Raw genomic sequence first — 70,910 nt, forward strand, 5'->3', positions numbered from 1 at the left:
GAGAAGCTTGATTTTTAGAAAAGAATTTTGGAGACACCCCTGCCTTGGGGGTTTCAGAAAATCAGGTATTACTGACCCATGGCTTCTCAGGAGCGGACTACCCACCTGCTCTTAACGAGAAGCTTGTTGGTGTCCCCCAGATCTTCAGCAACGCGTTAGTGGTGAGGTGAGCGCTGGCAGGAGGGACCGGCAGACAGGAGGCCGATGCCGCCATGAGGTAGTATGAGAAGGGCAGGCGGCAGCCGCCCTCGGCGCTGACCATCAGTCAAGTCCCTGAGACGGACGTGGGCAGCCAGTGCTGACATGAGCTGGAGGGCCCCACCAGGGAGGCCTGGCTCAGCCTGGTCAGATCAGAGCACCTGGATGGTCGCGATCACCTGATGTCACATCTTTCCCCCCAAATGAGATGTCACCGTCAGAGAAAGATTTAACTGGATCTTCCCAGGTAAAACAAGAGGGGACACCGAGAGTGGAAACACTCACTGGGAAGTCCCCTGAGACACAAAGGACCCTCCTAAACGTGGGATCCCTGGAATGGCCTGATCATCTATCTCCAGTGTGTTTCATGCAGAGTTGGCTGGGGACAGGAACGCAAGCGTGGGGGCAGTGGTCTTCCCTGACAGAGCTGGGGAACCAGAGCCTCCTGCCATCAGAGAAATCCATCTACTGAGAAAAGGAGCTGCAAACCAGTCGCATGATTTCTGGATCCATTTTAACACCTTGTTTGTCACCGTGTTACTGTCATCATCGTCTGTCCATAAATGGGGCGTCTGAGGGACAGCAAAGAAACAGAGGGGGTGGGAAGATCTCCATGGTTGGGACTGAAAAGAAAGAGACCGCAGATGCAGAGCAGGTGGAGGTGGCCCCGGAGGAGACAGGACAGCAGGCTGAGTCAGAGGCTCAGGAGGAAGGGGATGGAGCAGAGGTGGGGGTTCCCGGCAGCCTGCTGTGTTGGGGGCACAGGGCCACTGGTGCCTGGGCTCCTGCTCTCTACCGTCCACGTTCTGCTTTTCCACCAGAGCTGGTCGAAGGGTCTTGGCCCGCAGGAAACCCCCCATTAACCTCGGCCCACCACATTCCTGCTCACGCAGGGAGCTTTCAGACCGTCCTATTTTGCGCTGGTTGGTGTTCACATGTAACTGCTGCCGGTCTTTCCTTAAGGTGGACATTTCTCTCCTGACTTGGATTTGAAGCTTCTCAAGGGCAGAGATTCCATTTCTTCCTTGTTCCGGTGTGTATCCACCACCACTAGGCAGGGACGGTCACGGGGGCTGGGGAAGGCCTTTGTCCTTCGTCTCCGGGAGCCTGACCACGAGGCATCAGATTCCAGAGAGCAGGGCGTGCGGGCTGGGGCAGGACTGAGAGGGCAGAGAGAGGGCGGGTGAAGGAAGGCGCGGGGGTGAGCGAAGGGCAGAGGCAACCGTCACCCCAGAAACGCGTCATAGTCCATGTACCACACCAGCTGCCCAGAGTCAGGCAGGACGCCCGAGATGGGCCACTTCCTGGGCTCGCGGCCCACGCGGCTCACCAGCATGGCGATCTCGCGCTTCATCCGGCCCATGACCAGGACCGCCACCTTGTGGGCGCGGTTGATGACGGGCAGGCTGAGGCTCATGCGCCGGTGCGGGCTGGAGGGGCTCGTGGTCAGCACCACCAGCTGCTTGCCGTCCAGGCCGACGGGCGACTGAGGGAAGAGGGAGGCCGTGTGCCCGTCGGTGCCCATGCCCAGCAGCACCAGGTCGAAGCTGCTGTTGGTCACCAGGGTGGAGATCTCCTCGGCATAGGCCTGGGCGCCCTGGTCCTCCTCGGCGCAGAGCCGCTGGTGCCGGTGCACGGGCATGGGGTGGACGTTGTAGTAGGGGACACGCACGTGCTGCAACAGGTGAGCCTGCAGGCCCTGGAAGTTGGACTCGGGGTCCCAGAGCGGGACGCAGCGCTCGTCCACCAGCCACAGGTGTGTGTGGGCCCAGGGGAAGCCGTAGTGCCCCGTGGCCAGCTGCTGGAACAGGGCCACGGGGCTCGAGCCGCCCGAGAGCGCCAGGTGGAACTTGCCAAAGCGCCTCACAGCCTGCACAGCTGCAGCCTCGATGTCGCCGGCCAGCCTGGCGATCAGCTCCTCCGGCCAGGCCGATATCAGCGGGCTGTCTCGGTACCTGGCCCTGAGAACCTGGAAGTCGCTGGGCATCGGAGTGGAATCCGGCCCCAGCACCAGCTGCTCCAGTGGTGGCTGGGAGAAGGACAAGTGGCTGCCACTGAACTCAAAGTCCAACAGGTGTCCATTCTCTGCTCCTCCTGGGTAGAGGCGTGGGACCTCGTGGGCCAGGCTGTCCAGCAAGGGCGTCCAGAAGACCCAGGAAGCCAGCAAGTTCTCCATGGTGATGAAGGAGTCCTTCCGGCGGTGGAAGATACGAGAGATGAGGATGGAGTAGGCGTCCTGCTCCCTCACAGGGCTGTAGGCATAGTAATCAGACAGAGGGCGGCCAAAGAGGCGAAGCCCAGGCTGGCCCTCCACTTCCTTCCAGCTGACAGAGGGCAGTGAGGGCCTGAACAGGTTCCTGCTGACCAGCACGGCTGGGCCGCCCAGCTCACCATGGCCAATGTAGAAGATGATCTGCTGAGGAAGGCAGTGGCTCTGGGCCGGGACCCAGCGCTTCTCGCTCTGGGCACAGTACGCCTGGTCCTTGAACAAGATCCGAACGTAGCCCACTCTCTCATCCAAGGCTTTGCCGGACATCAGGATGAAAGGGACACCCTCCCAGCGAAGGTTGTCTATGTGCACGAGGACGCCTGGGGTGACAGGGGACAGTGGAGGTGATGTGTACGAGGACACCTGGGGTGACAGGGGACAGTGGAGGTGATGTGCACGAGGACGCCTGGGGTGATGGGGGACAGTGGAGGTGATGTGCACGAGGACGCCTGGGGTGACAGGGACAGTGGAGGTGATGTGCACGAGGACATCTGGGGTGACGGGGGGCAGTGGAGGTGATGCTCCAGCATAAGAACCAGGTCCTCTCGGCCCACCCGCCTTCCTCTCCTTTCCTTCCTGCCAGCAAGCCTTCCCCTCTCCGAGCCCTCCTCTGGGCACCCCTGGCCTCGCTGGCCTCACCCCCATCTTTCACCTCTTCTGTTACCATCTCTGCCCAGTCGGTGCTTGAAAAGCAGCCTCTGGGGCCACCTCGGACACCCAGCTCCCTGAGGCACCTCTCAGAGTCATCGTCCCCAAGCAAAGGGGAACTGGACTGAGAGGCTCCAACCCAGAGGCTCTGAGAAGAGTCTCAAGGAGGGTGGGCAAGGCAGCAGCGATCCTGACTGAGGGGGGTGTGGGTTCCTAGGGAAACGGACTTCCTTCCTGTTTGCAGAGCACTCAGGACGCGCTGAGGCCGTCACATACAGGGAGAAGGGGAGGGTGGACAGGGCTCTCAGCCACAGGCCAGTGGGGAACTGCCGTGCAGGTGAGGAGACCTGCAGCGGGGACCACGGCGGTAAGAGCCGGACGCCGAGTGCCCTCCAGACTCAAGTTCCCACGCACTGTCTCTGCGTGACCTTGGGCAGGTTTTGGCAACTTGACTGGGCCTCACAGTTCCTCACCTCTAGCGGGGCGTGATGATCACACCTGCCTGATGCGCCTGTACACGTGAGGATTAAATGAGATAACGTATATAAAGTCCAGCACGTGGTCAGTGCCCGGCAAGCAGCTGCTGCTCCGGCTGTGGCGGCTGTTACCCCAGAAAGCTCTGAGCCTGTGGAAGTGTCCAGAGGACGGCCCCGCCGGGCATCTGCCTGACCCGCGTGGTGCCTGCCCGCTGGGGGTGCCCCCGGCTGCAGCAGGCAGGCCTGCAGCCTCTCTGGGGGTTGATGTAAGCTCCACAAGGGCAAAGCGAGGTCTGAGCCCAGACTGGCGAGCCCTGGCAGGATCCGTGGACGTGGACTGAATGGAGATCGCCACTGAGGTGTCCTCCGCCCAGAGGGAGCCAGCAGGTGACCCGCGGCTCTGAGCTGGCGGGAGGTCAGAGAGGCAGGGGTACTTCTTACTCGCCACTGAGCACCCTTGTGAAAACCCTTCAAGTCCCTTCCAACCCAACCTGAAGGGCACCCGGGTTGGGAGCAGTGCTTCCGTCTGGGGGATATGGGTGGGGGCGGCCCGCAGCCCGTGCCCAGCCCCGGAGCCCACCTGCAAAGGTCGGCGTCAGGCTGTGGAAGCTGTCTGGCTTCTGCAGCTCTCTGCGCACCTGCCCGCGGTAAGCCTGGTACTGGCCCACGACAGCACTGCCCCTCTGCAGGCCCCGCAGGGCCCGGAAGGCCTGGAGCTTGTGCCCCAGAACCGCCTCCGAGCTGCTGAGATTGAGGGGCAGCTCCATGGCCACCAGCATGAGGATCTCGGTCAGGTGGTTCTGCAAGACATCGCCGATGACGCCGTACTCCTCGTAGAAGCTGGTGCGACCTGAGAGGGAGGAGGGCGAAGGTCGTAAGCAGCTCCCCGACGAGCGCCAGGAGCCCCGCCTGTGCTTCGGGTCCCCGGTGCGGAGAGTGGGCCACAGGGCAGCACAGTGGGAGGAAGGAGCGTGGGCATCTCTGAGCCACCTCCTTTCAACGAGAACCGTTCCGCCAGGAGGTGTCAGGCCCCTTGGGCGTCTCCGGGCACCTGCCTGGGGAAGGCTCTGGTCCCCGCAGAGGCCAGACTGCATGCGCGCATCCTGGGCCCTGGCCATCAGGTCTGGCCCTGCGTGTTACAGCGAGGGCCTGGGCGGCCTGCTAGCGCACGACCCTGACGAATTACCTGACTTCTGAGTCTCTGCTCTGCATCCTGCCATCAAATGGGGCTCACTGCCACCCGCTACCAAGCGCACAAGTCGCCAGGCAACAGACAGGTCCTTGCAGGCAGCTTACAATGGGTGGGTGGGAGGGAGGGAGGGAGGAAAGATGGGAGGGAGAAAAGCCAACAAAGACATTACAGACAGAGCTCGTGACAGAGGGGAACGGGCGGGCCCCTCTGAGACCTGAAGAGGCAGCCCTGCAAGAAGCTGGGGAGAACATTCCGGATGGAGGGGAGCTTCGAGAGGAAAAGCCTTGAGGCAGGAACAAGCTCGGCCGCCAGGCGCCCAGAAGGAGGTGAGCGGGAGAGAGCAGGCAGGAGGGCAGAGCTCGGAGCACCTGGGGACGAGGCTGGACTTGTTTCTAAGCTCAGGGGAAGCCACTGGAGGGTCGGAAGCAGCACACAACAAGCTCTTCCGTACATTCACGGACGCCCGCCCGGCCTGCTGCGGGGAGAGTGGCTACAGAAAGAGGAGACCGAGGAGGAGCCTGTGCGGTTGCCCAGCGGGAGACGGTGGGGCCTGGGCTAAAGTGGCATCGAAAGGGCAGCTGGACGGAGCGGACGATCCTTTCTGGGGTCAGAACTGACTGGGCCCGCTGACCGATGCGGGCAAGTACGAGCAAGGGAGGGACCAGAGACAACTCCTAGGACTCGGGCCTCAGCACAGACGGGCAGCGGCGGCATCTACTGAGATGAGGAGACTAGGAGAGGGATGGTCTGGTAGAGGGGAAACCAGGAGCTCGTTTTAAGCTTTAGACATACAGGTGGAGATGGCAAGTTGCCTGGTGGACAGTTACTGAGAGGCTAAAAGAGGGTGACACACAGAACACTGATCACAGAGCCCAGCAGTGACAACACTGACGCCTGCTGTGCCTGGGACAGTGCGGAGATGCTAGGCACCCGCCCCCCGGTCACACCCACGAGATCCCGCACGGCGGGTACCACGACTTTCCCCGTCACACCCACGAGATCCTGGAGGGTACCACGACTGTCCCCGTCACACCCATGAGATCCTGCACGGAGGGTACGACTGTCCCCATCACACCCAAGAGATCCTGCACGGAGGGTACCATGACTGTCCCCGTCATACCCACGAGATCCTACACGGAGGGTACCACGACTGTCCCCGTCACACCCATGAGATCCTGCACAGAGGGTACCACGACTGTCCCCGTCACACCCATGAGATCCTGCACAGAGGGTACGACTGTCCCCGTCACACCCACGAGATCCTGCACGGAGGGTACCACGACTGTCCCCGTCACACCCATGAGATCCTGCACAGAGGGTACGACTGTCCCCGTCACACCCACGAGATCCTACACAGAGGGTACCATGACTGTCCCCATCACACCCACGAGATCCTGCGCGGAGGTTACCATGACTGTCCTGGCTCTACGCGAGAGGAAAGAATCAGAGGCCCAGGGCTAGGACAAGCAGAGTCAGGAGCTGGATAACCACACACGTTACTCTCCCTCCTCCAGACCTTGGCATGAACTCTGATTATCAGCGTCTTGAATACATACAACGCGGTGGTCTAAAGGCCTAGGGTCCAAATGCACAGCAGCTCAGACGACATGCTCACATTGAGCTGACTTGCCAAGATTTGGGCCAATCACAGCCTTACGTACAGAGAAAGGTGCCATCACAGTAGGAAGAGCAGTCATTTACCCAATGTTCACGGGCGTCACCTGTAAGATGGGACCCGCTCTCCCACCCAGCAACTCCTACTCTCCCTTCGGGTCTCAGCTTCTAGGAGATTTTTACCGACCTCCGGGCGTCCCCTCCTGGGGGTCCTGTCTTTGGCCAGTTCACCTGACTAACTCGGTGCCTGTTTATCTGTCTTCCCTGGAACCCTTGAAGCTCTATCAGAGTAGGACTGCATCTGTCTGCTCCCTGCTGCATCCCGAGCACCAGATGCACTGCTGCAGTCACATCGCGGAACACTGTATGGCCGAGAAAGTGAACACACACACATCGTCAGGAATCCACCTCAAAGGCACAATGCTGAGAGAAAGAAACCTGATTGCTTTGCTAAAAATTAACTATGAAAATATGACATAAAATGACCAGAATAAACAGAATTTCAATCAATGGAAAATACAAAGGGAAATCAGAAATTCCATAGATGGGTTTTATGGATTAGGAACAGCTGGAAATAAAGTCAGTTATTTAGAAGACAGATCTGGAGAGATTATGGTGAATGCAGGTTAAAGGGACAGAAAGACTCAACTCTCACACACACACAGTGTGACGGCTCTTCGAAATGAAACGGCACGTTGTTCAGGGAACCGGACACACATAGAAACAATAAAGAGAAGCAAGGGAAAAGTCCACCTGAAACTTGGAACGCAAAGGACAGGGACTGGGAGAGGGCCACAAGGTTGGCAGGTACCCTGGCATTCGTCACACATAGTTCTGCGTATCTTCCCTAGATTGTGTAAGCATTCTCTTTTATCTGGTCAATATTTAATTCAAACAAACAAAAAGAAGTGGCTCCCGGTTCAGACCTGCCCGGCCCACCTGCCCTGACCCGGCTCGCCATCTCTCTCGAGCCAGCTGGACGGGGAGCAGGGACCACCTGCCCTGAGTTCAGCCCCACAGGCTGGGCCTGGTGGCGGTGCCAGCGCTGCGGGGCAGGAAGTGAGGCCCACAGCCGGCTTGTGGGAAGGTGCCCTCGTCCTCAGGGGTGGAGTGTGAAGCTGCAGCTCTGGCCGAGGAGGCAGAACCCCAGACGCACAGGACAACCAGCCCAGCGTGCCCGCCGCTGAGAAGCCATGGCTGAGCTCCCAGCCCCGGCGTGGTCTGGTCTCCAAAGTTCGCACACTATCACTGAGAAGACGTCAGGAAAAAGACAGTAATGATAATATTGATAATAACAGATGTGTATCAGTCCATTTACCCCGTACAGTAACAACAGATAAAGGGGTCCTACTGCTACCCCCATTTTAAAATGTAAGGAAACTGAGGTTCAGAGAAGTCAGGTAACTGGCCCAAGGTCACACAGCTGGTAGAAGGGGGTAAACGTGAGATTTGCACCCAGGCAGCTGGCCCCAGAGCCTGCAGTTCTTCGTGCTGTCACAGCCCCCCTGTAGCCGCCCAGCACTCCCATCTGAACAGCCTCCTGTGTGGAGCCGAGCAGCATGACCTCCAGCGGCTTTCGGAAGTGGAGCGCGATGGTCAAAGCAGCAAGCCGAGCTGGGCCTTGGAGGGATGGGTCTAGGTAAGAGGTCAGGGACCCCAGCACCTAGCAGGCCAGGAAAGGTGTGAGAAGGACGAGGTAGGGCTGTGTCCCTCAGCTGCAGTCAGGCGGGGGGTACCTCACAGGTATGTGGGCCCACGGTGACCAAATCTTGCAACTTTTAGAGAACATGAAAATCTGGATCATTAAGTATAATCTCACTTGCACAAATAATTCAGATTTTTTAAGCCGCTGTGTGTCTCAAAGAAATATATGTGTGGGCTGCCTCTGCCCCTGGACCATGTCCTAGCTGGGGTGAGGAGCATGGGCCACAGATCAGAGGCCCCGACACGCAGGTCAGTGAGGGTGAGCCTGGTCTGGCAGAAGCGGCCAGGTTGTGATTCGGAATAGCAGAGACCGAGAACAGATGGAAAGGGCTTTGGAAACTAGACGGAGGGGTTTGAGGAGCTATTAAAAGTTCTTGACCTCACCAGTTAAACAGAGTTACTGTATGATCCAGCAATTCCACTCCTCGGTGCATACCCAAGAGAAGTGAAAACATATGTCCACGTAAAAGCTTGTACGTGAATGTTCAGAGCAGCGTTATTCACAATAGCCAAGGGCTTCCCTGGTGGCGCAGTGGTTAACAATCCGCCTGCCAATGCAGGGGACACGGGTTCGAGCCCCGGTCCGGGAAGATCCCACATGCCACAGAGCAACTAAGCCCATGCGCCACAACTACTGAGCCTGCGCTCTAGAGCCCATGAGCCACAACTACTGAAGCCCGCATGCCTAGAGCCCGTGCTCTGCAACGAGACAAGTCACTGCAATGAGAAGCCCGCTCACCGCAACGAAAAAGTAGCCCCCGCTCGCCGCAACTAGAGAAAGCCCGCGCGCAGCAACGAAGACCCAACGCAGCCATAAATAAATAAATAAATAAAGTTCCCTTCACAATAGCCAAAAAGTAGAAACAACCCAAATGTCCACCAACTGATAAACAGATAAAATGTGGTACATCCATCCACACGACAATGTTATTCAGCAAGAAAAAGAAATGAAGCACTGACACAGAGAATCTTGAAAACATTACGCTTAGTGAGAGAAGCCAGACACAGAAAGTCACGTATTGTATATTCTGTTTACATGAAATGTCCAGAATAGGCAAATCCATAGAGACAGAGAGTAAGTTAACAGTTGCCAGGGGCTGGGGGCAGGGGGAAATCAGAGGTACGGAGCTTCTTTTGCGGGGTGATGAAAATGTTCTAAAATTGATCGTGGTGACGGGTGCACAGCTCTGTGAATACACCGAAACCCACTGAATTGTAAACTTTAAATAAGTGAACTGTATGATATGTGGGTTGCATATCAATAAAACTTTTTTAAAAACGGTGTGAAGAGTAGGGAAGTGGACCCCTGAAGGAGGCGCTGTGGGAAGATTAAGCCATCTCTGATTGGCAAGATGAACAGAGAGGGGACTGGTGGAAACGAAATCAACGGGGCAGCTTTTGCTGCAATCAAAGGAAGTAACAGGGGCCAGAGCAAACAGTGAAACACAGAGACGTTATTCAGTGCGTGAGTGAAGACCGCACGGTCGCGGGCTGGATCCATGAAAGGCAGTGCAAGGGTTGTGATCTGGAGTCTCTGGAACCAGGCTGCTCGGGTTCAAGGACCCACTCTGCCACCTTTCAGCCCTGTGACCCCGGGCGAGTGGCTCTACGTCACATTTAAAAGAGGACTGGTCACGGTACCTGCCTTGTAGGGCTGCTGTGAGGATTAATGGGGCTTGGAACAGTGCCTGGCACGCAGGGAACACTAATGAACATTGGCCAACGTTATTACTACAGGGGCTGTGAGAGAAAGGCTACCAGCTGGGCAACTCAGAGAACGGTCACCATTTGAAAATAAAGAAGTTAGAAAAAGCAGACGGTATCTCATGAGAAAAATGCAATGATGGTTTAAGTTCTAAATCTGCTGGGTCTGACGTGGTGATACACACCCAGTGAAAATATCTAAAGGGCAGCTGGAGGTATGATACTAGGGCTTGGGAAGGCAATGAATGCTGGAGATAGACTAAATCTCATCACATCAAAGATGCCAATGATGGTGAAAGCATCGTTATTTTGTCACCACTAAGAAATAGGCTGCCAATTCAACGATATCACCCCATCAACGGTAAACCCAGCTTTAGAGAGGTTCAAATATGTAAAAATGTGTGTCTTAGAATCAATGAAATACAGGAGATTAAAGAGTGTAAAGAGGATAATTAAAGCTTTGAGAACAGATGAATTCTTTATGGAGAGAATACAGCAGAGTCTTAAAAAGCCCTGTTATCTGCTTACTAGTCATTAGTTCAGCAAATCCCTAAATGGCCCCCTTCCTATTTTTATCCTCTCTCACTCCTGGGGAGAACGCATTCATAGGTTTATTACCCGCTGTGTAAAAGAGAGCTTCCTTCATTCCTTAATCTCAAGCTTTGGGATGGGGTGGAGGTGCACCTGTGTTTAGCACGGCCCATACATTTGTGGACTTTGATCCTTTCCTGCTTAGCTGTACTTCCAGTTAACGTGGAGTGATGAGGCCCAGGGCTGGCACCTCATGGCGGAGGGGACAGGCAGGGAGAGGAAATTAGGGGCTGGTCCTCCTGACGGCACCCAACAATGTGATTTCTTCTGGTTACCACCAGTTACTGTGGACTGATTTTTCCTAAAAATGATCCACAATGACTCCTAGCGTCCTTCCTAGGTTGAAAGCTGAGGGGTAAAATCCCATCAATACGTGAACAAGGACAGAATAAAGCATGACCAGGTGGGACGACAGGAACAAAGACCCCTATGAACTTGGCTCCCAAACTGTTGAAACCCAGAGCTCGTCCAAGTCACAGGATCACAAGCACAGGAGACCCGTCACTTTGCCCCTTGGTCGTGCTGCCCTCCGAAACCTCACGGGGCGGCACCCCAGGTGAGGCAGAAGCAGCTGTGTCCCACACGCCTGAGAAGAGCTGCTGCAAACCTACCAAACCGGCAGGAACAGGGGAGACAGGGGCGCCCGATGCGGGCAAAGCTGTAGGAATACCACTAGTGATGGACGCTGCTGTTGAGAATTTTCTGGAAAACAGTCCGATACGATGTAATAACCGCCATGAAGTCGTTTTCACCCTTCTGGCCTAGTCGTTCCACTTCAGAAGTACATACTTTAAGAAGAAATACTTCTTAGAACACTCATAAATGTTCTAGAATTAGATAATGGCTGCGTGACTGTGTGAATATATTAAAAACTACTGAATTGTACGCTTTAAAAAAGGGTAAATTTTACGGTGTGTCAATCGTATCTTAAATTTTTTTAAGCGTGCGAAGTACTATTTAAAATAGCAAAAAGTGGAAACTGAGATGCCTACTAATAGAATAATTCATATTCTGTGATATAAACGGAACCGAACAGAAACACAGAGCTACTGAAAGGTATGTATTGCACAAACTGTCAATACATGGAAATTTAAATACATATGTAAGTGAGAGAGAGAGATAATATCACGTGAAAAATGGACATAAGAGGGCTTCCCTGGTGGCGCAGTGGTTGAGAGTCCGCCTGCCCATGCAGGAGACACGGGTTCGTGCCCCGGTCCGGGAAGATCCCACGTGCCGCGGAGCGGCTGGGCCCGTGAGCCATGGTCGCTGAGCCTGCGCGTCCGGAGCCTGTGCTCCGCAACGGGAGAGGCCACAGCGGTGAGAGGCCCGCGTACCGCCAAAAAAAAAAAATGGGCATAAGAGAGAATTGCAGATCCATTACGGGTCTTTATATAACCCAACACAAGTCACCTACAAGCCACATGGAGCCCAGAAAGACGGAGAACACTGCTGCTTCCCCTCCCTGCCAACCTGGGAGGAGAAGAGCATGTCCTTTTGTAGAGTACTTCCATGCACATTATCTGCTTTCATCCTTAAAGCAATCCCGAGAGAGGTAACAGGCGTTACCATCATTACGCAGAGACTGTGCTCAAGATGCAGCCTTCAGAGCTGGGACCGGAAACCCCCTCCTCGTTGCCTCCACACTGTGGGAGATCCGGATTTTCCCAGCAAAACAAAAAAAAACTAAAAGCCAGCTGCCATCTCTACCAGTAGCTTCTGGGACGGCTAAAAATAAAAAGGTGGAGGGCCAAGGAGAGTGAGGGTCCACGGGCTGGAGGCCCGGCAGCTGCCCTGGGCTCACCTTGCACACAGCCCTACAGACGGCTGGTAGGGGAGCTGAGCGACCTCTCAGCCCCTCCTCACACACCAGGCTGGGAGGCAAGACAGCTGGTGCGTACCTGGGAGGGTGCTGGCTGCCTTGGTCCCTCAGTGAGGGGTACGGAATGATCATTCCAACCCTCAGAGGTCAACGTGCATCATGCCAATGTCAGAACAGGGACCGTCCCAAAGCAGTGACAGCTACACTGTCCTCAAGAAGTCTCCCTCCTTTCCCCTGCAAAAAAAAAAGAGCCTTCCAGCCAGAGGGGAATCTAGGGCAGCAGAGAGACAGCCCGAGCACACCCTGGCAGGAAGGCCAACTGCCGACGGCCTGGACAGAGGGGCTGCAGGCGCAGTGGTTAGGAGCTTGGGTTCTGAGGGGCCACCGACCTGGGACCACATCCCAGCACCCCCGGAAGAAAGGGCAGCCTGGCCTGCACAGCTGCACCTCAGTCCATGAGTGACCAGCCCCCCTTTCAGCAGAGCCCTTCCCAGTGGCCGCGATGAGGGCCGGCAGGGGTCACCTCCACACACAGGCTAGTGGCCCAGACAAGGTCACGCTTTGGACAGCCCGGAGTGCTGCTTCAGGAGACCCCGGCAGGTACCCAGGGTTTCTGTGGCGCTCAGGGGCTCGCTGGATGGGGACTCCCCAGAGGGGTACCCCAGATGAGGCTGAGAGCGAGCTGGGCGCTGGGGCTGCAGAAGGACCACTTCTCCCACCTCCCCTTTGCTTTTTCCCCCTCCTGCCTATGCAGCAGCCTTGACTGCAGCAAACTCCTCTGGGCCAGAGGCTACGGCCGCGGAGTGGAGGAGCCGGGGAGACATCCAAACCACCGTGCAGCTCAGAAGCCCCCGTGCCAGCGCCCGCAGCCCCTCCGTTTCCAGCACTCAGGCCGCAGTCTAGGCTGCCACCAGGAGCTGGGCCATCCCGGGCCTCCCGGCACAGGAGTCAGCGAGGGGGGCGGGGGAGGGGGAGTGCCGCCACACTCTGTCCTCCTGCTTAACGGCCAGACCACGCGGCTCGGAATCCTGCCTGGACGCTTGCTGGCCATGCTCAGTCCTGCTGCGGCAGCTCGCCTGCTGAGCTCATCAAACGACATCAAGACACTGTGACCTCTGGCGGGGAGGGCAGTCTTTCCTCCTGCAGCCTCCCACCCCCAACCCCACGAGGAGGCACAGCCAAGGCCCTGATGTGCTGGGACGGGGCCTACTGGCCATGGTGGGGCGGCTGCAGGGTCCCCAGCTCCTGCAGGACCTCCCTGGGGGATGGGCTCCAAAACAGGACGCAGAGGGGAGAGCAAGGATCTGTGCTGGGGCCACAGGGCTGTACCAGGCCGCCTCCTCGGGATGCAGAGAAGCCTGTCATTCCGGGTCCCCGAGCCCCAGGGGAAAGAGAGACAGGCAGACAGAAGGTGGGGGGCAGGGAGGGAAAGAGACAGACACAGGCACAGAGGAGAAGAGACCCTCTGTTCTCACTGTTACCGAGGACCCAGGTCCACAGCCCCACCCTGCGGGGATGAGCAAGAGGCAGGAAGTCATCCCACCATACACTACCAACGCCTGTGTATCCAACCAGCAGATAAGTGGGCCAACCAGGGAGACCCAGCACCCAGGACAGCTGCAGTCCTGCTGGCCACCTCTGACAAGGACAGTGGGCTGAACTATCCCCCTCTGGCTGCAAGCCCCTCAGGGCTGGTGGGTCCCCGCCGCCTGCCCTGCTCTGTCTCTCTCTGCCTCTGGGCCAAGTGGAGCAGCACGTGCTCTGGGGTTAGCAGCCGTGAGATCCACTGTCGGAGCCCACACCCCGAAGGCAACAGGGCCTGAGCTTTGGTCACACACAGCAGCCCTGAAGGCAGAGGCGCGGCGCCACCCTCCTTCCTGGACCTCAGCTGTTACATTGCCGTTCAAACCCGAGACTCTCCCTGCCGTAGGCCTGCCCAGGCCTCTCCCTGCCTTTCTGTTTTGCCTTCTGTTTTCCTTTCTCCAACATCCAAAGGTACCTTTGCAAGGATAAGCAGGCCTGCAGTTTGCCTAGCCCCTGGCTCCACAGGGATCCTGCAAATGACCTCAGATAGCAAGAAGGATGGGGTGGCAGGGTTGGAAGAAACAAGAGGCAACAACGCCAACTGGTAACTCCAGACATCACGGCTCTTCCCCAACCCAGGGTGGGCCCGGGGAAGGAGTTGCCAGAAATGGGCTAGGAGAGAAGACCCCGTGTCAAGCCCAGGCAGAGAGGTGCTGGCCCCTGCCCCTGGCCCACAGCTGGGGTGACAGAGGCCTCCTCCCATCCCGCCCCACACTCAGTGCCGGATCTATAGCTCATCTCTCTGCAGATGAAGCCAGGGCACAGCCCAGCCCTCAGTTCTGCCACGACACCCAACACACACAGGCACAAGGAGGAAACCCACAGCTTGAGCCCTTGCTGAGGACAGGAGGGGAAACGTGGGAGGCTTGGGAAGGATCCCCGAGACCCACGAAGGCTCACTGCAGTGGGGAGAGCACCTCTTTTCTCATATGGGTTCCAGATGGAGAAACCCAGCTCCCCTAAAGGACAGCAAAGCCCTTCGAGGGCTGCCTCCTGCCTGACACCCCAGCCCACCGCCCCGGCCCCAAAGCACCATGTGCATCGTTCACTGTGGAGCCTGTCCTGATGTGTCACCTCCCCCAGTGAACCCCCGAGGTATCAGGGGACTGCGGCTGGGTTTCACACCTCCCTATCACTGCAGCCCCCGGAGAGCTTCTATAGCACTAAACACACGTTCAAAGACAAAGGGGAGAAAGCTGAAGAGAGTCACCGAGGGAAAGAGAAAGAGACAGACCTCCTGGTCCCCCATCCAGGCCCGAGGGGCCCTCCCCTCCGCCCAGGCACACACTGTGGGGTGGGGACGGTGGCCTCCGGCACTGCCGCCCAGTCTGCGGAACACAGTGGTGGGGACGAGCTGACTGCAGTGGTGCAGAGCCTGGTGCCGGGGCCAGACTGCCTGGACCAGGACCCGGCTCCACCACTTCCGGCCGTGACCTTGGGCTCGTCACCAAACCTCGTCTGTAGGTGGAAGCTAATAACAGTGCCCATCTCATACGCCTACTGGGGGCATCAGCAAACAGTAAGAATTAGCTTTAATGATTTGGGGTGAGAACCGATGCTCTGAACACACACAGTCAATGCTCACAAGACGCGACGGAATCACGGAACGCTGGAGCTCAAAGGGGCCTCAGCTGCTGCTGCTGACACAACCCGCTGGCCTCACAGATGAGGGACAGGAATGGGCGTGCTGAGGTCACTCGGATGCAGACACAGGCCTGACACTCGGGTGTCCCTACTCCCAGGTCAACACCGCTCATTCCTGTGCTGTTTGGTCAGCACTTCCCAGGTGTGTGCCAGGTGCCAGCGAGGCGCTGGGAAAGACAGATGGGGCGGGGATGAGACGAGGCCAAGAGCACAGAGGGGCAGGGAAGGGAGGCACGTGCGCTGAGCGTGCGGCAGAAGCGGACCTTGTCGGGACGGTCAGCAGAGGGCGCCCCAACCGAGTGACCAGTGAGCTGACAGCGAATGCACAGGAGGGACAGGAGGCGAGCAGGGGGAGGAGAAGGCAGAGGGGGCCGCTGGTACGAGCACTGCATACGAGCCCGGGAGCCCTCGTGCGAGCTGCCGGTCTCCACCGCACTCACAGGGAAGCCAGCTTACCTCCCAGGGTTCACTGCCGGCCAGTGTTTCAGCACCTGGGCCAAGGCTGCTTAACGGGACTGCACGCTCCCTAAGGGCAGCGACGACCACGTGGGCTTTGCCTGCAGGCACCCCGGGGTATAGCATGACCCAGAGCTGGGCACACGGCAGGCCCTGGAGGGAGACCACACACCGGCAAAAGCTCCCCTCTGAGCACTGGCCAAGGTGCGGGGGCCTGGCAGACCCTCCAGTCCCGCGGGCCGACGCCTCACAGCAGACGCGGGGCGGCGACCACTCACGCACCTGCTGCGTCCACGGTCTCCTTCATGATGATCTCCACCCGCTCCACGTGGTGCCGGTTCCAGAGGCCGTCCAGGGCCTTGCGGTTCTGGTCTCGGAAAGGCAGGATCTGGGCCACCACCTGCCAGGGAAGGAGACTGTGGTGCTGGGCTCCTCTCAGAACGAAGAGGGAACCCTGACCCAAGGAAGGGCCCCCAGCCTCTCTGCCCCCTGCTCAGAAGAGACGCTCTCGGGAGCAGCGGTCCCTGGACGCCAGGGCTTCACAGCCCAGTAGGGACTCCAGAAGCCTCTCCGTCACCTATACAGGGTTACCAGCTTTTTAGTTTGCAAAGAAAGAAAATATTTAAGGATTCTCTATCTTCTGTTATCATCAATTTTTAATAAAAGAGATATTTTAACACTAAAAATGGAGCAAGAAAAGCTTCAGATTGAATACCATCCAGTTTTGGGTTTTGTTTTTCTAATTTTTCCCATAAACAAGTGAAAAAACATAGCAGGATGGGCAAGTGGCCTGAGGACCTGTCTTTGGAATACTGCAACTCCAAATAGGGCTGGACGGAAGGCGATGCCTCTGCCCCAGATGACTACGTGGTGCGCCGCCCCCCCCCGCCCCCGTGGCCCTGGGCCCACGTCCTGGTCGGCACCAGAGAACACAGGTGCTCGTGTATTCTCTGCTATGGTTTCCGGGAAGAGGCGTCCCGAAGGGGCCCTGAAGGTATGTTCAGAGAGAACTGGCCAGCTGACTAGCATCACCCAGGAGGCCAGCCCCTCGCTCCACAACAGGGCCTGGATGAGAAGCATGGACTTAGGGTCCCTATTACATTTTAAGATCTCGTTACCAGCCTTCTGGTTCAAAACAGAACTCAGGAAGAAAAAGGTACTGAGAAAGAGCCGATGGGTGCGGAGTAAGGTGGTTACATCTAATTCCCGCAGCACGCCCAGCTGGAAGCCAGGTCCACACCCCAGAGTCTCAGGGCCCCCTCTGCAGAGAATGCAGGGCAACGTGGAGACGTCAGGGCCCGAACCCTGGCTGGGAAACAAAGAGGACAGGATACACTAAAGAACAGGTGGCTGGACACGTGGACATGGGCCAAGCAGTCCTGCCCTTGCCACTCACCGCCTTTCCTCCGGCCTCTTACCTCCTGCCCACAGTCAAGATGACCGTGGGAGCCCCGATTTCACGACGCCTTCAGGACCAATTCCGCCATCAGTGTGGCCCTGTGGACGGGATCTACCTGCACCAGCTCCCTCCACCCCAGCAGGCTCCTAGCTGCAGGCTCACCTGCTTGCCCAGGTAATGGTCCACCCGGTACATCTCCTCCTCTTGGAAAAAGCTCCCAAGTTCTGTGGCCAGCTGCTGGGCTGAGCGGTGGTCTCGGCCAAAGGGCTTCTCGAGGACAACGCGCAGCCAGGCACCCGGGCCTGGACGGCAGCTGCTGTTGATGCTGCGGGCAATCTCTGCATAGGCGAAGGGTGGCACCGAGAAGTAGAAAATCCTGCCGGCCTCCCGGAGGCCTTCGTGCTGGACCCGGGCCTCAATGTCCTTGCTCAGGGCCAGATAGTCCTCAGGAGTCTTCAGGCGGCGGTACTCGCTCAGCTGCCGGAACTGAGCCCCGAGTTCAGCACAGCGACCGGGAGCTGTGTCCCTGGGGCAGGAGAGGGACTCCAGGACCTTGGCTATGACCTCCTGGCCCTGCTCGGTGCTCGTCAGAGCAGTCCCGTGGAAGCGAAAACTGTGGCCCTTCCCCGCCTCCTCCAGGTACAGCTGGAACAGCCCCTGCCATAGGTATTTTCTGGCCAGGTCCCCGGTGGCTCCCAGCAGGATTACGGAGACGTGTCCCTGGGGCTCCCGGGCCTGCAGGCAGCCCAGCAGAGCCATGCACACGGCCGCCGTGAGCACATTCCAAGCGCCTGCGTGCCTGGGGCACATGGGGGAGACAGACAAGGAACAAGGAAGGATCAGACACGGCTCAGGCGGCTGCGATGCAGGAGGGAAGCACACTTCTAGGTTATCAAACGCTTCCTGCCCGGCAAGAAGCAGACACCTTGTTCTCAGGAAGGTGTTACAGTCCCGTAGCTTCCCTCTCCCTCCTCAGCAGCTTGGCTTCTCTGCCTCGGCGGGTCAGGAGCCTGCCCCGTACGCAAGGACGACGCCACTTGCTAGAGGTGGGCCATTCTGCTGCAGGAGCAGGGCAAGGTGGCACCAGCCCCCAGGGAGGTCCCAGTGCAGCCGTGCCAGTCTCGTCCACCAAGCACGGGTGGCCGGGACCATCGGAGCAGCAGGCCTTGGTCTTGGATGATGGCTGGAACTTTGGGAGGACTCATCACTGCCTCCTCACTTCTTCCTCTGCTCTTCCCTTGTCAACTGGGCTCCAAGCACAAAATGATCACTAATCACTGCTACAGCACAGTGATCAAAAACACGGACTCTGGAACCAACTGGCTGAGTTTGAATCCCAGCTCAACCCTTACTCTGAACAATTATTTAACCTCTCTGGGACTTCCCTGGAGGTCCAGTGGGTAAGACTCCATGCTCCCAACGCAGGGGGCCTGGGTTTGATCCCCGGTCAGGGAACTAGATCCCGCACGCATGCCACAACTGAAAGATCCCGTGTGCCGCAACTAAGACCCAGTGCAGCCAAAATAAAATAAATAAATAAACAAACCAACATTTTCAAAAAAAATTATTTAACCTCTCTGTACCTCAGTTTCCTCATCGGAAATAGGGGTATTAGTGGTACCTACACCGTAGGGCTGTTAAAAGGATAAAATGAGCGAACATTGAAAACATGTTTAGGAAAATGCCTATCTCCTATAATGCACTGTATAAGTGCAGCTATCATTATGGAATATTGCTAAGAGCAGCAAACACTGAATGCTAGCCTGGCCCAACACGGAGCTAAGCACTTCTGTGCACTGGCTCTCACTGAATCCAGGCAAGAGCCCTGAAAAGAACCAGTGGAGGGGGTACTATCATAGCACCCCCCCTCATTTTGCACACAGACAAGCTGAGGCTCAGAAGGTGAAGGTCCCGTGGTGGGAAAGCAGGGAGCCGGGCAGGCACCAGGCTCCTTGGCTCCAGGGCTGACGGGCAGCAATTACGCACCGCAGCCTCGCCAAGGTTAGCCTAACTTCTTGGCTAGTTTTCAGCCTCAAATTTGAAGCAGCTGACATGCAGGAAAGGCGAGAGGCCTTGGACCTGTCACAAATGCACCAGAGGGTTTAATTTCTCTGGCCTTCTGCTCTGACCAAGGCTGTAGGGCTTGATACGCTTGATTCCTACTCCATGGCTCTCCCATTCTCCAGTTTCCTGCCAAGGCCAATGCTTTGAAGGAAAGGCAGAGGAAGCGGGAGGAAAGCAACACGGGTTCTCAGACATAGGTGGGGGGACCGGGGCCCAGTCTGGGGTGTGGGAAGACTGAAGAAGGAACAATAATAATTATTATATGGCAAGTATTCTACCGAAAAAGGATTAACAAAATCCTCAACTATGAGGCTACGGTCTAGTTATACAGATAGGGACACTGAGGTTTAAAGAAATAGCAGGACTTCTGCAAAGGCCCTGCAGACCTTCCCACATCTCTTTACCATCCCCTATATCAAGGGGCCAGACCTGCCCCTGACTCTGACATCGACCCCCTCCTCTCACTTTGCCCTTTGCCCCTTCCCCATCTCTCTTGAGATCCATCTCCAAGATGGCCCTGGTTAGTGGCCAAACCAAGATGAGGTTCCAGCAACAGTGTCTGCACCAGTTCTATAGGACACCAGACATTCCCATCATTGGAGCTTTAACTGAAGGACCAAGGGACCACATGAGCAGCCCCCCAGCTTCCTCTTCCGCTGTCCCTTTATGTGCGCTCATGCCCAAATCCACAGACGGCCCAGAGAACCATTCCGCTTTCTCCTCCTGCTGTCCTGTCCTTGGCCCTGCAAGCATTTCTTTCTCACCTGGCAGCCGCCCCTGTCTGGAGGGAAGGGAAAGCTGCAAGGTCAGCGCAGGAAAGAGGCAGCGAGAAATCTGAAGCCCAGAGAACAGCCTGGAGAAGGAGGAGCGGCCAGCTGGCAGCCGCATCTCAGAGCTCCTGCCCGGATACTGGTAGCCAGAGGTCTGGATGCCCCTGGATGGGCAGGCGAGGGAGCCCCGAGGGCCAGCACGTCTACCCCAGCCCAGAAAACTGCAGAAAGCCGTGACGCTTGGCCACTTGGCCTGAGCCGACCCCCGGGCCTCTGTTTAACCCTGTTCTGACTCTGAAGTCGGCTGCGGTCTTCCCTGACCAGCCCTGTCCAGGCTCCCAGTTCCCAGGTTAGACGCCCTTATCTCCTGCTTACGTCCCCCGGCCTCCTTTAAACAAACACAGATCAGAAATATCAGTTACTGCAACACGGTTGCTTACTCTGTGGTTGCTGAACAACCAGGGAACCACCCTTTCCTAAACAAGTCAGGGGGTGTGGCTCTGTGTGCTTGGTTTTCTTATCACCATGTTTTTTAGCCTTAACAGTGTTTCTCAAACTTATACGTGCTTATGAATCTCTTGCGGAGCTTTTCAAAATGCAGATTCTGACGCAGAGGATACGGGGATGGGGCCTAAGGTGCTGAAAGCTGGTCCAAAGAGCCCACTGCGAGGAGAAGGACTCTGGGACACGGAGCGGTGAAGCCCAGAGCCAGGGCTGTTGTCAGCGGAGCATCAGACGAGCTGGAAGGTTTTCAACCTGCCTCCTACTCCCTTCACCAAGGCAATGAACCTCTGATCCAGCAGGCCCAGGGCAGATGCAAGCACGGGTATTTCAAAGCAGTCTCCAACCGCTGAGACTTGCCCATCCCCCTGCAAAACCTGGTTGCTAACGACCTCGAGCCTAATACCTGACATTTACCAAGCAGTCAGCGTGTGCCAGACGACGTAAATGCACTATCTCAACCTTCCCTCAAAACACTGTTGGGGGGCTTCCCTGGTGGCGCAGTGGTTGAGAATCCACCTGCCGATGCAGGGGACACAGGTTCGTGCCCTGGTCCGGGAAGAGCCCACATGCCACGGAGCGGCTGGGCCCGTGAGCCATGGCCGCTGAGCCTGTGCGTCCGGAGCCTGTGCTCCGCAACGGGAGAGGCCACAGCAGTGAGAGGTCCGCGTACCGCAAAACAAATAAAATAGAAAAAACACTGTTGGGAAGGAGTTCTACAAGGATGCCCATTTTACGGATGAGGAAACGGTAGGTGAAGTCAACTGTTGAGTCCCAGAGCCTGAGGCCCCAGTCACTGTGTTAAACAGCTCCCTTAGTCGAGTGGAGGAAGGGGGCCTTTGGATAAGAGAATGGGCTCAAGGCCACCTCTGAGCTGTGTAACCCAATTAAGTCACCCAGGCAGTCCTCACCTTACAAGTGGGCTAATAACCCCAAACTAATGGAGGCTTGCAAAGATGAGCTGAGATGGTAAAAGCCTTGCCATTTCCTCCTCTCAGGGTCTACAGAGCCCAGCCCTGCAGACAGCACAGGACACACCCCAGCATCTGCTGGTCCTCACACCCTGAGAGGAGGAAGACGGGTGCACAGGTGTCCTTCCTGCTGCCCCGACAGAGAATAAACAGGCTCAGAGAAGCCCAATTACGTCGAAGTCGAGGTCAGGGTCCCCGCCCTGGAGCAGAGGGGAGGTAACAGGGAACCAGACGGCTCTACATCCACCTGTGGCCTAAACTGCTCTTAGGCTGCGAGGCTCTGCTTTTGAAGGATTTTCTGAAGCACTTCCTCCTGCCTCCTTGCCTACTCTGAGAGGAACGGGCTGTGAAATACAACCCCTACTAAGATTACATACTTGAACTTAGCCAAAAGACACGGAAGCGGCATTCCAACGGCTGATCCTGCTATGCATCGCTTCTATTTTTAATTAATAAATAAGAAAACTATTAGTGCAAAGTTTGAGCTGCTCCAGGACAGGAGGACAGTGTATTAGACTGTGGATTGGAACATATGATGGTCCTTCCCCAGAAGAATCTAAACACCACGTAACCCTGAACATGCATGTACCCTGGCGGGCCTCAGTTTCCCCATCTGTGAAGAGATGGAGCTAAAGGACCTCTACAGCACTTTCCTGCCCCTAAACTCTGTTTTCCAAGGAAAGGAGATAACATCTCTATTATCAGGGAGACGGCCACAGCCTTTCTGTAAGGGCACTTTAGCGCTTGCAGCCTTAGGCCCGGAAATACAGGACTGAAATAGGAAGCATGGAGCTGATAACTGAGTGTCACCCAGAAGTTAAGGCCAAACTCTTCGAAGCTATAACTTCAGTGTGTGGAGGATGCGATTTCATTTACGACGATTATTATTCAAGATACTTGCCAGAAACACACTACGGTACCAAGTGCGGTGCCGCGGAGGCATCCTCTGGGGTGACAAGGCTCATCCCAGAGTCGGGACTGACCGGGCCCACGTCCAGAGTCCAGGGCACCTCTCGCTGCCCCCAGCTCCAGGGTGAGGGGTTCCTACCGGGCAACCTGGGAGACTCACCTTGTAAAGTGCGGCTCTGCTAACATCCCCAAAGCTGTGAGCACTGACGTGGCCAGCCAGAGGGTATGGACCAGAAGCGGGCTTCCCGTCTGTTCTGCCCAAAGTGAAAGAGGCAGATGTGGGGTGCACCCAGGACCAGTCCCGGCACAGCCCCAGCCTGCGCGGGCGCTCCAGCGGCAGAGCCGTTTCTGGGAAGCCACGGGACGAAGCACCTCTGATCCTCTGGTCCCAGCAGACAAGCGGCAGGAGAAAGGAGCTGGGAGGTGAACGCCAGTGGCTGCTGCCGCTCTGATCCCTTTCCCAATGCCACGTGGACACCTTTGACCTCTACCTTCTGTTTGCCCAGCAGGAGGAAGGGAGATTTCCTTCAAATCACAGCTCAGGAGCTCGGAATATTTAGAAGAATGCATGGGAGTAAAACAAGAGTTCAAAGTAAAGGTGACTTTTAGCTAAAGTACAAGGGGAAGTGCCCCGTCCCTTCTACACTCGCCAACTCCAATGTGTTTCCTGCACTCTCTCCTTTGCGTTCTGGGTCCTCCGTACATCCCCAAGCAGATGCCAGCCGGACCCTTCACGATGAACTGTGACCTGCATGCGTCCGCCTCAAGGCTGGACAGGGGACAGAATCCATAAGATCAGCTCTGAGGCTTTTTCTTCCCTAATCTCAGAGAATCCTTATTCACATCACCTCGTTAGGTATCATTCCTGGGTGCCTGTGACCCAAATGGCGTGCTGGAGCCACCGCATACCTGCACACAAGATGCCATGGCTAAATCTTCAGGCATTTGTCAAGTCAGTTGTTAAACACAGCCATTACTAAAAACCAAATTACACAAATTTATAACCAAAGAAGTTAAAAACAAAGGGATTAGGGGAATTCTCTGGTGGTCCAGTGGTTAGGACTCCAAGCTTTCACTGCCAAGGGCCCGGGTTCAATCCATGGTCAGGGAACTAAGATCCCACAAGCCAGTGTGGCACAGCCAAAGAAAAAAATAAATAAATAAAACTCTTAAAACAAAAACAAAACAAACAAAGGTATTAAATACTCAACACTCCCTAACTGATTTACTTCATTTTACTATTATCTATGCTCTTGACATTATTTAACCTATTGTGTCCATAAGGTGAAGATAGATACTCTGTAACGTGTGCTGGAGGCTGGCCAGAGTGGGAACATTTACACAGCAGGTGTCTGTCGGCAAATGCCATCAACCTGCCTCCCCACCACCAACCGCAACCCTTTCAGAGGTTGTTAAACATTCACCAGCACACAAATGCCCATACACCAAGTGGTAATTTCCAGTCTGGACTTTCTCCCCCTAAACTCCCTTCTCGTACAATCAACTACTACTCTGACACCAACAGCTGGGTGCCCGCAAGACTTAACCACGTTCAAAGCTGAACTGCCTTATCCCCCAAATGCTCCAAATGCAGATCTTCCCCATCCATGGCAAACGGCACCTCAAACATTCCAGGTGTCAGGCCAGAAACCTTGGGGTCATCCGATCTGTCAGCAAGTCCTATAGTTTCTGTGACCAACACTTATCTAGCATACAACTACTTCCCACCATTCTCACCTCCTTCCACCTCTGCACTCTGGTCCCAGCCACCATCACCTCTGTCTGGACCACTGTAGGAACCAGCTCACTGGCCTCCCGTTTCTATCTTCGCCCGAACCCAGCAGAGTGATCTGTTTATAGCATCAGTCAGATCATGTCATTCTTCTGTTCGGTGGCCTGCGGGGTCTACACATTCTGGCCTCCCATCTATTACCTCTTTGATCTTTTCTCCTATTCTCTGCCCCTCTCTGGGCTCCAGCCACCCATCCTCCTGCCTCAGGGCCTTTGTACTTGCTGTTCCCGCTGCCTGACCTACTTTTCCCTGCAGGTGTCCACGTGGCCCACTCCCTCACTAACTGCAATTCTTTGCTGAGATGTCACCTTCTCAGTGAGGCTTTCTCAGCCGACTCTGAGTAAAAGCGTAAACCTCCAATCCTCATCTCATCCCCTGCTTTATTTCTCCCCGTAGTACATATCTGTATGTGATAAGTATATTTATTTTGTTTATTGTCTGTCACCCCCCCCCCCCCCCCCAAACACAAGGGTTTTTGTGTTTTGTTCACTGCCCACCTCCAGGGCCTGGCACACAGAAGGTACACTATAAATATTTGCTGAATGAACAAAAGAATTCCCATTGCCCAAGACCACCATCACCTGTGTATAAGCACCTGCGTGTGAATGATGGCACGAAGGAATAAATCTCTAATGGTGACTTCAAGCACTGTGACACAGCACACAATGGCAGCAGCTCACTACCTGAAATGATACTATGAACAATAAAAGAGAATATAGAGCATTTAACTAAATGCCAAATACTGGGCTAAGAGCTTCACAGGCACCATGCCATTTAATTCTTGCCACAGCTTATGAGACAGGTACTATTATTGTCCCCATTTTTAGAATGAGTAGAGAGAAAACTAAGGTGCAGAGAGATAAAATAACTTACTGAAGGTCAGGCAGCTCAGAGGTGAGAGGATTTGAATACAGGCAGCCTGGTTCCAGCACTTACTTCCCACCTACCTGTAAAACGTGTGACTACAACCCCAAATAGCAAATTTAAAACACTGTTTTAGGGGCGTTCCTGGTGGGGCAGTGGTTGAAAATCCGCCTGCCAATGCAGGGGACACGGGTTCGAGCCCTGGTCCGGGAAGAGCCCACATGTCACAGAGCAACTAGGCCTGTGCGCCACAACTACAGAGCCTGAGCTCTAGAGCCCCTGAGCCACAACTGCTGAATCCCACACGCCACAACTACTGAAGCCCGTGCGCCTAGAGCCTGTGCTCTGCAACAAGAGAAGCCACCGCAATGAGAAGCCCGCGCACTGCAACGAAGAGTAGCCCCCGCTCGCCACAACTAGAGAAAGCCCACGCACAGCAGCATCAAAGACCCAATGCAGCCAAAAATAAATAAGTAAATCACAAAAAAAAAACCCAAAAAAACCCCACTGTTTTAGTGTGGACACTGATTCTGCTCCCCTCCAAGACTGGAATGACAGTGGTCTAAACACTCACGTAAGCGACCCAAGCTGGTCGGCAGCTCTGCTTCCCTGCTGTGAATGGCCGTGGCCTCCCACGTCCACTCTAACAGTGATTCGCTCACCTTCGTTCTAACGTCACGAAAACACTGTATTTAAGCCTGAGCTGCTTTCTTTAAACCTGGAAGGCCCTTTGCCGGGGACGGGCTTGTTTCTGCACTCCTTAGCCACTTAGTAGCTGTGTGAGCTTACACAAGTTATTTAACCCCTCCCAACCTCGACCACAGAGTGGGAAAACAAGTCGATGAGAAGCACGAAAGGAGACAGTCCATATAAAGCACTTGGCGCGGTGCTCGGCACGCCGTAGCACCCGAGAAATGTTAGCCTCTGTCACTATCAAACCAAGAACATCAGAGTAAGGCGACTTCTCCCGCTCGTCTCCTGGAACTGCCACAGAACCAGTTAACTTCCCACAACAGAAAAAAATCAAAGGGATATAATGCTGAGATGGTTAAAAAAAAGTCCCCACCCCAGCCCATGAGGGGTTTATAATCTGGCCCAAAGAATACAGGAGTAGAGTAAACCTCTAACTCTGCAGCCCTGGGCCTTTCACTTAACTTACTCAGGGCCTTTTCTCCAGGTGGAAAATGGGGATCGTCCACCTCATTTTAATGTCTGGGGGGAAAAACCCCCGTATCATGACGGTGAAAATACTTTGAGAGGTAATGGTGGTAAGAGGTCTCCTAGACAGAGAGCCACCCAGCTCCCAGCTCGGGGCAACAAAAAGCAAAACCAGACATCCTGCTCTGTCCGTGGGTTAGGGCCTGGCAGAGTCCATGGTGGAATCTGGCAACAAGCAGTGACATTCTGCCTCGTTCCATCAATAAAGGGAGAAGTGGGTGGGCCACAGAGGACCAAAGGTGCTTCCTGGTTTCCCTGTGCCCACAGATTTGACTGTTTCCCTTTTAAACAGCCTAAAACCATCTGACAATAAGAGTCACTTAGTAAATTCTAGTCTTTGGATGAAAATAACTTTGAATGTTTGCCTGGAGTGGTTATTTGCTGAGCAGTTATGTACCTCAAAGAAACATGTACACAAAATACTGCCTAAAAGTGAGCTCTGTGCATGCCAAACACTGAGCCTTTTTATCTCAGGTGCTCCTAAAACTTGCCAAAAGATTAGCCTCATAAGCTGATCACTGTAGAAAATGTACAACATAATTTAAAACACACTCAGCCTGCTGGATGCTGGTGGGGGACCTCGACGCCCAAGGAGACAGGAGGAACCCCCAAATGAACCGGTAGGACGTGGGGGGACTGAGCAGGGAGGAGAATTGGAGGCCGGAGGGCACCCCGGGGGGGGGGTGGCTGAGAGGGGGGGAGGGGTCCCCACACCTGGAGGGACCCTTGGGGGCTCGTATCAGGGGGGAGTACGCCCAGCATTTCCTCTGCCCAGTCGGCTGGGGAACCCTGCCCAGTTATTGGGCTGGGTCCTACGCCCGCCCTCAGAGGCCCCCTCAGGGCTCCATTTGTCCTGGGGGCGTAGGAGGGAGGCCGGAGGAGAACAGGAAAGGCAGGCGGGAGGGGCCCTCCATGACCGGAGGAGCGGGAGTGGGAGAGGAGCAGAGGGTGTTGGCCCCACCCACTCGACCCTGGGAAGCATTCTGGGCTCCCAGGTGGGGTTCCCCCGCCCCCTGAGACTAGAGGCGGGAGGCACGCCTGGGTCCCTTCTGTTCCACTGAGCCTAAGCCCCACCCCCACACCTCCCGGGGCCTTTTCCAGCCTTGTGGTCCTAAGCATAGGCCCCGCCCACCACCCAAACCCCGCCCCTGCTTAGGCCCTGCCCTCCACAGCCAAGGTCTTTTCCACCTTTTTTTTTTTCCTCCTCTTTTTTACTACTGCAGTTCTGTTTTACCTTCCGGTTGTTGTTTCATCTATATTTTTATTTTTATATTCTTTCTAACATATCTGTTCATTTCCTAGTCTAATTTTTTTACTTTGTTATTGTTCTCTCTTTTTTTTTTTTTTTGCCACCTGACACGGAGTGCTGGACCTTGGTTCACGAGCCAGGTGTTGGGCCAAAGCTCCTGAGATGGGAGCTCCAAATATGAACCACTGGACAAACAGAGAACCTCAGACCCTAGGGAATATTCATCAGAGTGAGGTCTCCCGGAGCTCCTCATCTCAGCACCAAGACCAGCTCTACACACCAGCCTACAAGCTCCAGTGTTGGAAGCCTCAGGCCAAACAACCAGTACGACAGGAACACAACACAATCCAACTCATAAAAAAAAAAAATGAGATGGCAAAAAAATATGTCACAGATGAAGGAGCAAGGTAAAATCCTACAAGATCAAATAAATGAAAAGGAAATAGGCAATCTACCTGAAAAAGAATTCGGAGTAATGATAGTAAAGATGATCCAGAATCTCAGAAATAGAATGGAGGCATGGATTGAGAAAATACAAGAAATGCTTAACAAAGATCTAGAAGAACTAAAGAACAAACAAACAGAGATGAACAACACAATAACTGAAATGAAAAATACCCTAGAAGGAATCCATAACAGAATAACAGAGGGAGAAGAATGAATAAGTGAGCTGTAAGACAAAAAGGCAGAAATAACTGCTGAGGAGCAGAATAAAGAAAAAAGAATGAAAAGAATTGAAGACAATCTCAGAGACCTCTGGGACAACACTAAACACACCAACATTCGAATTACAGGGGTCCCAGAAGAAGAAGAGAAAAAGAAAGGGTCTGAGAAAATATTTGAAGGGATTATAATGGAAAAGTTCCCTAACATGGGAAAGGAAATAGTCATCCAAGTCCAGGAAGCACAGAGTCCCACAGGATAATCCCTAGGAGAAACACACCAAGACATATTAATCAAACTAACAAAAATTAACTTCAAAGAAAAAATATTAAAAGCAGCAAGGGAAAAACACAAAATAACATACAAAGGAATCCCATAAGGTTATCAGCTGATTTTTCAGTGGAAACTCTGCAGGCCAGAAGGGAGTAGCAGGATATACTTAAAGTGATGAAAGAGAAAAACCTACAACCAAGATTACTCTACCCAGCAAGGATCTCATTCAGATTCAATGGAGGAATCAAAAGCTTTTCATATAAGCAAAAGCTCAGAGAATTCAGCACCACCAAACCAGCTTTACAACAAATGCTAAAGGAACTTCTCTAGGCGGGAAACACAAGAGAAGAAAAAGACCCACAAAAACAATTAAGAAAATGGTAATAGGAACATACATATCAATAATAACCTTGAATGTAAATGGATTAAATGCCCCAACCAAAAGATACAGACTGGCTGAATAGATCCAAAAACAAGACCCATCTATATCCTGTCTACAAGAGACCCACTTCAGACCTAGGGAAACATACAGACTGAAAGTGAAGTGGGGGGTGGAAAAAGATATTCCATGCAAATGGAAATCAAAAGAAAGCTGGAGTAGCAATACTCGTATCAGATTAAATAGACTTTAAAATACTGTCACAATAGATAAGGAAGGACACTACATAATGATCAAGGGATCAATCCAAAAAGAAGATATTAACAATTACAAATGTTTAGGCACCCAACATAGGAGCACCTCAATACATAAGGCGAATGCTAACAACCATGAAAGGGGAGATCGACAGTAACACAGTAACAGTAGGGACTTTAACACCCCACTTACACAAATGGACAGATCATCCAAACAGAAAATAAATAAGGAAACACAAGCTTTAAATGACACAATACACCAGATTTAATTGATATTTATAGAACATTCCACCCAAAAGTGGCAAAATACACTTTCTTCTCAAGTGCACATGGAACATTCTTCAGGATAGATCACATCTTGGGTCACAAATCAAGCCTCAGAAAATTTAAGAAAATTGAAATCGTATCAAGCAACTTTTTTCACCACAACGCTATGAGACTGGAAATCAATTACAGGAAAAAAACTGAAAAAAACACAAATACATGGAGGCTAAACAGTGCACTACTAAATAACCAAGAGATCACTGAAGAAATCGAAGAAAAAATTTAAAAATACATAGAAACAAATGACAACGAAAACACGACAACCCAAAACTTATGGGACACGGCAAAAACAATTCTAAGAGAGAAGTTTATAGCAATTCAATCTCACCTCAAGAAACAAGAAAAATCTCAAATAAACAATCCAACCCTACACCTAAAGCAACTAGAGAAAGAAGAACAAAGAAAACCCAAAGTCAATAGAAGGAAAGAAGTCATAAAGATCAGAGCAGAAATAAATGAAATAGAAACAAAGAAAACAATAGCAAAGATCATAAAACTAAAAGCCGGTTCTCTGAGAAGATAAACAAAAATTGATAAACCCTTAGCCAGCCTCATCAAGAAAAAAAAGGGAGAGGACGCAAATCAATAAAATTAGAAATGAAAAAGGAGAAATCACAACTGACACTGCAGAAATACAAAGGATTATAAGGGACTACTACAAACAAGTATATGCCAATAAAATGGACAACCACGAAGAAATGGACAAATTCTTGGAAAGGGACAATTTTCCAAGACTGAACCAGGAAGAATTAGAAAATATAAACAGACCTATCAGAAGTAACGAAATTGAAACTGTAACTAAAAATCTTCCAAGAAACAAAAGTCCAGGACCAGATGGCTTCACAGGCGAATTCTACCAAACATTTAGAGAAGAGCTAACACTGATCCTTCTCAAACTCTTCCAAAAAATTGCAGAGGGAGGAACACTCACTAATTCATTCTATGAAGCCACCATCTCCCTGATACCAAAAGCCAAAAGATACCACAAAAAAAGAAAATTATACACCAATATTACTGATGAACATAGATGTAAAAATCCTGAACAAAATACTAGCAAACAGAATCCAATAACATATTAAAAGGATCATAAACCATGATCAAGTGGCATTTATCCCAGAGATGCAAGGATTCTTCAATATACACAAATCAATCAATGTGATACAGCACATTAACAAATCGATGATCATCTCAATAGATGCAGAAAAAGCTTTTGGCAAAATTCAACACCCATTTATGATAAAAACTCTCCAGAAAATAGGCATAAAGGCAACCTACCTCCACACAATAAAGGCCATATATGACAAACCCACAGCAAACATCATACTCAATGGTGAAAAACTGAAAGCATTTCCACATGATCAGGAACAAGACAAGGATTCCACTCTTGCCACTCTTATTCAACATAGTTTTGGAAGTCCTAGCCATGGCAATCAGAGAAGAAAAAGAAATAAAAGGAATAGAAACTGGAAAAGAAGTAAAACTGTCACTGTTTGCAGATGCCATGATACTATACACAAAGAATCCTAAAGATGCCACCAGAAAACTACTAGAACTAATCAATGAATTTGGTAAGGTTGCAGGATACAAAATTAATGCACAGAAATCTCTGACATTCCTATACACTAACAATGAAAAATCAGAAAGAGAAATTAAGGAAACAATCCCATTTACGATCACAACAGAAAGAATAATATACCTAGGAATAAACCTATCTAAGAAGGTAAAAGATGTGCACTCAGAAAACTATAAAACACTGATGAAAGAAATCAAAGACGACATAAACAGATGGAGAAATATACCATATTCTTGGATTGGAAGAATCAATATTGTGAAAATGACTATACTACCCAAGAAATCTACAGATTCAATGCAATCCCTATCAAACTACCAATGGCGTTCTTCACAGAATTAGAACAAAAAAGTTTACAATTCATATGGAAACACAAAAGTCCCCAAATAGGGCTTCCCTGGTGGCGCAGTGGTTGGGAGTCCGCCTGCCGATGCAGGGGACACGGGTTCGTGCCCCGGTCTGGGAGGATCCCGCATGCCGCGGAGCGGCTGGGCCTGTGAGCCATGGCCGCTGGGCCTGCGCGTCCGGAGCCTGTGCTCCGCAACGGGAGAGGCCACAGCAGTGAGAGGCCCGCGTACCGCAAAAAAAAAAAAAAAAAAAAAAAAAAAAGTCCCCAAATAGCCAAAGCAATCTTGAGAAAGAAAAACAGAGAGGGAGGAATCAGGCTCGCCGACTTCAAACTATACTACAAAGCTACAGTAATCAAGACAGTATGGTACTGGCATAAAAGCAGAAATATAGATCAATGGTACAAGATAGAAAGCCCAGAGATAGACCCACGCACATATGGTCACCTAATTTACAACAAAAGAGGCAAGAACATACAACGGAGAAAAGACAGCCTCTTCAATAAGTGGTGCTGGGAAAACTGGACAGCTACATGTAAAAGAATGAAATTAGAACACTACCTAACACCATACACAAAAATAAACTCCAAATGGATTAAAGACCTAAATGTAAGACCAGACACTACAAAACTCTTAGAAGAAGACTTCCCTGGTGGCACAGTGGTTAAGAATCTGCCTGCCAATGCAGGAGACATGGGTTCGAGCCCTGGTCAGGGACGATCCCACATGCCGAGGAGCCACTAAGCCCTTGTGCCACAACTACTGAGCCTGCGTGCTAGAGCCCATGAGCCACAACTACTGAGCCCGTGTGCCACAACTACTGAAGATGTCGCACCTAGAGCCTGTGCTCCGCAACAAGAGAAGCCACCCTAATGACAAGCCCACACACTGCAACGAAGAGTAGCCCCCGCTCGCCACGACTAGAGAAAGCCCATGCACAGCAACGAAGACCCAATGGAGCCAAAAATAAATAAATAACTTTTAACACGTTTATTAGAGTATAATTGCTTTAAGTGCTGATGAACCTAGTGGCAGGGCAGGAATAAAGACGTAGACATAGAGAGTGGACTTGAGGACACGGGGTGCGGGGGGGGAAGCTGGGGTGAAGTGAGAGTGGCATTGACACAAATGTAAAATAGATGGCTAGTGGGAAGCAGCAGCATAGACAGGGAGATCAGCTCTGTGCTCTGCGAGGACCTAGAGGGGTGGGATAGGGAGGGTGGGAGGGAGGCTCAAGAGGGAGGGGATATGGGGATATATGTATACATATGCCTGATTCACTTTGTTGTACAGCAGAAACTGCAGAAACGAACACAGTATTGTGAAGCAATTATACTCCAATAAAGATCTATAAAAATAAAAAATATATACATGGAAAAAAAATACACCTGGTCTACCCAGGTTTCCCTCATTGGCTACCTTTCACGAGCTACGGGCCTGGTGGGGGGTGGGGACAGAGAGTTGGGGGACAAGCAATTTCGGCTTATGATTTTTCCAGAAGTTCTCACTGCCAGCTACACATTCAAGTTTGAGTGAGCAGATTTTCAGAGACCCAGATAGGTTTACTTCTGCAAAACCATTCACTGGATGGATGTGTTTGAAACGCTGATCGAAACCTGATCGCTAATGCCAAAGATTAAGCAGATTCCGGGGTGGGGGAGTGGGGAAGCCGCAAGTTCCTCCTCTCACTGAACTGAACTGCAGAAGGCCTAGGAAAGGGGATGCCGCCGGCCCCTCCGGACCAGCCTCGACCGCGCCTGGCTGCCTCCTCCCCACCCGCCACCAAACACAACTGCCGCGTCAGGGGATCTACGGAGGCAGAAGCGAACAATAATTTATTTCGCGGAAGGAAGGCGGAGAAGGGAATTCGGGCGGGTGGGTGGTGTCTGGGGTGACTCTTCCCAACTGAACGCCCAAGGATTTCACAGCCACGAGGGGCCGGCCTCCCGGGCCTGCAGGTTCGGCTGGACGCGAGCACGCGGTCACCCTCCGGCTGTAAATAATTCCTGCGGCCAAAGGAGCCGGAGAGAAAGCGGGGGATGCAGCTTACTTCATCTCGCCCGTCAGAGCCGGCCGCTTCTCCGGGAAACGTCGGGGGCTGCGCAGGGCGCCCGGTGCTGTGGGCCGAGCTCAGGCCAGGCAGGGGCCCCACGCATCCTCTTCCGCCCGCCGGGCCCACCCTAGCAGGGGCGCGTCACGCGGCCCCGCGCCTGACGCGCGCTCGGGTTTCGCCAGCGACGCCGGGGACGGCGAACGGGGAGGGCGCGAGGCCAGGTCCGGCCCGACCGACCCTTCCCGGCCCAACCCGAGACTCGTCACTGTCCGCGAGGGCGCTGCAGCCGCAGGACCTTGGCCTCAGACCCCTGCGGTCTCGGCGCGCGCGCGCGCGCAGAAGCCCCCCCCCCACCGGGTCAGGGACGCGCACGCGCAGTGGGACCAGGCGAGGGGCGCGCGCAGTGGGGCCGAACCAGGGGCAGGCGGCGGAGGCGCAGGCGAGACCACGCCCCCTAGCTCCGGTCGCTGTGGGTAGGGCTAGGGGTCGGGGTCTGGGCCCTCCCACATGATTCCTTGGTTCCCGTGGATGGGCTGGACTTAAGAACGAAGTGAGCGAACCCTTCTCTGTCGCCTTGGGTTCTCTTGTGCATCGTAGAGGCCGCCTTCTGGGCCACAGGAGGGCCGAGGGAAGTGGTTGTGTCGAGGAGCCGGGTTGCCCACGATGTGGCACAAGCTGTGGGACCTGGAACAGGTCACTTGACCTCGCTTTTCTCCATCTATGGAACGAGCGGCTTGGTGCGTCCCATTTTTAATATCCAGAAGGAGTGATTTACGGGTGGGAGAGCAGGCTATGGGCCGTGTCTCCACCAGACAGCTTCAGCTCTCTGACTACACTCGTGTGACCTTGAAGACACTAACCTGTGATAAGTGCCCAGGAAGTGGTAGCTTGCACCTGTGTGGCTTTATTAGCAAGATCGTGGATGGGCAAAAGGCCTTCTCTGCGGGGTGATGGTGAGGTTACAAAGAGATGACAGGGTGAGCTACCTCTCTGAGCACTCAGTGGGTGGTATGCCTGTCCTCTGCCCCACTCTTCTCCATTATCATGCAGTACCTGACCCTCACTCTCACCTTCATGCCCACTTTCCTCCCAGCCCTACAGCGTGGTCAGTGCCCCCTGTGGGGCCGCAGCCATCAGAGAAGCTGCTGCTCCTTCCCGCTTCTCAGCAGACCCTGGGTGACCTTGAGTTAAATAAGGCAGGGCTGCTGCTACCTTGACCAGCCAGGCCACCCAGGACCACCTCCTGGATGGTCTCATCCCTACTCCTGAGCATCTTAGCTCTGTCCCTTCTTCAGACCCACCTTCCTACCATCCCAGAGACAGGAGAATGCCTGGTCACCTGTGCTGCAGAGCGCTTGACCACCCAACAGAGGGCATTCTGACCAGAGAAAGAAGACTTTTAGCAGCTTTTGATTCCATGAAGGTTCCATTAGAGGTAGGAATGTCAGGAACTAGCAGAAGGAACTTGGCAGTGGCCAGCAGAACTAAGTAGGGCCAACAGGCGTGATTACCACACAGGATATTAAGCAAGAGGGTTCCAGGAAGGCTGGGGAGCCAAGGGGGGCTGGGCTCCACTGTCATCAAAGCTGGGGGCCATCTGGGGGCCTGCACAGAGCTGCTGGGCCTCAGCAAGGATTTGGCCATACTGGGTGGGACCTGAGAGGAGAGTCAAGGAGCCAGGTCCCTGCCCGGCTGCCTCCATAGCTGGAAGTGGGTGGGAGGGTCTAGGGCAGCGGCCAGCCAAACTGTGCTGGACGATGCCAGGACTTGGCCAAGAGCCCTTCCCATGTTCGTAACCCTGGGTGCACGGTGCACTCGCGTAGCATGTAAACTGGGGCCAAAGGAGGCACAGATGGGAGAAGGTAGTGCTCAGAGACTGATATGAGCGGTGGGGACGTTTCCCAGATCCCTGTACAGCCAACATCCGTTACCTCGAGGGCACCTCTCAAAACATCCCAAAGCCAAGTCAGCAGTAACCAGCTTATTAAGAACATGCATGTGTCCACTTAGGTGTCAGTGGGGTGGGGACTGGGGAGTGACATGAAATGAGCCTAGGGTGTCACAGCTGTTCTCCCTGCCAGTACTTCCATGCCCACACATAGTTGAGATGTTTTCATTTCTCTATCCTCCTCCCTCACTCTTAGTCCTTATCTCAGTCTCTTCCTGACTCTGTACCTTCTAGTCTGATCTGGACCATTACTTTGCTTTCTTTCCATCATGAAAACAATTTGGTTTCATCCAGGTGTGAGAGCATTGCCCCCTAAAACCAAAAATCTCAAAGCTTGTCCACGGGGCTTTATGATGAGCTTTAGTACCTTTGCATACCTAAAGCTTTTCTCATTTCTTTGCTAACAGCAGCTACAAGGCCACATCACAAGATACGCCACGTCACAGGTTATGCCACATCACAAGGTACTCCATATCCCATCGGACCAGGTATGCCCAAAACCCTCTGAAGGAAGCCGGAAGAAAGGAGTGATGCCCTGTGGTGGTGATGGAGGGTGTCCCGTGACCTGAACTGTGTCTGCAAGGAGCGCCCTGGAGCTCTGTTTGAAGCTGACTTTTTTTGTCTTCCTAAACTGTAGGGTAGGCAGAAGTCAGGGTTAATTCAGCCTGCTTCCCAGATGTGGAAAGTGAGACCTGGAGAGACGAGTGACTCACAAGAGAGGGCAGTGGAGTTAGAAATAAAATCATGTTGCAGTTTCTATTTTGGGGCAGCAGTCACTAAGTCAGTTCTACTTCTTCACTCTGCTCTTTGTACAGGGTGGGGAGGAAAGAACAGGTGTCATGGATTTTCAACCACCAGTACATCTTTTCATCCCCAGGCATGAGAAAGCCCAGCACTCTCTCTTTCTCTCTCTCTCTCTCTCTCTCTATTTTTTAAGATTAGCTTCATAAAGTCTACATAAAGTAGCTACATATTGGTTTCTATGGTGGCCATAACAGTTGACTACCATTTAGTGGCTCAGACAAAGCAAATATATTATCTTACAGCCCTTTAGGTCAGAAGTCTGATGTGGGTCTCACCAAACTAAAACCAAGGGGTGGCAGGGCTGCTGTGTTCCTCTCAAGGGGAGCCCTTTTCTTGCTCATCTGGGTGTTGGCAGAATTCAGATCCTTGTGGTTTTAGGACTAAGATCCCTGTTCCCTTGCTGGCTATCAGCTGAGGGCCATTCCCAGCTTCTAGAAGCTAGCACATTCCCTGGCTTGTGGCCTCCTTCCTCAATCTTCATAGCCAGCAATGGCAGGTCAAGTGCTTTGTATCTCTCATCATTATTTTTAGGTTCACCTCTCTAATGCATCTGGGAAAGGACCTCTGCTTTTAAGGACTCATGATTAGACTGGGCACACTTATGCAAACCAGGATCATCTCCCCATCTCAGACTCCATGTGTTTAATCACAGCTACAAAGTCCCTTTTGCCATATAAGGTGACATACTCACAGGTTCCAGACATTAGGGCCTGGACATCTTCAGGGAATCATTATTCTGCCTACCACAGATTATAAATCTCCAGACTCTCAGACTCTCTTGATTGTCCAGGATCTTTATCACATGATTTTTTTGGTAATAGCTTTACTGAGATATAATTCACATAATACACAATTCATCTATTTAAAGTATACTATTCATTGTTTTTTAATATAGCCACAGAGTTGTGCAACGATCACCACAATCAATTAAAAACATTTTAATTGGGCTTCCCTGGTGGCGCAGTGGTTGAGAGTCCGCCTGCCGATGCAGGGGACACAGGTTCGTGCCCCGGTCCGGGAGGATCCCACATGCCGCGGAGCGGCTGGACCCGTGAGCCATGACCGCTGAGCCTGCGCGTCCGGAGCCTGTGCTCCGCAACGGGAGAGGCCACAGCAGTGAGAGTCCCATGTACCGCAGAAGAAAAAAACATTTTAATCACCCCAACAAGAAACCATGTACCTATTAGCACTTGCTCCCTATTTTCCCTGAACACTCCCAGTCCTAGGGAACCACTAATCTACTTTCTGTCTCTGTGGATTTGCCTATGTTGTATGTTTCATATAAATGGAATCCTATAATATGTGGCCTTTTGTGTATATATAGTATGTTAGATAGACACATATATATAATGTGTATCTACGTAATGTTTTCAAGGTTCATCCATGTTGTAGTATGTATCAGTGCTTCATTCCTTTTTATTGCTAAATAGCATTTGATTGTACAGATATACCACATTTTGTTTATCCATTCATCAGTTCATGGACATTTGGGTTATTTTCACTTTTGAGCTATGATGAATAATGCTGCTATGAACATATACCTGTTTTTATGCGGACATAATGTTTTCGTTCTCTTGGGTATATACCTAGGAGTGGAACTGCTGGGTCATATGGTAACTCTGTGCTTAACTTTTTGAGCAACTGCCAGATTATTTTCCACAGTGGCTGCACCAGTCTGCATTCCCACCAACAATGGATGATCCTATTTCTCACATCCTTGCCAACACTTGTTATTATCTGACTTTTTGATTCTAGCCATCCTTGTGGGTGTGAAGTGGATCTGATTGTGTTTTTTTGATTTGCATTTTCCTGATGGCTCATGGCATTGAGCATCTTTTCAGGTGCTTATTGGCTGACTGTATATCTTCTCTGGAGAAATATCTAGTCAGATTATTTGCCCATTTTTCAAGTGAGTTATCTTTTTATTATTGAGTTGTTAGAATTCTTTATATATTCTAGATACAGGCCCCTTACCAGATTTGCAAAAATTTTCTCCCATTCTGTGGGTTGTCTTTTCACTTTCTTGATGGTGTCTTTTGTAGTGTAAGAATTTTTTATTCTGATGTCCAGTTTATCTATTTTTTCTTTTGTTGCTTGTGCTTTTGGAATCATATCTAAGAAGGCTTTGCCTAATCCAATATCATGAAAATTTATGCTTGCATTTTCTTCTAAGAGTTTGTTTTACCTCGTATGTTTAGGCTTTTGATTCATTTTTGGTTAATTTTTGTGTATGATGTGAGACGTAGGAGGTCCAACTTTATTCTTTTTTTTTTTAATTTATTAATTTATTTTTGGCTGCATTGGGTCCTCGTTGCTGCACATAGGCTTTCTCCAGTTGGGGCGAGGAGGGACTACTCTTCGTTGTGGTGCACGGGCTTCTCACTGGGGTGGCTTGTCTTTGTTGCAGAGCACGGGCTCTAGGAGCACGGGCTTCAGTAGTTGTGGCTCGCGGGCTCTAGAGCGCAGGCCCAGCAGTTGTGGCGCACAGGCCTAGTTGCTCCATGGCATGTGGGATCTTCCCGGACCAGGGCTCGGACCCGTGTCCCCTGCACTGGCAGGCAAATTCCCAACCACTGCGCCACCAGGGAAGTCCCCCAACTTTATTCTTTTGCATGTGACTATCCAGTTGTCCCAGAATGCTTTGTTGAACTGTCGCATAATGTGCCCCAAACACATATGCTTGGATTTCTATGCAACACTGACATGACCAAAGTCCCTCCCTGGTCCAGTAAGACAGACCCCAGCAGACCAATGCCTGGCAAGCAGCAACCACCCACTTCCAGCTATGGAGGCAGCCGGGCAGGGACCTGGCTCCTTGACTCTCCTCTCAGGTCCCACCCAGTATGGCCAAAAAATGTTTGTCAGATGAATGCCCCCAAGTTCAGGGGTTAGAGTCCCCTTCACTCTGTGCATGACAATGGAAATATTTCCTCCAAGCGGCCACTTGGCCACAGTCTAAAGAGGTGCCTTGGTACCCTTGAGCAAAGGGGGCAGACTAGCAGTGCTCCTACTGCCTGAACCAGATCTCAGGGGAAAAAATCCCAAATTTTTTTTTGAGGCTGCCAGGGAACATGGTGGGTCAAGGGAAAGGAAGAGAGAAGATTGGGGAGCAGCTGGCTTGGATGTGAAACAGGACAGGGGACCTTGAGTAACAAATGAAGAAGCACCTGTACTCAAGGTCAACATTTCTTGCCTTAAGCTTCAAGAGGCAAAAGCAGGGGAAAGCTCTTGGCTGGCAGATGAAATGAAAAGATAAAAGCGCTGGCAGCCACCCCAGACATCTCTGCACCGGCAAAAGCTGCATCATATCCTTTGGGCCAAGTGGAGACGCAGCCTGGGGACAGCCAAGCTTCTGGAGCAGGGGACAGATGAACCTGGGGTCTGCGGAAGGAGAAGGCACCCTTGCAGAGAAAATGTGCTAGTCAGCAGAACCTCACGAGACAGAGGCTGGCTTCCCGTTGGCTTCTCCAGGAAGCAGGCACTGTCTGTCTCTCTCAGCCCTGACACTGCAGTAGCCTGATAAGAGGCCAGGAGCTGGGGAGCCTCTGGTGAGCCAGCAGCTTCCAAGTGGCTGCAGGGTCACAGCAGGGGACAACTCCTTACTCCTCAGCCCCTGCCACTCCCCTCTCCAGTCCTGGAAACATAGGTAAGTTACCCCTCATTCATTCATCCAGTACGACATGCCAGGCTGTCTAGGCTCAGGGAACACAGCCATGAACAAGGTTCCCGTTCTCAAGGAGCTTATGTTCTACTCCATGTCGGGGTGTGTGGTAGAGAGGTGGACCATAAAGCAGCAAAAGAATAATTACAGAGTGAGAAGTGTGATGAAGAAAATAAAACAGAATAATGGAACAGGATGTCTGACTGTACAGTTAGGGAAGGCCTCTCCAGGGGTGATATTTGACTGAGACTAGAGGGGAAAGGGCCAATCACACAAAAGCTAGGGAAAGAGTGTTCCGGGCAGAGAGAACAGCACGTACAAAGGCCCCAAGGCAGGAAATAGTTTGGCATCTCTGCAGAGCTGAAAGGAGGCCAGTGTGGCTGGAGCACTGAGCAAGGGGAGACCTAAGAACAGGTTGTAGAAGCTGGGACACGTGGTGCCTTCCAGGCTACGGAAAGGAATGTGGATTTCATTCTAATTTGTAGTGGAGGCCCCTAGGGAATTTTAAAGAAGAGGACACAATCCGTTTTCATTTTGGAAAGTCCCTGGGCTTCTGGGCTGCAGGCCTGGAGGAGAAGCACATTGAGTGGGTGGGGGTTATTGTAGGGTCCAGACAGGCTAGGGGCACAACTCCAGGATGTATTAAAATGTAGATGTTATTACTATCCAGGTACGGCAAGGCCAACAGATCAGGAGATGACTGCCATTGAGAAGGTAGTTTGTTCCAGTTCCCAAGAAGAGTGGGCACGCCCTGCCGCCCATGCAGGGCCATGTGGGGATGCACCAGGGTCAGCCAGGAGGCAGAGGGAGTGAGGGAAAATGTGTACAAGGGCCTTTATAGTGGTTTCCAAGGGCAAGGCAGGGTCAGCAGGCTTAGGATTGGCCAGTTTGAAGAGTTTCAGCAGGCTCCGGGGCAAAGGGGCTGTCCCCTAGTTGGCTGTATCTGGTCCAGGGTGATTAAGACAGGTAGATAGTGGCCCTGAGTCTGAGAGCCTGATAAAGAAGGAGGTTGGAGCTCAGGGATCCGGATGGGTTTGTTTGCATATGAAAGGCACTTTTTGCGCCAGAGTGAATCACAGACTATTTCTAGGAATTGGCTAGCCCTGGGAGGGGCAGTCCCTCCAGGGTCAGCAAGCCCCGGATGTCAAAGGATCAGAAACACATGGTTGACATACAAGGGACATCTGTATTCTGTGAAGAGAGGCTTCTGGAGAGGAAATTGATGGGATTTGCTGATGCGTTAGATGTAGGTGACAAGGGAGGAGGAATAATCAAGGATGCTGCTTGGCCTTTTGGCTTGAGCAATTGGTCCCCCCACTCTGAAGCAAGTCTTTTTTTTTTTTTTTTAATACTTTATTATTTATTTATTTTGGCCGCACTGCACGGCATGAGGGATCTCAGTTCCCTGACCAGGAATCGAACCCATGCCCCCTGCAGTGGAAGTGTGGAGTCTTACTGGACCGCCAGGGAAGTCCCTCTCAAGCAAGTTTTTGAGGGTCCAGGAGACACAGCTACCCTCAAGGAGCTTAAACTCTCATAGGGGAGCGAGGTTTCAGGTAGGGACAGTTGGCAAGTTAAGTCAGTGCCATTAGGCTCCCTGAAATATGAGTGTACCGTGCCTTAAGTCACAAAAATTTTGCTGGAAAACAACGTGTAATTCAGATACAATATTTCCCTCATGTACTTGTATCACCATTTCAGCAGCCATGATTTCTGATTGGCTTTTACTTGTCCAAGGCCCAGGACTCGTGATGAGGGTCTCTGCTGATATTGTCCAGAGATGTTTTTTTTAATTAATTTATTTTTAATTTTGGCTGTGTTGGGTCTTCGTTTCTGTGGGAGGGCTTTCTCTAGTTGCGCGAGCGGGGGCCCCTCTTCATCGCAGTGCGCGGGCCTCTCACTATCGCGGCCTCTCTTGTGGCAGAGCACAGGCTCCAGACGCACAGGCTCAGTAGCTGTGGCGCATGGGCTTAGTTGCTCCGTGGCATGTGGGATCTTCCCAGACTGGTGCTCGAACCCGTGTCCCCTGCGTTGGCAGGCAGATTTTCAACCACTGAGCCACCAGGGAAGCCCTGTCCAGAGATTTAATGCTTCTATAAACCCATCTTATCTGTGCCAGAAAACCTCTTCATAAGAATTTAAGATGAGGGCTTTCAAAGCTACAGACTCCTTTGATTATATAAATGACTGCCTTTTAACTTTTTGGTTTTGTAAGATCTATTTCTGTTAAACTCAATGATATATAACAGTAAATAACTTTTATTATTATTATTATTTTAAAATCAAGATTAAGAAAACAGAGCACCCATGACATAAATTAGGCGCTCAATAAAAAATGTTCCTGTAATTCTTATTTATTTATTTATTTATTTATTTTTTTGCGGTACGCGGGCCTCTCACTGTTGTGGCCTCTCCCACTGCAGAGCACAGGCTCCGGACGCGCAGGCCCAGTGACCATGGCTCACGGGACCAGCCGCTCCATGGCATGTGGGATCTTCCCGGACTGGGGCACGAACCTGTGTCCCCTGCATCGGCAGGCGGACTCTCAACCACTGCGCCACCAGGGAAGCCCTGTTCCTGTAATTTTGATGATGTAGCCTCCATGAAAGGTGGGACTGCTGATGTATTTATATGTTTCAAAGCTACAAAGGAGCTCTTTCCCCAGAATATAATAATCTTGACCTGGTTAGGGACCAACTGAGCTGGGAATGCCGTAACACCTAAAGTTAATGTTCTCAAGTTCTTGCTAGCTTAGATGCCATACAGCGTATGGCATACGGTCCAGATGCCGTACTGTGAGGATGGCTATATCGATTGCTGTTGGTAAATGTGATCGTGTGGTTTGGGGCAAGTGATGCGGAGTTGTGTGGCTTTACCCGACCAACCTCCCTTGGTGCGGGGGCACTTCCTGTCACATCCGTTTGGAATTCACACATTTGAAATGATCGCATGTCAGTTGCCAACGTCCACTGTGGGTGTTTTTCAGCCTCTCTGTGTTACGGGAAGTGACTTGTTAATTAGACTATAAATGCTTCGAAGGGGAGCTGTCTAGCGGCGACTATATCTTGTGAACATAAACCCCAGAACGAGGGTCTCCTTAATACACACTTGTGGGTTAAATGGATGAATTAATTGACATGACATAGCTGTCAGCTGGCAGATCTTTGTCAAATCAACTTATTTTTCAGCGTATGCAAAAAGCCCCATTTGATTGTGCATCGAAGGACCCTAGAGAGTGAAAAGATAACCCACAGAATAGGAGAAAATATTCGTAAATTTGTAGTGTTTAGAACACATAAAGAACCGCCACAATTCAGCAACAAAAGAAACCAAACAACCCAATTTAAAAATGGGCAACGGATTTGAACCGACATTTTTCTAAAGAAGATATGGGAATGACCAAAAAGCACATAAGAAGATGCTCAACGTCATTAGTCATTAGAGAAACGTGAGTCAAACCACGAGACACCACTTCGCACCCACTAGGATGGCTGTACTTAAACAACCAAACAAAAAAGGGAAAATAACAAGTGTTGGGGAGGACGTGAAGAAATCGGAACGCTCATGCACTGCTTGTGGGAATGTAAAATGGTGCAGCTGCTTATAGGGAAAACAGGTTAGAGGTTCCTCAGAAAGTTAGACACAGAATGACTACATGATCCAGCAATTCCATTCCTAGTTACATACCCAAAAGAACTGAAAGCTGGGACCCAGATACTTGTTCACCAACATTCATAGAAGCATTATTCACAATAGTCAGAAGGTGGAAACAACCCAAGTATCAGTGAACAGATGAACAAACAAAATGTGGTACATCCACACCATGAGATATTATTCAGCCACGAAAAGGAACGAAATTCTGATACATGCTACAACGTGGATGAACCTTGAAAACACTGTGCTAAGTGAAAGAAGCCAGACACAAAAGGACAAATGTTGTACGGTTCCATTTATTTGTGATGCCTAAAACTGGTGCATTCATAGAGACAGAAAGTAGAGTGGTGGTTGCCAGGGGCTGGGGGAGGGGAGAAATGGGAGTCGGTGTTTACTGGGTACAGAGTTTCTCTTTGGGAAGATGAAAAGAGTTGTGGCGATGGATGGTGGTGATGGTTACTCGGCACTGTGAATACTTAATGCCACTGAGCGGTGCACTTAAAATTATTAAAGTGGTGAACTTTATGTTGTGTGTGCTTTATCACAATAAAAGAAAATACTGAAAAGAAAAAAGAAAGTCACATCGGGGCAGCATCCCGTGGATGAGGATCTGAGAGGCGTCTGGCTTGTGCAGTATCATTTAGCCCAGGATACCCTGCCTGCCTGTCTCCCCTGTGCCCTGGGATTAGAACACGTCAGTCATCCTTTGACCTTTGTATGGGAAGTGCTAGACACACAGAAGTTTATCCCCAAGACTGACACTTTTCAGACCTGGGACAGCAGCCAATGTCCACACAGCAAAAACCTCTTCAAGGGCCCAGTTCTCGCTTCTACTTCTGTATCCCTCTCAACGCCTCCTCAACTGTCCAGCTGCAATGTTATTGTAAAAGGTAATTATGTGTTAGCTAAAATCAGACACTTTGCCTTGATATCAACACCAGTCCAGTGTAGGAGAATGTTGAGTACGTGAGTCCCCATTACAAAGTAAAAGGCATATGAAACTCCAACACGTGCCAGGGTCTCTGAAATACTTCATTCTTAGAACCCATGCAATCGGGTAACAGGCTAATGACGTTCTCCTAATTCTTCTAGAATGAAGTGCCACATGGATGAGACCCCCAAATGAGTTTATCTGTATTAAGTTCCAGAAAGTTGGCTAATATTAGAGCATGGCTCCCAGGTACTCAAAGAAATCCGAGTTACAAATAGAACAGGAATGAGTGCAGCCATTAGAAGAACCAGCTCCCCATAAACAGGTGCTTAGAGGTGAAGCAGGAAGTGTAAATGGAGCCCTAATTAATGCCTTGTTGTGCTTTGCTGCCACTGGGAGATTAACCCTGAGATGTTTTTAAAGCTTTCACATGTAGCTGCTACCTTGAACAAGTGGGACTCATTGGGTGCAAAAGACACGACTTCATCTCGCCCCACTGCCGCTTCAAACCTGCTGGGACGCTTACTCCACCTCTGGGTGAAATCTGAAACTGAAATCTTGGATGAGATCTGACTTTCTCAGCCTCTCTCTCCAGCCAGGATTTAAAATGTCTAGTCCCATATCATAGTCAGAACCCTAGAGTTACAGCTTTTCCCTGCCCCCAGCTCCTGGAGGGGAGGGGCTAGGGTACCGTTTTTCTACCTGGCGGCCCTCCGGTTGCTAGCTGTGGCCTCTGCCTGCTCTCGAACTGCAGGAAGAAGACACGAGAAAGTGACAGGTGAGGTTTACCTGGGCTCAGCAGATATTCAAAGCTTATCGCACCAGGCACTTTGAAGGGTCTTTGGAAATTTCAACAGGGAAGAGCTGACACCTGCTGTTCTTTTGACTCCTGTGAAAATGCCTTCTCTGGCTGGCTTTTTGTTATTTGTAATTCCATCCCCAGTCCCTGGAGATCAGACCTCTTCCTCTGAGGTCTCTTTTCCCCTCCAGGCGATCTATTGGGACGATCAAAGACTCTCCCAGACGCACACCTGGTCCCTAGAAGCTCCCACCTTGAACCTGCTCTCACGGAAAGAATGTCACTGCCAGGGGGTGCTTTAGCCAGGCGTCCCTTCTCCACCTTTCGATTTCTCAGGCGGGAGTTGCACGGGGCCCTGGGGCACCTGTGTTGCCCTCTTGAGCTCTTTACGTAAAGATCCCTTCAGCCAGCTGGTGGTAAGGGGAAGCAAGTCCCCGCTCCTCCACGTGGGGGCGGTACTCATGGGACAATGACCCCTGAAAAGCATTCTTCCCTCGTCTCAAATGTGATGCACCTTTTTCTCTCTCAGAGTAGTTATTGAGCTGATGGATGCAAAGCAGTCACTTGACCCCTCCTTCGCATGTTTGTCCCCGTGGAGCTGGGAATGGTGGCCTCCCAAGACTGGACCCATGACTGAAACGGAGCCGGTGAGTCCGTTTAGAGCATCTCATTACACACGCTTTTAATGATCCAAAGATTGAGGGCAAAACAAGGATTTCTTTTTTTTTTTTTTTCCATCTTTTAAGAGTTTTGCTTCGTACGAAATCTAAAAGGTGAAATATTCTCAGAATTCAAGAGACCCATGCAAATCACTGAGTGATTTCAGGAGACCCAGAAAATTGCCCCAAAACCTGAGTCACTGAGAAGAGCTGCAGCTGCTAATGAAGGTCTGTACAGCCCGCGTGGAGCATCATAGGACCGGAATTCTCCTCCACTGGATGAGTTCTGTCAGGAATATGAGTGATTTCCCCACCCAACCTAACCAGTTTCTTTCCTCACCTAATCTAATCAGGAAGGAACCCAGGCACTACCTCAGGCCGTTTCACACCCATGTATCACCTCCCAGAGAGCAAGCACCCCGTGGGTGGGCGCCACGCAGCCCTCCTTTTATCCCCTGCTTCTACACCGTGTCGGGCACATAGCAGGATCTGGGCAAAGCCTGAATTGGATTACAATCTAAGGGGAGAGCCACAGAGACCTGAAATTTATTCTTCAAGGAGTTTACTCTTCTCCTTAAAAAATTCTTTTAAGTTAGATTTTAGATATAAAAAGATCAATCTGCTGCTTTTTTATTACTCTTCTGTCATATTAAACTGTAACTGTTGGGGGCTTAGGATCGTAACGAGTGAAGTCTATAAAACAAAATAGCAGGTGTGTTAAAATTGCCTATATTTTCCAAAAGTGGGTCCTTAAAGTCGTCCTGCGGAAAGGCCAGGTGTCCTAATATGCAAGGAAAGAAGACATAGTGTTTTATTGTCTACTTGCCTACCTAATATCCATTCTCCCCTTCTTCTACTAACAAATCCTTGATTTTTTACAGTGTGGCAATGTACACAGTTATAACACTACATTTCCAAGCTTCTCTTGCCGCTAAATAGGGCCACGTGATTAAGTTCTGGCCAACGAGTTGTAAGCAGAAGTTATCAAGTATTACAGAATTTATGAAAAGGGGGATAGACAGCTGGCATGTGCTTTTTTCATATTCTTCCTCCACCTGCTCCTTGCTTCTTGCCTGGAATGCTGATGTGATTGCTGGGGCTCCAGCAACTCTCTTGGCTCATGAGGTGACAGTGAGTCTGGAAGTCACAGGCTAAGAAGGAGAGAAGAAAAAGGTAGGAGGAGCCCAGGTCCCTGATGACACTGTGGACCTTTGACCTCTGGAATTTTTTTATATGAAAGAGAAATAAACCTCTATTTTGTTTAAGTCTCTACTTATGGCTTCTGTCATTTACACAGTTCTTCTCTTTTTTTGGCCGTGCTGGACCTTTGTAGCTGCATGCAGGCTTTCTCTAGCTGCGGCGAGCAGGGGCTACTCTTCGTTGTGGGGCGTGGGCTTCTCATTGAGGTGGCTTCTCTTGTTGCGGGGCACAGGCTCTAGGTGCATGGGCTTCAGTAGTTGCAGCACACGAGCTTTACTAGTTGCAGTGCATGGGCTCAGTAGTTGAGACTCGTGGGCTCTAGAGCGCAGGCTCAACAGTTGTGGCGCACAGACTCTCTTGCTCCGTAAGGCATGTAGGATCTTCCCAGACCAGGGATTGAACCTGTGTCCCCTGCATTGGCAGGCAGATTCTTAACCACTGGACTACCAGGGAAGCCCCCATTTACACAGTTCTTACCTGTTACATCTGTTACAAAGGATCACTTAAGCACCCATCATTTTATTTTACCCATTTTGGTAAGAACTCTCTCTAGAATGCATTGTACATTCTCTTCCTTTTTAAAATCAAACATGTAGTGAACCTAGGGTTGCTAGATAAAATACAGGATGTCCAGTCCACTTGAATTTCAGATAAGCAACAAATAGTTTTGGAGTAAAAGCATGTCCCAAATATTACACGGGCCATACTTAGACTAAAAAATAATTTGTTGTTCATCTGAAATTCAAATCTAACTGAGAGTCCTGTATTTTTCTTTGCTGACTCTGCCAGTCCTCCCTGCACAGGCTCTTTTCCTGCTGTTCTCTATGATCAGGTGTATGGTGATGCCTTGGGGACCTTTAGAGGCTTGGAGGGCTCTTAGCCCTTATGGAAATGGACCAGATTGCCATGCTTTTTATTCCTATTCCGCTCTTTCTAATGTTGCCATCTCTTCTTTGGTTGCCAGTCTGTCGACTGCCCTGTCTGTTGCTCTCGAAGTGAGCCTGCCTGTCCTAGCCCCTCACCCCACCGATGATGTGCCCTGGGAATCTGTGGGCAAACGTGGTGTTTGGAGCACATTCCCTGAAGCTGAAAGTCTGGGTTCCACTCCAGGTCCCCCCCCCACTTTCAACTCTATGACCTGGGGCAGCTCATTCGACCTGTCCAAGTTTGGTTCCTGCCTACATAATATGGGGGCAGTCAGAGCCCCCTCCTGGGTTATGTGAGGCATAAATGTGGGAAGTGCGGGGGCAGCACCAGCCCTTAGTGAGCGCTCAGCAGACGGGGTAATTGCTGTGTGGTGGGCTGAGCAACCGGATGGCCAAGCCCGAGAAACAAGGTTCTGAGCAGAAAGCTTCTATAAGCAGAACGCGAGCAATGGGGACACTCAGATAAGTAGGAGTGGGAAGGAGAATGGGGGCCGAAGGCCAAAGTCAGAGGAAAGTGGGAGAGCTCACGCGAGGCAGCCAGTGATGGCGGGGGTGAGTGGATAGCAGGTGTGTTACTAGGTGCCCCCCGCCAGATTCGTATGCTGAAACCCCACCCCCGGTACCTCAGAGTGTGACTGTATTGGGAGATGAGGTCTTTAAAGAGGTGATTACCTTAACATGAGGTCCTTAGGGGGCCCTGATCCAGTCTGACTGGCATCCTTATACGAAGAAGAGATTAGGACGCAGACACACACAGAGGGAAGAACATGTGAGGACACGGTGAGAAGACGGCCGTCTGCAAACCGAGGAGAGAGGCCTCTGGAGGAGCCAACCCTGCCGAAACCTCGGATCTTGGACTTCCAGCCTCCAGAACTGAGAGAACACATTTCTGTCGTGTAAGCTGCCCAGTCTGTGCTGCTTTGTTACGGTGGCCCCAACAGGTTAATACAGGTGTCGAAAGAGAGGGCTGTGGCAACACGGACATAGGCTGAGCATCCAGGAGCAGTCATGCGGCCCTTGATCCAACAGACATTCTCGTTGATGTTGGAGGGGGGTGGGGCTGGCATTGATACCAGGTATTCCTCCTGCACAGGGTATCCAGGGATGAACACTGTCCTTCTCCTGAGAGAACAGATGAACCAGAGAATCACAGACAGTGACAGACGCCGGGCTGCGGGGACAGATTGGGAAGGAGCAGGGAGCCAAGAGCCACTCCAGGGAGCCCATCAAAAGAGGCTCTTCCAGGAAGGGAGCTGGGCTGACAGCTGAAGGTGAGAAGGAGCCGTCAGGGGCTGTTCAGGGAGAGCAGGAGGAGGCCAGGGGCTGCTGGAACTGCTGAATCTGAGCAGGAGGGAGAGGTCGGCCAAGAGGAGGTGGGAGGCTGGAGGCAGGGGTCAAGGCTGGACCTCACAGACTCCTGGGCCTTGGTACGGTGTTTGCATTTTATTCTGAGATGAAGGGCAACTCCAAAGGGGTGCCCTATGGCAGAGGGATGGCCTGCTCGGCCCGCCCTTCCCCCCGGCCTGCGTGTCGGGGAAGGACAGCAGTGACTTTCCGTGGGACGTGATCTGCAGAGTCGTCATGTGGGCTTGTGGGAAGCCAGCTTTCACTTATGGGGGAAAATTAGAAGTCCCCAAGTGGCGGAGATCGTAGGTTTGCCCGGAAATGAAGAATTCCACTGGCACAGATCGAAAAGAAATGGAATATGTTTGTTCATTCAGTCATTCATTTACAAAAACGTATGGAGCCTCTACTGCCTACTAGGCACCGTCCTAGTGCTGCGAACACAGCAGTGAGTGAAACGGCCAACCTCTCTGCTTTGGGGCAGGTGGCACCCCGGTGCAGGGACACAAATGCTAACGAATAAACAAATCGGTGTACAATGTCAGGTGCTGATATACCTGCTCAGAAGGCAAGGAATAGAGTGAGGAGGTGGTCCTGGTGTGCTGTTTTGAAGAAGAGAGTGACTCTGATGAGGGGACATTTGGGCACAGGCCAAGAGATGCAGGTTCCATGGGCACAGTGAAAGATGCTTATGGCCAAGGACCCCAAGAAGGCTTCCTTGCACCGAAAATATTTTTCATCAGGCAGCCACGGCCTGAAGATGCCCCCATCATCCCTTGGCAGTTAACACAGACATCCTAGGGAAGAATCTCAGCTTGAGCTGTGAACCTCCAATGTCTCAGCAAAGATACATTAACAATCTATGGAGCGCCGGCTCCCCTTTAGCCCAGTGTGGACAGAATGTGTGGCTCTCTGCTGCTCTGCACATAGAAGGCGCTCAATCAACACTTTTTTTTTTTCTTTTTTTTGGCCGTGCCACACAGCATGCGGGATCCTAGTTCCCCGACCAGGGATCGAACCCGTGCCCCCTGCAGTGGAAGCTCGGAGTCTTAACCACTGGACCTCCAGGGCAGTCCCTCAATTAACACTTTTTAAATGAACAACTGAGAAAACTCCCAAAGTGCATATGTAAGCTGGCAGATCTAATATTTGAGCATTTAAGGGTTTTGTGTTTAAACAGACTACGAGGCAGATCAGGAGGGTAGGAGATTGCTGTCCCCCAGCTGACCATGAAGAAGTAGGAGGAAGAAGCAGTGTGATTGTTTGGGGTGGAAGAGTTCTCACTAATTATAAAATGCATTTGACTCTGCCATCCTTGTGCCCTCACACGGCATTGCTCGGAGCAGAAAGAACTCTGCTCAGTGCAGCTGTCAAACAATGTAGGAGATTCAAGGTGGGCAAAGCCTTTATCTTCTGTTGAAGACGATGAAAGCCACCCTCTTGGACCCCTCCCTAGTGATGGTGATTTTGTGTTGATGGAGAAAAGGCCAAGCACATGGCAGTCATCACAGAAAGCTTTACTCATCCGCAAAGAAAAGCCACTGTGATGCATTCAACGATGTTCTCCAGGCCCAACCCAGATGCTTTGCTATGTAAAGGTCAAGGGACTTTCTATGATGTAAGAGGCAGGGAATCTCCTGAGTCAGATGGCCATCTCGAGCTTATCTCCAGGCAGCGCTTCTCCTGGGCCTTCAAGGGTTCTGCCTTGTCCTTAAAAGGGAAAGACCCTGATCTAGAGTAATATTTTAGAACAACTTCCAGATAGGACACTTTCCCTAGGTTGAACCTAGTTTTCTACTACTGCTACTGAACATATAATATAAGAGACAGTGGTATTGTTGCATATTAACCCCGCATAAGGCAGCCAATGAAAAACACTGGGGCTGTGTCTGCCTTCCACCCAGCAGTTTGTGTGCAAAGTGCTCAAGTTATTTCTCCAGGCCTAAGAAGAAATCTAACATGGATTAGAACTTGTTCTTTCTTTTTTAAAATTTATTTATTTTATTTACTTGGCTGCATTGGGTCTTCGTTGCTGCGTGCGGCTTTCTCTAGTTGCAGAGAGTGGGGGCTACGCTTGGTTGTGGTGCGGGCTTCTCATTGCCGTGAATTCTCTTGTTGCGGAGCACAGGCTCTAGGCGCATGGGCTTCAGTAGTTGCGGCATGCGGGCTCAGTAGTTGTGGCACACGTGCTCAGTAGTTGTGGCATGGGGGCTCAGTAGTTGTGGCGCATGGGCTTAGTTGCTCTGCAGCATGTGGGATTTTCCTGGACCAGGGCTCAAACACGTGTCCCCTACATTGGCAGGTGGATCCTTAACCACTGAGTCACCAGGGAAGTCCCCTAGAACTTGTTCTTGAAGAAAGTGAAAGACTCACCAGATTTGCTAAAACAGCCTGGGAAAGAGGATCCAATGCAAGAACCACAATGTTGGCATCTCCCAAAGACCACCGTTGTTCCCAAGTTTCTTCTTTCTTGTTGCTTTGAAAATGGATGCTTGTTTTTGTTTTTGTTTTTTTTCGGTACACGGGCCCGTCACTGCTGTTGCCTATCCCGTTGTGGAGCACAGGCCCCGCAGCCATGGCTCACTGGCCTAGCCGCTCCGCAGCATGTGGGATCCTCCCGGACCGGGGCACGAACCCGTGTCCCCTGCATCGGCAGGCGGACTCTCAACCACTGCGCCACCAGGGAAGCCTGGATGCTTGTTTTTGTTTCGTGTTAATTACTGACCTGACGGGTGTCTTGTTGATCATGAGGGATAAAGATGTGCAGTGACATGTCCCCTCCGTTCTTAGGGTAACCTCGTGGGCTTATCTGCATGGTTTACTTTCCTGATTCCCTCCCGTGTGTCTAAAGGCTGCAGAGGCATCCCTGGTAGGGATGGCAAAGGACAAGGCCCAGAATTTAGATCAGCACAGAGCACACATTCAAACATGCCCAATAAATATCTGTAAAAGAAACAAATCAGAGATGTGGGTTGGATAGAAAATCAATGGTGTCCAGTTGAGAGAGAGAGAAGTATCTACAACCCCAGCACGATTGAGCAGAAGTGTGGTTAAGAGCACGGGTTCTGGAGCCAGACGGCCTCCATCCTGCTACGCGGTAGCTGTGTGACCCAAACCTCTTTGTGCCTCAGTTTCCTTGACTGTAAAATGGGGTTGATGATGACAGTACTTGCCACAGAGGGTTGTTGACAGAATTAACTAAGTCGACACAAGTAGAGCACTTAGAGGCCAAGCATTCCGTACACGGAGCTCTTAACTCCTTTTTTTTTTGGCCTCACCGCAAGGCTTGCGGGATCTTAGTTCCCCAACCAGGGCTCGAATCTGGGCCCTCGGCAGTGAAAATGCAGAGTCCTAACCACTGGACTTCCAGGGAGTTCCAAACTTCTCTTTTTTTAATTTCATTTTTATTTTATATTGGAGTATAGTTGATTTACAATATTTTGTTAGTTTCAGGTGTACAGCAAAGTGATTCAGTTATACATATACATATATCCATTCTTTTTTAGATTCTTTTCCCATATAGGTTATTACAGAATATTGAGTGGAGTTCCCTGTGCTATACAGTAGGTCCCTGTTGGTTATCTATTTTATATATAGTAGTATGTATATGTTAATCCCAAACTCCTAATTTATTCCCCCCCTCCCTGCACCTTTCCCTTTCGGTAACCATAAGTTTGTTTTCAAAGTCTGTGAGTCTGCTTCTGTTTTGTAAATAAGTTCACTTGTATCATTTTTTTAAGATTCCGCATATAAGGGATATCACGTGATATTTGTCTTTCTCTGTCTGACTTACTTCACTTAGTATGATCATCTCTAGGTCCAACTATGTTGCTGCAAATGGCATTAAAGGGCTCTGTGTTATGGCACCTCCAGAGGCTGGGATGGGATCAGACCGTGATATTCCACTGCTGGTGCCGCTCACGTGAAACCTTTCAGTGCACAGCACAGTGGGTTGAAGGACGCCCCCCACCACGGAAAACAGATGTGGAACCTGTGATGACCTTATGTGGAAAAAGGGTCTCTGAAGATATAATTAAGGGACTCAAGACAAGATCATGCTGGATTAGGATGGGCCCTAAATCCAATGACATGCGTCCTTATACGAGAAGAGACAAATGAGAAGGGAAGACGTCACACAGAGGAGGAGGCCACGCACATGAAGACCATGCCTCACGCAAGGTCACCTGGCCAGTGAGAGGCAGAGAATGGAGCGATGCATCTACAAGGCAAGGAATGCCCAGAATTCCCAGCAATCGGCAGAAGCCGGGAGAAAGGCATGGACTGAATTCTCCAGAAGGAACCAGCCTGCTGACATCTTAATATCAGACTTTCGGCCTCCAGATGGTGAGACGATAAACTTCTGTTGTTTTACGCCACCAAGTTTGAGGCAATTCGCTCCAGTAGCCCCAATGCAGATGACCCTGTAGGTCTCAAACTCGGAGGAGACTGAAAAACACTTGCTTTGGTTCCTAAGCCTTAAGTATGGTCTTACCTCTGAAGGCGAGAAAATGACTTGGTATTTTTCCCACTTTCAAAGAGCTGAAACTCCTTGGCATACCATCTAGGGAGGGGGAATTGACTCACAGAACAGAGGGGTGATCCTCAAGGTCATATGAAGAAGGGGCAGAGGGAGTCGGCTTATCTAAGGGGCAGGGGGATGGCAAATACAGTGCGAAGTTCACAGGACCAAGGATCTGGAGATCCAAATTCTAATCCAGGTTCTGCCTCTCACTGGCCAGGTGACCTTGCGTGAGGCCCTGCCGTTTCTTGGGTGTCAGGACTACCTGTCTGTCAAATGGGGGGATGGGGCTGTGTGCTCTCTGGGGTCCCTTCCACCGGGACCTTCCGTGAGTCTGCGGCCACCCCTGCCACAACAAGGGGTGCAGCGTGGAGGGTGCCAACAGCCTGACCGTGGCTGGTCCTTGGGTCTGCCTGCCAGCATAGCCCGTGCCGCACAGCCTTACCTGTCTGCCAAAGCCTGAGAGCCAGGAAAGTGGGTGAGTGGCCGGCAGATGCGGTGCCCACTTCGGCGCTGGCGCACTGCAGCAGGGTGGCCCTGTGTGCCCCAGGCAGGATGCCGAGAGCACAGCCTTCCCCCTGGGTCTGTTTAGAAACCAGTCACACGCCAGGTTTTACTTCAGTAATGAAATGTACATGAACTTGATGCAGTTGGTCCTTCTGAGCAATTGGTTTAGGAGTCTTAGTTTCTCTCCCCGCCTTTCTCCTTAATTGACTTTTCTCAGACTCTCAGTCTATATTAAATTCAAAATCTGGGAATCCCTTCTTCTCCCCTCACCCTGCTCTCCATCTCAATTTATCTACTCTGCTTTATCTCTCGTAGATTATATTAAGATGTGCTATTTTAACCGTAACTGCATTTAAAGTGTTGCTCTTTCCTGGAATTTTCCCAATGAAATCTCTATCTCAATCTTAAAAGATATTAACTTTCACAGAGGTAGGAGCAGAAACTTTAAGAATCACAGACGCGGCAGGGCAAAAATTTACACTTTGTGGCCATCTTGTACATTTCATGTGCCTGCCAATTTTTAAAACGGGATTTTCTTGAAGGGAAAGCAAAAATAGAGATTTCCCCAAACTGCTGAAAATTTGCCAGCAGACAGAGAGGACTTTTCCTATTCTTCTTACCCTGTGTCTACCTCTGTCCTTTTTTTGGTAAAGTGATGGTGTAGACTTTTGTCTGAAGCAAAGCAGACTTGTCACTCGTGGCTTCTGCTCCTTCCTGGGCATCAGGCTGCAGTTCTCAAACTTCTGAACAAGTCACACCTTCTCTAAAATGTGGTCCCAGGAAGGAAGGAATTAAGGATTCTGCAGCCCCTGTCTACTTTTCGTTGTTTTTTTTCTTTTGCCGGAAAAGCACCTTCAGGTGAACAAACGTGGGAGGTGGAGCAAAGCCTTGGACCTGGTGGTAAGGAGGGTTTTTGGAGCTGCGCCTCTGTAGGAGCGGGCATCTTGCAGTGTCAGGGGTTTAAATTAAACCAGGATGGGGGAGGGAGAAGGGGAGACACCATCCCCGCGCCTGCAGCGTTGACTCCTGGCATCATTTCGGTGCAAGGACCCAGCTGACACTTCTTATTTTGGGTCCTGCCTTCCCAGCAGAAGTCTGCAACTTGCCGGCGTCGGGGCAGGACGGCAGCCGGCAGCCGCTGAGCAGAGGAGAGAGGTAACTTTCCGGGAGGGGTGTGTGGGTTTCTTGATGCTAGATCATCAGCTCATTTTACCCGCTCCTTAGGTAGCCGGCAGAACGATTCCCTTTTCTTTGGGTTTTTAAAAAAGCTTTCTTTTCTAAGAAGCTGAAGCCCTCTCCCTGCACTTTACAGCAACTCCGGGCTCCATGAAGTTCATCCAGGTCCCTCCCCGCATGGCTTTCCGTGCAAGGAAAGCTGAGTCAGTTGCTCACAGGAGTAAAATTTTCCAAATAATTTTTAAATGCTGTTCGAATTATTTTTTTTAATTCGGTTTCTTTCTCATGTTGGTTTTATGTTTGCACCTTGTGTTTTAATTCAGCTACGATGAATATAAATTTGTGGAGGCAATTTTGGTGGTGGTTTTGTGATTTAAAAAAAAACTACTCCATTGCAGTCGTGCTGCAGTCCCAGCAACCTGGTTTAACTGCAGAGGCTATCACGGCGCAGTCTGCCTCTCCTCTTTACCCTCGCTAGAGTCTGAGTCTCTGATTCCCACCCGCCTGGCTTCTCCAAGCAGGCCTCCCATGCCCAACCTCCTTGCCCACCCACCCTCTGCAGAGGACCCCGGTAAGTGCGCTGATGTCTGTGACACTTGGGGTTTGAAGGGGAATTTGGACACTGCAGCTTTAAGAATGCCGTACTGCGAAATCTTTCTCCTTCAAGTGACTGCAGAACCTCAGTAGCGGCGGGGAGGAGGAGAGAGAAAGGGATACCCACTCTCGGGTCAGCCCGTTGGGTAACTCAGACTGGGGAGCGCCGAGCCCTGGGCGAAATCCAAAGTGCGTTCAGGACCTGACTTCGGGTTGGTTCACATGCTTGGGCAGGGGGAGACCCCACAGACTCAACTGATGAGTTTAAGCGTAGTCCTTGCCTCGGTGCGTGCGTGCGTGCGTTCGTTTGTGTCTGGTTAACTGGCTCTTTAAGCCGTGTGGAATCGGGCTGGAGATTTCTGGTCTGATCTCTGTTGTGATCTTTCTAGCCTGGCTTGAACCCTGGGAACACAGAGGCAGCCTTCACTGCCTTATTCACGGGGGGTGGAGGTTTTCTTCTTGTGGGTTTATTGAGATGTGCTTTGGAGGGAAACTTGAAACAATGATTTGCGACCGCAGGGGCAGAGGCTGTAGCATTTAAGAATGGATGAATTCACTGACGTGTTAGTAGTGGGTGTTGAATTATGATGCATGGGGTGCCAGGCCATTGTGGGGGGGGGTGCTCCAGAAGAAGCCCATCTAGATGGGGATGGGGTTCGCACAGAAGCAGCAGAAAGCACACTTGGGGCAGTGGCTCTTTCCGGGGGGGAAATGCACAAGGAGCCCAAGGCGTCTGAACTCTGGTCTCCGGGACCAGACTCCTCCCCATCTGGCCAATGCCTCAGTAGGTGCCGGCTGGAGGAGCGCCAAGGTTGGCACCACTGGCGTGGCATTCCGGGACGTGCAGTGCCTGGATCCAGGTCTGCATTGGGGGTGATGCCACGCAGGGCCAACGGTGGCATGTACCCAGGTGGTCCCGGGCACTGGATGGGCTGAACTCCTGTGCAGTTCTCCCCAAAGCAAAACGGTATCTTTTTACAAAAAACAAAACAAAACTTTAGGTCTCTCACTAAATCTGCTCTAAGGATGCACAGCAAACCTCTCAGATATAAATTATCCAGGCAAGTCCCTGAAACAGCAACTGGGCCAAGGCTGGCAGCGTGCCATGACCTCTGTGGGTTCTGCATTGTGTTCTGGGTCTTGCTGTAGACTGGAGCCAGACTTGGAGTCTCATCTTTAGAAAACCCTGCCTGCACTCTGGCAGGGGCTGCAACAGCTGAAGCTCCTTGGGGCATGAGAGGTGGTCCCATTGAAACCTCTGCAGGCATTTGGGAAAATTTGGGCTCATAGACAGATACTTTATAAGGTCTTAGACCACATACTTGCCTAGATTGGAAAAGCCCTCTGCAGGTGAAAACAAACCTCCCCCAAATTAGGAGTACCTTGATACTTCTCTGCTTTCAAAATCCCTGTCTCTCTGACTCACTCCACCCGCTTTTTATATATTCCCTGTGTATTTAACACCATCTTTGACCTCGGCTCATAGATCTGTGGCATGGGCTTGCAGAGCCTCCTGAGACATAGAGCAACTTAATTTTTCCAGACTGACATCCTTGGATGTGGAACACTTTGAGCCTGGTGTACCCAGATGAATCACTGGGGTCCCGCACACTAGGGTCTTTGGTGGTCAGTACCGTGTGGTGCTGATGATGGAGCCTCATTGGTGCAACAGGCAGAACTTGCCCCTCCCCCCAGAAAGCTGCTAGGATGTGCTGTTTGGACAAACCTTGACGAATTTTCCCTCATCAGTGGGATGGAGGTGTCAGCGGGCTCTCTGCCCCGGGGAGCAAGAGGCTAGAGCTGGCATGCCCAGGCAAACTCCTCTCCCATTCAGTGCCTCCCTCCCCTGCCTGGATGACAAATGAGCCTCCTTTACACCTGGAATTATTTCCTTTCTATCTGGAATTAGCCAAGAGAAAGGACTCTTGTCCGTGGCTGCAAAGCAAATGCCACCGTTGGCCCCAGCAGCCCACCCACATCCACGAGTCTCTGGTCCCCTAAGGGGAGGTCAGGTGAGACAGGAACTTCACAAATGAGCCCCAGGGGGAGCAGGTGACCCCAGAGCCCAGCCCTCAGACATCACTGGAGCTTGTGAGATGAATGACATGCACTGCCAATATGAGATGAAAAAAGGGGTTTCTACAAGCTTCTCATTGTGAGAGCTCTCCTTCCCTCAGCAGGTGCTGTCGGGGCCAAAGTGACCCCGTCAAGGCAGTCGGGGAAGAAGTGGCGCGAAGTGGCGCAAGAGCCTCAGGGATGGACAGGTGGGTCCTAGCCCCTGCAGGCCCCTGGACGCCCTCATCTCTCAGGGAGTAGAATGGGGAAGCCAGCTGCTGAGGAACTGGTATGGCGAGAGCTGGCCCCATGCTGGACAGCAAGGGACCAGCGCTTCCCAAGGTTTTCCTCAGGCAGAAAATCCAGTGCAATTGATGACGACCACTACCCTGCCCCCATTTCCACCAGGCCCGACCCACTAGTCCAGGGGCTGCCGGAGGGTGGGAGCAGGAAGAAACTCTCCCCAGCCCGGCCCACGGGGCAGATCTAGGGGCTGCCATGGGCCTGGGTTGATCTTTAACAAGAATTCTCTCTTTCCATCCCCCAGATCACTTAGAGCAGGCGCATCCTAGCCCTGCGATTGTGGCAGGGAAACAGTGAGGCTACAGCTGGTCCCTAAGTTCGGTGGGAGGTGTGCCTGGAGGGGCAGGAGCGGGTGTGCGTCTTGGTCCCAGGCTCCCCGGCGGCAGCTCGCAATGCACCAGTGCTGACTCAGTGCTTCCCGCGCGCTCTCCTCTCCCAGCCCCGTCACCTGCCCCGGCCTTGGCCCGCGGAGCCCGTGCTGCTGGTTCTCCGGGTCTCCTTGCGCAGGGGCGGTTGGAACCCAAGCTGCTGCAGGCCCTCCCCCGCCCTCCCCGCCGCCCGGGCCAAGTCAGCAGTGCTGGCTGCCGCGGGGCTGCAGCAGCGGGCGGTGCAGAGGCCCTGCACCACTGCTCCGGGCTGGCGGGCGGCGCGCCACTGCCACGCTCGCGTCCCGACGGCCACCTCCCGGCGGCTGCGCGCAGCCAGCGCCGAGACAGGACTCGGTCCCTGATTGGTGCAGTGAGTGAGTCTCGGGCTTTATTTATACAACATTTTCTGCACGACTCTACTTCATCGGAGTTGAGGGCTGGGGCCGGAGGCAGCCTCCCCGGTTGGGAAGGATGACAAACGGAGGCTCTTGTACAGACCGGCTTCGCGCATCCTTGGATGGGCCATTTTCACAGGCGCTTCTGTATGGAGCACCCAGCAAGAGTGAGGCGTGATTTGCCGAAACCTCCATAGAAGAACAAGATGTGTGGCACCTCGGAAGGGATGGGAGGTTAATGAAGCCTTTGGGATGAGCCCAGGGATGCTGTGACTGGGCCCTGGCTTTGGACCTCCAGCTCTGAATCGTGAACACCGGTCTGGAAAGTGAGACTGTCTTTCCAATTGGGGTGGGGGGGGGGGGGGTAAGAAGGGATTCCCAACCCAGGCATCCTCTTGGGTGAGGGCAGAGGGACCTTCTCAGAACGTATTCTTGAATGCATCACTCAGGATGTCTGGGAAAGCCTCCGGAGACAGATTGAGGCACAAAGGCGCTGGCAGAAAGGGTTTTTCCCAGTGTCGAGTTAGTTGCAGAAGGTTAAAGTTGGATGTGGAAGAAGTCCAGCTTCCCCTACAGAGGGAAGCAGGGCCAGCAGATGTGGGTGGGGTCTGGTAGCTGCTGACCCTCCTGGGTGATGTGAGGGGCTGAGGTGGCAGGAGGCAGGGGCTGGGGACAGAGAAGGCAGCCCCAGGGAGCCCAGACAGCACCTTCTGCCCAGAACAGCAGCCTCTGGTGCGGGTCTTCGTTTATGCCAGTGGCATGAAAATGCTGCCCGACTCGTCCCCTGGGGCCTGTTGTCTCCTGGCAAGATGGGAAGTGATGTCACAGTGCACACACGAGCCTGCTCTTCCGGGGCTGTTCGCAGCTGTGAGACAGTTCGGAGACCGGTGCCTCTCACTGTCCGGGACGCCGGACTTCTGCGGGGAGAGCCTGGGTGCTGGTGGCTGCTTCCTCCCATCGCTGGCTTGAGAGTCTCCACCTTGGAGGCTGCCCTTGGAGCCTGCATTGCGCTGGGAGGGGGAGGGAGATGGCAGAAGGGGAGGAGGAGGGGGAGATGGCAGGGGTCAGGGGTCGTGGGGCCTGCAGACCCTGCTCCCCGCTGATGTCATCAGTTTGGGGGCCTGCACAGATCTGACACGAGGAGCCTCCCTGCTCAGCCTGGGACAGGCGCAGTGCTGAGGCTGCCAGTCTTCCTGCCAAGGACGTGGGGACAGGCAGCTCTCGGGGGACTGCCTGCGCCCTCCAGGCAGAGCCAACTGGCCAGCCGAGTCCCTGGGGCTCCTGCAAGGACTAAGGTATAAGGCAAAGGTAAGGGCCGTGAGAGCAAATGGCGGGCCTGGATTTCAGCAGGAAATGGGACACTGGTGGTGCCCCCACCTGGTTAAGGAGTAGCACCCCAAATCCCGAAGGCAGGGAGGGCCAGGAGGCAGGCTGGGGTGGTGGGAAAAGGCTCCAAGGTGCTGCTGGGACCCTAGGGCCCCAGGGCCAGGTCCTGACCCATGGCACTTCCCCACTGACCGTTTTTGCTTTTCACCCAATGCAGAGTCAGCGGTTTCTCTGCTGTGCCCATTCTCTGCAGATCTGATTAAGGTTCAGAACCTGTCTTTCCTCTTATGAGTGCAAACTTTAGCCCCACAAATGAAAGATACTTTGAAATCATCTGATACCAGCCCCGAGCTCAGAGGCAAGGACCGGGAGGCCTAGAGATTAACCGACTTGCCCAAGGAGACAGAAAGCTCAGGGCAGGCCTGCGAGTCCCTGGGCTGTGTCTCAGCCAGCATGTGAGACGAGGATGAAGTCGTCGGCGCTGGACCCCTCGAGTGCCCCGACTCCAGTGAGACAGGACAAGGTAAGGAGATGGGGGACCTAGAGGTGACACAGACCTGAGGTCCTAAAGACCATGGGCAAAACTTACTGGACATCAGGAAGTGCTGCTCCGGGAACTGAACCCTACCTTTGAGCAGGTTTGCAGCACCTCTGGCTTGCGACTCTCACTGGGAAAAGTGTCCAGGGGAGAAAACATGGGGCTTCTTTTATAGTTGTTCCTCTTTGCAATTCCGGGAAATCGGGGCCCCTGGAGTCTGGCGGTTGCCAGTCTGGTTATTAGTGCTGTAACTCAGGATCCCTCCAGCAGAGGGCGCCCGAGGACGCAGGAAGGAAACGAGCCTCTCACTGCGGGGCTGGGCGTTTGCGGAATTGGGGATGTGAGTTTTACTCGGTCCCATGCATTCAGGCAGAAGAGCTTTTCTGGATTTTGTTTTGACGCATAAAACAGAAAGTTCACCTAGAAATTTCCCTGCCATTCAGGATCTGTGTCATCTCCTAGGTCTGTCCACACTTCATTTTGGCCTCGTAGAAAGGTTGTGGAACACAACACAGAGGGGTGCGCTGTTGCTTTCTTTGTTCGCTGCTCTCAGAATGGGCTTGATGGGTCGTTTGCGCCTCTGTTGTCCAAGGAAATTTCACGGAATTCCCAGGGAGAGCTGGCCATTCTTGAATTTAGGAACGCAGCTAGAAGTTCAGCTGTCCCGTGCTGGGGCTCACATTCCTATTGCAGTGACCAGGTCAATACCTGTCACTTGATTTCTGGGGGCAACTTGCTTCAGGATCTATCTGCTGGGAGTGAGGCCTCTGGCCTGGGCTTCATGTTCAAAAAGGTTTTTAGATTTTTTATATCATTTCTAGCAAACAGCTCAATTCTCTCATATTTGAGTCGTGTGTTAAAAGCATTCCATTTTATTTTATTTTTTAAAATTTTTATTGGAGTATAGTTGATTTACAATGTTGTGTTAGTTTCAGGTATACAGCATAGTGATTCAGCTATACATGTACATATATTCATTCTTTTTCAGATTCGTTTCCCACCTAGCTTATTATAGAATATTGAGTGGAGTTCCCTGTGCTATACAGTGGGTCCTTGTTGGTTATCTATTTTATATATAGTAGTGTGTATATGTCAATTCCAAGCTCCCAATTTATCCCTCCCACCCATGTTTCTCCTTAGGTAACCACAAGTTTGTTTTTGAAATCTGTGAGTCTGTTTCTGTTTTGTAAATAAGTTCATTTATATCATTTTTTTATTAGATTCCACATATGAGTGCTATCATATGATGTTTGCCTTTCTCTGTCTTACTTCTAAAAGCATTAAATTTTAAAAGTTTAAAATGCATTTTTCTAATCCTGTTTTGACATTTCTTCAGTCTGTAACCTCCCAGGTCCCCTAAGACACGGCAATGGCCTGGATGTCTCACGTCCTCTGAAAGGCCCTGCCACGTGCAAGGCACTGCCCCTTTGTGGTCTGAAGGTCACCTTGCCCTGCAGCCCCAATATTGTAAATAGTCCATTCAAGATCTCAGAGATACCAGGCTTCCGTCTGTGTAATAAACGTGCTTGTTTGACAACAAGGGCTAGACCAGACATAAATGGTTTTTAAAGTAAAGTACAAATTAGGTTTTTCTTCAAAACAGAAGGAGTGAGATAGGGCTGGCTCATGATAAAAATGTGAAATGGGCCCAGCTTGTCTTTGATGTTCCCCTACTGCCTTCACCCCACTGGCCTCCCAGGCTACCCCGGAGGCTCAAAGGGACCCCGGGTCACCAAGAAGCCTCCACTTAGCGCCTCTGCTCAGCCTGGCTGCCTGAGCGCCACGTTTCTGTTGCGTCTGACCCGTCTCTCTCTTCCACCCTAGAAATTTTCAGAGGTTCCTCCTGGCAAAATCCCCCTCTGGAGAGAAGGTTGGTGAGGGAGACTTGAACAGACCTGCCAGCACCTGCAGGCCGCCTCCTTGCGTACCTGGTGCTGGAATTGGGTTGTTTTTCACAACTGCTTTGCTTCTTGGCTTCTCTAGGTCCCCGGAGGTCAAAAGTGACTGCTCTCCCAAGGTGTTACTGCCAGGCAAACGGGAGAGACACAGCTCCAGCAAAGAAGCCCCGTGAGTGCCGCTTGTCTCTTCCAGATGCTTGCAACACATGGTTTTCTGAGGGCTGTGCTAAGCATTCTTCCTGTTTATAGAAAGACAGGGCTGATGCTAACCTGCAGTAAACTACAGTGAAAGGAGCGACGGCTGCAAATACATAACTTGGTATCCATCCAAGGGATTGAGGATGGGTGTTGCTGTGGCCGCTCAGAGAAGGGGTTCCACTAAGGACAATGGTCCGGTGCGTCATGCGTGAGAGTCATTCCTGTGGTCCTCGTGTTCCAGACGTTTACATATTCTAGGATCTGGGAGCCTTTCTGGCTTTCTCGTTGATCTCAGCTATCCTTTAGGGCAGACCTACTTTAGGTGAGCAGCCCCTTCCACCAATTACTGCATCTTTTTAGCATCTGTCCCATTTCACAGTGGCCCCACCTGTCCTCGGCATTTCTACAGTATTCGCCACTCGGTAACCTCAAAGCCCAAGTGTCGAATTCTGTTCAACTCAACCCCCAAGGATAACCCTCTCTTCTATAAAACAATCCACATTTCCTACTGGCATGGGTTGACTTTTCCTTTCTTTTTCTTTTTTCATTTCTAGTTATAGAATAACGTAGTTATCTGTGTCAGAAATAAAGTGCTTTGGGGAATTCCCTGGCAGTCCAGTGGTTAGGACTCCGTGCCTCCACTGCAGGGGGCCCAGGTTCGATCCCTGGTTGGGGAACTAAGATCCCCCAAGCTGCGTGGTGCAGCCAAAGGGGAAAAAAAGTAAAAAATAAAAAAAAGTTAAAAAAAAAGAAAGTGTTTATGTTAATATTTTCTGAATTAGAAGAGAACTATCACTTTTTCCCTCCATGGCCCTTTGACTGTAAGAAATGACTATTGTAACCATGGGCCTAAGGGCCTCCCTGGTGCTATTTCCTCTGATGTCCTCCCGGGGGCCAGGATGGATACTGGCTTAACGGTTGCAGCCTCCCGTCCTCACTGCCCATTGATAACGATGACGGTGGTGACCAAGGATGGTGGATTTGGGCCCCCAGTGTCCCTGTCTGGTTCCTTTGGCTTCAGAGAGGGGAAGAGGACTTCTTGGTGTGTTCCAGGACCAGCAAGGAGGCTAATGTGGAACAGAGTCAGCAAGAGAGGCAGTAAAAAGAAGTGAAGTCAAGAGTCCGTTGGGGGCTGATTCAGTTGAACTTTTTTGGCTTTGACTCTGAGCGAGGTGAGGTGCCATTGGAGGGTTTGGAGCAGCAGAGTGACGCGATCGGATTTCATTCTAAACAGATCCGTCCTGGATGCTGGGTTGAGGACAGACTTGGGGAGCAAGGGCCAAGTGAAACCAGTTAGGAAGCTATGACAGTCGTCCAGGCAAGAAAGTGATGGTGGTTTAGAGTGGAAACAATGAAAGTCACGAGAAAAAGCAGAGAATGGCCTGGATTTCTGCTGTATTTTGAAGGTGGAGTCAACAGGCTCTGCTGAGGGACTGGATGCAGGAGAAGAGAGACAGAGGTCAGGGATGAGCTGCAGAGTTCTGGGAGGAAGGAGTTGCCATGTGTGGAGATGGGGGAGGCTTCAGAGGGGCAGTCTGGGGAGTCAGGGTGGAATCAGAACTGTGGTTTGGAATGTACCGTGTTTTCAGATTCTTGTTACACACCCGCGAGGTTTTGGATTAGCATTTGGCTATTGGAGGCTGGAGGTCGTGGCTACAGATGTTAATTGGGGAGTTGTCAGTGTATAGATGTGATTGAGAAGCTTTGAGGCTGGATGGGATCACCCAGGGAGGGAGGGTAGGTGACCCGAGCCCTGGGGTCCTCGAACACAAAAAGGGTGGCAGTAGGGGAGGAACCAGCAGAGAGGAGACTGAGAAGGAATGAGTGGTGGGTAAAGTAGGTGAGAACCAAGAGACGGTGGCATCCCAAAATCCAAATAGAAAGGAAAAAAGAGTTTCAACGATCAGGGAGGGACCAGCTCTGTTAAACGATGCTGATATGTCAAGCAAAATGGGGGCTTCGAATTGACTATTGGGTTTAGCAACGTGGAGGTCCTCGGTGACCTTGATGAGGGTTGAGCAGAACAAAAGCCAGCTTCAGTGCTGCCTTCCTAGACCCAGTGGGCAAGAAAGAGCATCTGCCAGACCCGGGCCCGTGGCAGCAGAGTGGGTGGGCACTGACCCGGCAGCCTTCAGGTCCTGAAAGCCTCATTGGCTCAGACAAGGCCCCTCCCTTCTGCCATAGGTCTCAGCAGGTGCAGCTGCAAGGCCAAGGGGCCTTTCCTCTTGTCTCCAGTGACTGCAGAGAGACAGCCTCCGGGCCATTAGTCTACGGAGCCATCCAGATCTAGTTCTGGTCCGATTGGGAGCTGCCGGCACAAGTGACCCATCAGACCTTTCCAAATATTGTGCCCAAACTCGATCACACTACTACCTGTCAAACACCCTCGTGTTCATATCCAGACGGCTGCATTTTCGTCAGAGCACATCGGTTGGCTTGATATTGAAAAGCCCTCTGCCTTGAACTAAGTTAGAGGACAATTTGGTGATCAAAGAAAAGTCTCCTTACCAGGGTGCATCTGGGGATCCCAGCCCCCAAAAGTGGATGGTCATGGAGACCCCTATCAATACCTATTATGCTTCATGTAATGAACAGTGTCTTAGAGTAAAGCACAGTGGGTAGGGAACCCTGTCTTAGGTCTCTTTCTCATAGACCCTACAACACAAGCCAGCATGTGATGTGGCCCAGGTTAGCAATTCTCTGACGCTCTGGCTTAACTCAGAGCTGCATTGTTCCATACGGTTGCCACTAGCCACATGTTCTAATGCACTGAGGAACTGAATGTTACATTTTACTTAATTATAACCGTCGCATGTGGCTAGTGGCTACCGAACAGGACGGCAAAGACGTAGAACTCTTCCACCATCACAGACAGTTCTATCGGACAGCATCACGCCGTTTTTAACGTTTTAAATTTGATGCGAGGAGGAGATAGGGAGGATGCAGGCAAGGAGTCTTCTGAAATTGTAAGTAAAATTTTGTGTGATGGGAGTTGTTGGGTTTTTTCTTGGAAAAGGTTAATAGCTTTCATCAGATTCTCACAGGATTATGTGACCCAAAAAAAAGTGAAGAGCCATCGAGACTGGCAGCCTTGGCGTGAGCTGCGGCTCCAGGGTTCTTCGGGGGGATGGATCCTTGTGCTTCTCACAGGTCTCTGGAGGGGATCTTGGGGCCCTTGTCAGTTTAGACATTGAAAGGAAACTGGCCCTATTTTCCTCTTTGAACTGGAGAAATGGGAGGTAGCAGGTATGTGTATTTATGAAAGCTGCAGGCAGCAAACAGACCCGGGCAAAGTCTCCCTTCTCTGGACTCAAGGTAGGGGAGTTTTCACTTATCGCAACAAAAATGGCTGGGGTGCCCTCGTGCCTGCCGCCTTTGTCAAATCGTGCCCTTGTGTTTGCAGGTTAACTGCCTTTGGGATTCAGCAGAGGTCCAAACCCCAGGTCTGTTGCTTAGAGGCTGTATGATCTTAGATAAGGCTGCGGGACTGAGGCTTCTCTGAGGCTCAGTTTATCACCTGCTAAATGGGCATAATAGTAGGGATTTCATAGACCTGCTGGGGGATCAAATGAGATCAAGTCTGTAAAACACATAACAGTGTGTAACGTATATAACAAGGACTTGATAAATGGTAGCTAAATAATGTTTGTATGTGTATGTATCAAATATCTGTCGATCAATCGATTGCTCCAAAGATGGATATCTCCTAAGAATAAGCTGACCTCTCTCTGTCCTCAATTAGGAAAAGGGTGAATTTGATGTATAAGCCACGGGGCAACTTTAGGAGCTGGAAAATAAAAGAAACTTCAAGCTATGTTTAGTTAAAATGCCTAGTCATCAGAGCAATGAGTAAACGCTTAAAAATAATTCTCCCCTTTGTACAGCATTTTGACTTCTTACATTTATTTGCTCTTTTCAATCCAGTGGTGATTTCTTCACCAACCCAACAAGTCAAGTTGCACTTCCTTATTCAGAGGTGGGGCTTTGAAGAGTGCTTGCTGACACAAGGGCTTCGCAAGTGCTAGGTAGGCTCCCTGGAACACCGCCCCGTGATACACACAGGTACCCACCCTGGCCTGTCCGCCATCACCCCACCAAATGACTCTCTCTGACGTGCTGACCGAAAAAAACATGCACAACCTAAAAGATGAGAGTTATAGTTTATTCGGCAGACATTCTGAGGACTTAAGCCCAGGACACAGCCTCTCAGCTCTGAGGGGCTGCTCCGAAGAGGCAAGGGGGAAGCCAAGAGATCTAGGAGTTTTTGCAACAAAGACCAGGTAGTCAGAACATCAAAAGATTACTGTTAAAGAAAACCAGACATCTTAAGTTCAGGAATTTAGCACTTTCCTATGTATGGGAAGATGCAAGAGTCTGGGCTCACTGAAATCATTCCTTTGATATGCACCTCAGCTATCTGGGGCCAGTGTCCTGTGTTTTCTCATCCGGAGGCTCTTCGGGGTGCACGGTTGCAGGGTGACTGCAGTAGTTGACTGCTAGAAGCGGGGGGGGGGGGGGACCCTGCTTCCATCCTGAGTTCCCTCAGGGCTCACCATCAGGGCGACTGTAATATGGTGGCTTGATGGCTGCAACACCCTTTGTTTACTTGTACGGCAGGCAACATTTTTCATTCACAGATGCAGGGTTGCAATGAAGAAAGTCCTCCCCCAGACCCCCTTTCTTCTGCAGGATCCAGTCTAGGAGGACCCTGTGTCCCCGTAGTTCTGTATTCGAGGGCATAAGAGACAGGCTGCCTTGGACCTGTGGCCACTTGTTCCTGAGATGGCCACAACCAGGGCCCCAGCAGAATGGCTGCAGCCATAGGATGACTGACCCCCTCGTGTTACCCACACTGGGATTAGATCTTCTGTGTCAGGGGAGTTAGTGTTTATCAAGAGTGCCGGGGCTTTCAGACGACCTGCTGGGTTCATGCCATGTGTTTCCAGGCGGTAAGGAAGAATAGTAACTCCTTTTTTTTTTTTTTTCTACTGAGATATAACTTACATACCATAAATTTCACCATTTAAAAGTATACAATTTGGTGCGTTTTAGTATACAGTCAGCCCTCTGTATCCGTGGGTTCTGTATCTGTGAATTCAACCAACGGTGGATTGAAAAAAATTAAAAGAAAAATTTCCAGGATGTTCCAAAAAAGTAAAACTTTAATTTGCTGGTGCCAGCAACTATTTACATATCATTTACATTAAATTTACAATTATTTACATTGTGTTTATATTGTACTAGGTACTATAAGTGATCTAGAGGTGATATAATGTATACGGGAAGATGTGCCTAGGTTATATCCAAATACTACCTCATTTTATATGAGGAAGTTGAGCATTCTCAAATTTTGGGATCTGAGGCGGGTCCTGGAACCAGTCCCCCTTGGATACGGAGGGATGACTAGCTTCACAAAATCGTGCAACCATCAGTATGATCTAATCCCAGGACATCGTTATCCTATTTTTTAATTCACATTTTTGGACAAGATCAATCTCATTAGGCTGACTGGGGAACAGTACACCTTGGGCCTCGGTGGTTAGATTTAAGACATGAATGCCTCCCGGGTGCACTGTTTCGAAGCTGTGTCTGGGGCGGGGGTCATAAATTGAAGCTTGTCCTTGTTACTTCTGTAGCCCCCTTTCTCCGTAGCCCCTTTGCTTGTTAGTCAGGGGTGTGTGTACATCCGGGTGCTGGATGGATTCTAGGGGAAATACTAATGGATTCAACATCCTGGGGTAGGAAGTGGTGAGACAGACTTTGGCATATGGAGAGGCCTTTGTAAGCCGATCCTCACTTCTACAGAAATGATTCAAGACAAAAGAAATGAGGCCTAGATATGCTTTGGCCTCTCTGGATGGAAAAGTGGATACAAATCTGGTTATTTCAGTCCCCTAGTTACCAGAGTCTGATGTCTCCCAAGTGTACTTATTCATCTGTTAGTGGCCCAGGTCAAGGCATTTTGATGGCTTTGAAAAGAAAATGAGAAGAAAGAACCAATGAGGGCGGAGGTCTCAGCCGGAAATGCTCCCAAGTGTCTATACACCTGGAGCAGGAAACTATTGCTTCCTCGGGCCTGTGGCTGCACAGAGGTTCCTTTGATGAGCTGATGAATGCATGGAAGTGCCTGCTACGTGCAGGAACTCCACTACTGCAGTCCTTACAATTACTCTGAGGGGTGGGGGGGGGTCGTTCATTCATTCCACCAATATATATTGAATCCATACCATGGGCCTCACGCTGTCCATACACATGAGGACACCAAGGCTTGGAGAGGCTAAGCAATTGGCCAAATTGAGGCCGGATGACAGGTGCTTAAGGAGTGAGGCTTGGGGGTCAGAAAGGCATCGATTTGGGTCCTGGTTCCACCCCCGCACTCCCTTCCTTGCGATGGTGGCCAAGTTTTACCTTTCTGGTCCTCGATTTTCTCACCTGAAAATGGGGCAGTACTAGTACCTATCTCATAGGACTGTTTTGAGGATTGAAAGAGATTATCTGGGGTGGGTTTAGGGTGATGCCTGGCACACTGAACACTCAATGTGACTTAGCTTTACTATTTTTTTTAATATTTATTTGTTTTTAGGCTGCGCCAGGTCTTAATTGTGGCATGCACATGGGATCTAGCTCCCTGACCAGGGATCGAACCTGGGCCCCCCTGCATTGGGAGCACGGAGACTCACCCACTGGACCACCAGGGAAGTCCCTATTATTATTATTATTATTGCCAGAGGTCACACACTGAATCAGGATTAGAACCCCCTTCTCCCTTCCATCAGCTTGTGCTGCCTCTGGAGCCATCGGCCTCATTGAATCCTCCTGAATCTCAGGATCCTCAAAGCCTTCCTCACCCCATCTACTCCGCGGCGATGGCCACCCTGGGGCGAGGGTGGGCGGGGAATTGCCCTCTCCCCTGGACTGCTGGTGTGGGGAAAGGTAGACCTGACCTGCAGCTATCCAATGCACCTGGGCGTTCTCATCTGCTGACTGGCTCTTTCCTTCTCTAGGACTCTTCTAGAAACCCCGGAAGGTCTGGGAACATGGACTCCACGCAGACTCATCCCTGTGAGCCTCGGGACGGTCGTCTGTCCAATGGGGACAGTTCACACCTGGCCTCCTCCTGCCCACCCCCCCCCGTGTGCCCAAATGGGATTACCCGTCTGGGCAGCGGCTGCTTCCCCCGCAAGGACCATTTTCTCCCAGTGCGAGCCTCATGAGTCTCACGGGGCCGAGAAGACCTTCGCCGTAAGGTTTGCGTCTGTGGAGGAGACAGGTGCCTGCCGGGTCGCAAGCGCTGAGGCTGCGAGGAGGGTTTGCTTCGGAGGAAGCGATTTCAGTCCTGCAACAACCCTGAGGGCAGAAACGCTCGCATGGGGAGGCCCCGGGAACTCCTCTTTCCTTCATACCTGGGCGCGCGGGCCGCGGGGCAGTTCGTCTCCCAGGTCCAAACCTGGTCGGACTGGGTGGGATCTACGGTGGTTGGGGAAGGGAGAGTGGCTGGGGAGCCCCCTCCGCACAGCAGAGAGGGGTCTTCAGGGCCACTGCTGCACGTGCGTCCCCATCTACCCCGGGGGCGTCCCGCGCCACGCGCAGGGCAGCGTGGAAACG

At 51.5% G+C, this 70,910-nt stretch overlaps 1 protein-coding gene across 2 annotated transcripts; it reads right to left on the reverse strand.

Moving 5' to 3' along the window:
* Positions 1–695: 695 nt before the first annotated feature.
* Positions 696–33,868, reverse strand: H6PD (hexose-6-phosphate dehydrogenase/glucose 1-dehydrogenase). Of its 2 annotated transcripts, XM_024749695.1 has the most exons (5): positions 33,500–33,868; positions 17,464–18,100; positions 16,185–16,302; positions 4,172–4,441; positions 696–2,916 (listed from the first exon to the last, which is right to left on the reverse strand). In XM_024749695.1, exons 1-5 carry the CDS (start codon positions 33,502–33,504, stop codon positions 1,424–1,426), a joined length of 2,523 nt encoding a protein of 840 aa, XP_024605463.1. In that variant the 5' UTR covers positions 33,505–33,868; the 3' UTR covers positions 696–1,423. The 2 variants fall into 2 exon arrangements, with proteins under 2 accessions (XP_024605463.1, XP_024605464.1); XM_024749696.1 differs by lacking the exon at positions 33,500–33,868 and having other exon boundaries at positions 696–2,787; positions 17,464–18,111.
* Positions 33,869–70,910: the final 37,042 nt, after the last annotated feature.

This window comes from Neophocaena asiaeorientalis, unplaced genomic scaffold, assembly GCF_003031525.2.
Source record: "Neophocaena asiaeorientalis asiaeorientalis breed wild unplaced genomic scaffold, Neophocaena_asiaeorientalis_V1.1 scaffold275, whole genome shotgun sequence".
In the NCBI taxonomy this organism is placed as follows: domain Eukaryota; kingdom Metazoa; phylum Chordata; class Mammalia; order Artiodactyla; family Phocoenidae; genus Neophocaena; species Neophocaena asiaeorientalis.

Bases quoted from the DNA above. Each gene is read 5' to 3' on its own strand.
- H6PD (XM_024749695.1), bottom strand. The intron at 16,303-17,463 runs GTGAGCCTGCAG...CTTCCCTGGCAG, and splicing joins ACCATTACCTGGGCAAGCAG to GTGGTGGCCCAGATCCTGCC. The intron at 2,917-4,171 runs GTGGGCTCCGGG...CTGTCACCCCAG, and splicing joins CCTGACGCCGACCTTTGCAG to GCGTCCTCGTGCACATCACC.